The 72,089-nt window shown below is 45.8% G+C and overlaps 1 protein-coding gene across 1 annotated transcript; it reads left to right on the top strand.

Moving 5' to 3' along the window:
• Window positions 1-18,162: 18,162 nt before the first annotated feature.
• RASD2 (RASD family member 2) lies at window positions 18,163-33,666 on the top strand. The gene is made up of 3 exons (XM_027873565.1): window positions 18,163-18,699; window positions 25,857-26,136; window positions 31,929-33,666. Exons 2-3 carry the CDS (start codon window positions 25,866-25,868, stop codon window positions 32,456-32,458), a joined length of 801 nt encoding a protein of 266 aa, XP_027729366.1. The 5' UTR covers window positions 18,163-18,699; window positions 25,857-25,865; the 3' UTR covers window positions 32,459-33,666.
• The last annotated feature ends 38,423 nt before the right edge of the window (window positions 33,667-72,089 follow it).

Genomic DNA, 72,089 nt, shown 5'->3' with positions numbered 1-72,089 from the left:
AAAGGAAAAAGGGAGGGAGGAGGGTGTTCCAGGTGAGGAGAAACTGCCATCTGTTTGTTTAACACATTTAATTCAAAATTCAACAGGCTAAATTATTAAATGTCTAATATGTATCAGGTTTTGAGCTAGGATACGAGGGAAAGGAAGACAATAATGAAACTAGTCCTTGATCTCAAGGAGCCTATGTTGATTTTGGTGACAAAATAATGTTCAATCAATCCCAGAGGCACTTATTAAGCACCTGTTGTATATCAGGCACTGTTTTAAGTCCTGGGAGTACAAAGACGAAACTGAAAGAACACTTGCCTTCAAAATGCTTACATTCTACCCAATCATATTTGCTCAAGGATGACACAGTCATCCCAGGGTTGGTTGGTCCCTTTCCTTGGTTAGAATCATAGGGCTTAGTTGCAGAGAAAGAAGGACTTTCAGAGGTCATCTAGCCCAATGGTCAGATGAAGCAGGAATGGCAAGAGAAGGAATAGCCCTGCCCCTGCCACAGAAGTATCTTGGTCTCATTGGGGTCTGTGAGAGGAAGGAAGGGAAGGAGGGGAAAAAGAAGGAAGGGAGGAAAGAAGGAAGGAAGGGAAGGAGGGAGGAAGAGGAAGGAAGGAAAGAAGAAGGAAGAGAGGGAGGAAGGGAGGAAGAGGAAGGAAAGAAAGAAGAAGGAAGAGAGGGAGGGAGGGAGGAAGAGGAAGGCAGGAAAGAAGAAGGAAGGAAGGAAGAGAGGGAGGGAAGGAGGGAGGAAGAGGAAGGAAGCAACATCAAATTTGAAGTTAAAGAGTTCTGGGTTTGGCAAATTGTTTTGACTGGTATGACCTTCTGCCAAGTTAGTTAGCTTTTCTGAGCCTCAGTTTCCTCCTCTGTATGAGGAGCGCTAGGCTATATGATCTCTGAGGCCCCTTCCAGCTCTAAATTCTATGCTCCTATGCAGCAAGTTCCTCTTTCATCTTTTGACAGGCACCAAAGTCACCCATTACCTCCTTTCTCTCTTTCCTGTTTCCCTGTGAGCCCTTTTACTTCTTCCCTGTGTAACAAATACAAAAACACACTTTGAAATTTCTGAAAAGAAGGAAGTCTGAAAGCTGGATGCTTCTTACAAAAAAGACCAGATGAACAGAGAGTTTGCCAGCCAAGCCATCTGTCTGTCTCCCTCTAATCTTTTTCTGTTTGGAATCTTTTTGTGTTTCAGAAGCCATAATGTGGTGGTGGCCAAAAGCAGTGAAGCCAAAGTCAAAATTAATTAGAAAGTTATCCCTAGTGCTGACATTTTTTTCTTTTAGGTAGTGGTTCACCTACCCACTCTTTACCCCAGCTTCTTTTTTTTTACACAGAAGTAGGGTCGGGCAAAGTAGAGATGAGTCACATGTTGCTGGAGCTTTGTCCCAGGGACTGACATCCCAGGAACAAACTTCTTCCTCTCCCATACACCCTTTTCCTCATTAGAAAAAAAGAATTGTTAATATTACTTCTATCATTATTATTAAAAGAAGAAAGGGAAGGAGGAGAAGGAGGAGGAGAAGCAGAAGGGGAGGAAGAGGAGGTGGAGAAGAAGAAGAAGAAGGAAGAGGAAGAAGAGGAGGAGAAGAAAGAAAAGATTTTCAGTGGGTGACAATAATATGTTGACAAAGAACCTTGAACCGATGGCTGTCATGCAGATTTGTTTGCAATCAACCAAGAAGCATTCACTACTACTAACCAATCATCAGGAATATTATCATCGCACCAGACTGCATCAGCCTCGCTGCTCGCCTCTCATCAGCACCCTCAGTTCTCCCTGTGCCTCTGATTGGAGAGCAGAGAGATGAGCTGCTTCCAAAATCTCCATTTAAGGAAGGTACCCAGGCCACCTATTTCTTTAATTCCCACCTGGCTGCTCCCCTTTGCACTTCTCCATCAGATCCTCCCAGTACCTTTCCCCTTCCTTTTCAATTTTCTTTTGTGTGTTGTCTCCCCTGATTAGATTCTAAGCTCCCTGAGGGCAGGAACTGTCTATCTTTTTATGTTTATATCTCTAGCACTCAGCACAGCACCTGGTACACAGTAGGTGTTTAATAAATATTTATCGACTAACCTTGTATCAGGCACAATGCTAAATAATGGGGATACAAAGAAAGGCAAAAAACAAAAACATTACAGAAATAGAAGGGTTGATGACAACAACCTGAGAGCAGAGCACTAGAAATTACATATACAAAAGCTACCTATTAAATGAGATAACAAATGTACAGTACTTTGCAGTCCTTGCTATCTAAATGCTAGCTTTTCTAATTACAGAAAGGTTATCTTTAAGGAGTCTGAACTTACTAATTGATGCAGATTATGAAAGAAAATGATAGAAACTCTGGGAGATATTGCTGCGGTCGATCAGCAAGCATTTATCGTGCACCTACTATGTGCCAAGAATTGTGTAAGGCCGTAGACATACCAAGACAAAAATGAAACTGCCTTCTTCCTGAAGGTGTTACTTTCTATTGGGAGAGTCAATCTGTATATAATAAGTACAACATGGCATATGCCAAACTGCCTTTCCTGCTACCCGTCAACCACATGTACTCTTGGGGGCTTTGCATGTTGAACTGCTGGCTGCATACAGCCTTCACAGCTGGGGGGATGAGGAACCAACCCCCTTATTGACTACTAAGCAGGAAGGGCAAAGGACTCCATGGAGAGTCCTTAAAAGAGACTGACCTGCCCTGTTGTCTCATCTCTGCCTAGTGATGGATTATATCAGGACTACTCAAGTCTATCCTTGGAAGAGTAAGGAGAGAAGGCAGTCTATAGAGCAAGTTATTGGTTAGGTTAGCTGAGTTTGGGTCTTCTGCTTTGTATTTCCTAAGCATAGGTGACTGAAGATGGACACTTTTAATCTTAATCGCAACCTTGTTCAAAATCCTGGATCATTTGGTCAGAGATAACTAGAGGCAGGGGGGTTTCTGCCCCTGGAGAAGATGGCCACAGCCAAAGCCCTGTCATGGCTTGCCACAAGACATCTACCTTGAGAGGGACAATGATTCTGCATTGGAGGTGAAATGTAACAACACTCTTCAACAGTCTTGCAAATCGTTTTATATTCCAATGTTTAAGTCACAATCTCCTGGGAGAATATAATGGTAGTTATTATTTGCAGCCTGTTTTAAGTCTTTGTTAATGCACTTTTATAAGAGCCTTTTGAATGAAGAAAATCAATACCTGCCCCATATCTGATTTATATGGAGTACTTTTCTACTCCCCTCATTGGAGAGGACCTAGGCATGAGCCAAACCCAAGCTATAACTAATTCTTCTCCTGAATTCCTTGGATGGCTGTATATTGAGCTAAAGAGAGAAAAGGAGTTCAACCCTTTCATGAGACCAAGCTTCCCTAGGACTGAACTCAGTTATTACATGCGTGGGTCCACAGCTCAGAAAGGCCCCACAAAGGCGACCAGAGTGCAGATCCCCAGCTCACTGGGTCTAATAGTGGTTAGGATTGTCAGATGAGTATAGATAACACGTGAACAAAATAAATACAAGGGAAATTGTTGGGGAAACTAGCAGCTGACAGGATCAGGAAAAGCATCATGTAGACATTGGTGTTTGAGTGGAATTGCAAGGGAAGTACAAGATTCTAAGAAGCTGCAAACAGGAGCTGGGGTTCAAGCACAGAACCCTTGAAGACGACTGGAGTCAAAACAAGAGGTTCCAATTAGATTATAATCTCTTGGAGAGCAGGGACTTTGGAATACATTAGTTTAGCACTAGACAAACCTGGCCTCGAATCTAAGCTCCACCTTGGCTGTGGTTTGACTTCTCAGGGCCTCAGTTTCCTCATCTGTTAAATGAGAATCAGATGGTTTGTAAGATCCCTTTTGGCTCTCAGATCTCAAGAAGATACTGATTGGAGAATGGAGTTGAGACCAGCAGCCTGGAAAGAGTCTTTTCACATCATAGTCAGTCAGTTAACAGCAGAACTAGGGTCTCAGTGTTATTCCCAGGGCTATCTACTCTGGCTTGAAACAGCATTTTAAGCATGAGGGTGGATAAGGGAGAACAGGTACAGCCTGATCTGCAGAATCAGGTAGGATTCTCCTGATGCAAGTGATTATAGCAGAGGGCTGTGTTCACCAGGGGGTCTTTACAATTCTAACAGAAACAGACAAAGCATCATTTAAAATCATTTGGACATCAATGTGAAAATGGCAATCAATTTCACACCTCACCTATGAAGAAATGCCCATCTATACACACACAATGCCCGTGCACATACACGCAATGCCCATCCATACACAATATGCCCTGCATACACACACAACGCCCATGAGTATACACACGCAATGCCTGTGCACGTACATGCATTGCCGTGCATGTGTACACAATGCCCATGCACATATACACACAATGCCCTTGCATACACACACAATGCCCGTGCATGTACACGCAATACCCAGAGACTTCAGACATAGTCTGAGAAGGGCTTAATCTCACTCTTCTCCTGAGTCTCTCTGCTCTCCTTAAGATATGCTGTTATTCCAACAATAACCTTGCCAACTTCCCCAGATTCATAGCTTGAGACCATTAAACCTAGAGGAAAACGTCTCAATCCAGGCGTCACAAGATTGGATTCTATTTTTGGCAAATCCAGGGTTGTTGGCAAGCCTAACAAATGAGCCTTTTGCAGCTCAGAGGAAATGAACCACTATTTTAGGCAACACAAACAGACAAGGGTCCAGAGCAAGGGAGGTGACAGCCCTGGTCTCCTCTGCCTGGGACAGGCAGGGGTACCATGCTCAGTTCTGGGTATGACCTTTGAGAAGGACAATGACAGCTGCAGCACATCTTTGACATCCTGAGAATTAGCGAGGGTGATGAGAAGCCATGAGCCTGAGACCATCTCATATGAGGAATGGTTGAAGGAAGTGGGATATAGAGCCCAGAGAAGAGCAAACTGCCTTCTCCTTCTGGATAGACTCTGGGTTTTCACGATACTCCTCACCCTTGGTTCTTCTAGCTGTCCCTTCTAACTCTTGCTGGATCATCATCGAACTGAACCCTCTACCTGTGGGTGTCCTCCATTACTCTATGCTGGGCCCTTTTCTCTTTGTGTTCTATACCAGGTTTTTTGACTTGGAGTCCACGGGTAAACTTCGTTGTCTGTGTACCTGGATGGAAAAAAATTACATCTTGACTTTCATTCACCTTTAACTAAAATATAGCATTTCCTTCAGTCATTTAAAAGCATCATTCTCTGAAGGGATCTGTAGGCTTTACCATACTGCCAAAGGGAAAAAAGTATCATGTAGAAGTTGGTGTTTGAGTGGACATGACACACAAAAATGTTCATAACTTCTGTCTCAGTCTCTGCCTCTTTCCCTCTGTCTCTGTTTTTGTCTGTCTCCCCCATCTACGTCTGTTTCTTTCTCTCTGCCTCTATTTCTCTGTCTTTCTGTCTCTCTCCCTGTCTCTGTATCTTTTTGTCTCTCTCAGCTCCCATGAGTTTCATTATCCTCTCTGTATAAATGATTCCCAGATCTATATATCCAGTCTTAGTCTCTCTCCTGAGAGAGACTACATCACCAGCTGCTTATCGGATATTTTAAACTGAATGTTCTGTAACCATTTCAAACAAAACGTCCGAAATCAAGCTCGTTATATTTCTGCCCATCCCCACCCCCCAGCCCAATTCACCCTTCTTCCAAACTTCCCTATAGTTGTCAAGGGCACTGCCATCTTTCCAGTCCCCCATGTTTGTAACCTTAACATCGTGCTAGACTCCATGCTTTCTCTCACCTTACGTATCAAATCAGTTGCCAGGCATCTCTTGCATATGCCCCCTTCCCTCTACGTACACTAGTGCAGGCTATCATCAACTCTCATTTTATCTCTCTTTCAGTAACCTCCTGTTTGGTCTCCCTGCCTCAAATCTTTCCTCCCTCCAATCTAATCTCCACACAACAGCCAAAATGTTTGTTCTAAAGCAAAGATTTCAAAACTCCAACCTGCCCCAACAACACTCCCTAGTGGGACCCAACAAGATGAAAATATAATTGGGAAATATTTAACAAAATAAATAAAAATACAATGAAACATAGATGATGTTTATTTGTGGGTTTCTAAGTCAATATATGACTTTTCTATTTGACATTACTGTTCTAAAGTACGGTGTCATTCTCTTACTCAATCGACTCTGCTCGCTTCTGATTCTCTCTAGTGTGAACTACAGACTGCTCTGTTTGGCACTTGAAGCCTTTCATAACTTGGCTTCAGTTTCCCTATCCATCCTCATTAAGTCTGGTCAGGTTCATCACCTCCAGGCTGCAAGGTGGTAGATTTTTCATTCACAGAAACTTTTGAAGACTATCTACTAAATCACAGAGGGGCTGTGATTTATGTCAGCGAAAGGAGTGAATGAACTCACAAATCCTTGACATATTGAAACAGAAATATACATTATTAATAATAGCTTCTGTTTATATAATGTGTGTTATTGTTTGCAAATCATTATATATTAATATTTTAATACATATTAATTTTTTTCAAGCCTCACAACAAGCCTGTGGGGATAGGATTTAAAGGTATTATTGTCCCTATTTTACAGATGAAGAAACTGAGTTTCAGAGAGACTATTCTACTTGTCTATGCTCATATTGCTAGCAGGTGGCAGAGAAAGGATTTGAACCCAGGTCTCAAGTCTACCACTTGATCCGCAGCACCATCTCCCAGTGAAACCAACAATGGGGAGAGTATATGGGTGTACTTTGGGGAACTCCCACATCTCTGTCATGTTGAACTTGGGACCTCAGTATCTGGCACTCTCCTAAGGGGTAACCACTTGCTTACCTTACAAGCTCTCAGGTTCACAAGTCTTAAACTTGTAGAATGCTTTTGCCCAAAACATAAAGCAGGGTAAAAGGCTACAGAAAAGATAGCAGTATTCCCAAGCAGGAGGGGAGAGGGGATAAAGGAAGACAGTGAGGGTGGGGAGGGGAAGATGAGGATGAGTAGAGAAGAAGGAGGAAAGGAGAAGGAGAGGAAGAAGGTAGGAGAGAAATCGAGAAGAGGAAGGGGAGGAGGGAAATGAGAAGGGAGACTTATTACTTGCACCCAAATACAGAACTATAGCTAGTAATTCTGGAACCTGAGCAAGGAATGAGGAACCACAAAATGTGCCTAGATCGAACAGCATAAAATATAGCCTCCAATTGAATCTTAATGCAGATTCACTTATTTTTGTTGGAGTAGTGTGGGAAGAGCCAGAGAGAGAAACTTCAGAATTTGGACCACCAGGGCCAGTGGATGGAGAGGCCCAAGGATGCTATGAGGCTGATATTGGATGAGCCACCAGGGGAGGGAACATGACATAGGCAGTGGGGATAGGGCACTGACCTATAGTCAAGAAGACCTAGATTCTGACCCTACTTAGGATACCTCTTAGCTGTGTGACCCGGAGCAAGTTAATTGATTTCTCTGGTCTCACTTTACTCATTTACAAAATGAAGGGACTGGACTCAACACATTCCAAGTTCCTTTCCATTTCTAAATTTATGATTTGATGACAAGGCTAGACCAGGAAATATCTCACCTAGGGTATAACAACCAGAGAATGGAAGCGTACTGTCTGGTAGCTTCCTATTTTCACTAATGACTCTTGCTCGTTATTAAGCTCAATTGTTTCTGCCTTCTGAAGGAGAACAATGCCCTCTAAATTTTAGTGCCCTAGGAGGAATTCCTCATTGCCCTGCCATAGTTATGGAGAGTTAGAAGGGACCTCACAGGCCAATCTCTCCATTTTATAGGCTGTGGGCCAGGGTAGTACAGTGACTAGCCCAACTTCACACAGGTAGTAGGTAGTAGAGGTAGAATTTGAACCCAGGTGCTCCATATACTCCACATACTACTGCATCATGCTGCTGAATAGAGGGAGTTAGGAGACCTGGGTTCTAGCCCAGAGGTGTCCTGAGGCCAGCTCTTATTGGCTTCGATTACATTTTCAATGTAAGCATTTACAGCTGAGAATTGGAAAATGTTGCATATCAGAGCCTGATTTATTATTTTATTAGTTGTCTAATCTTAAGAAAGTTAAGGTTAAAAATGTTAATAATTCAGATTATACTTAAAAGGAAGTCCTTCCTCCCCCCTACCCCAGAGCCAGTTGTTAAACTTTGATCCATGTACCACTGGTTCTAGGCTTTAGTCTTTCTCCGACTGACTGTGTGACCTTGGGAAGGTCACTCCCCTTATCTAGGCCTCATTTTCCCCATAGCTAAAATAGGTGAGATTGGGCTAGATGATCTCTTGGGTCCTTTCCAAATTGGATATTCTCCAATTCCGTGATTGTATATCTTCTTAGCCTATGCCTACCCCAACCTTCTTTTCCCCTTTATCTCCCTCTGTGCTGAGAGTATGACAAGGATTATTACACAGATGCATTATTTCTTCCTCGACATTTATGTAGCATTAAAGTCCTCCACTACTGTCATCTTTCCAACTTCCTCATTAGTGGTTTTAGGAGTTTTTTAAGCCCTTTCATTACAAAGTAAAATATGTATGATCCTGTATGATCCCTAAATAGAAACAGGAGGAACAAGATTTCAATGTGGTAAATTTCTCCCTGGCATCTTCTGTTTCCACTTCTGTCGTCTTCTTTTTCATCAGTAGAGGTCTGGTACCTCGGCTCCTCAGTCTGTTCTGTGGGACAATGCCTGTTGTCTCTTGGACAATGCCTGCTGTCCAGACCATGGAGTGCTATTGGATGCGTAGTCTACGGATCTGAACCAAGAGGACGTATTTCTTGGACCCACACCGCATGAAGGACCGATGTACTGGAATGGACTGTTTCCTCAATTCTGCCTCTTAAATCCTCTGGCTTCCTTCAGAGCCCAGCTCAGGAGTCTCTTCCTTTCCTGATTCCCTCTCTTGAAATTACTTTGTATTTGCTTACCTGTGTATACATTGCATCCATCTAAGAGAATGGAAGCTCCCTGAGGGCAGTGAACTTCTCATTCTTCTTTTTTATCCTTAGCCCTAGCATTGTGACTGGCACTCAGTAGGGGACAAAAAAACATTTGTTCAATTTTATTGTATTGTTTTGAATTGAGTTGAAACATAAATGAACAGGAGGAAGAGAGGGAACTGGTTTGCATTTGGGAAATGATGCAGGGCACTTCCGCTGCACAACACTCCAACATTTTATTTGAATTTCTTGTCAGGATTTGTTTTGAGACAAGAGTTACTTCCCAACAGACCCTTAAACAACGCCCACCCTCCCCGACACACACATTCCAGGGAAACTGTTAGTTACCTGAAGTGGGGGTGGGGGTGGGGAGAAGTGCCCTTCATATTTATTGTATGGTGCTAACCTTGAAGCAAGTCCTTGTAAAGTCCCAAATACTGTCACACAAACACTCTGTTGGTGTTGTTTGGCTGTGAATCTGGAACACCACAATGCAATGAAGGGACTTAAAGTGGGCACCGGCAGGCTGCGGCACGTTCCCACCTTCGACCCTCCCATGAGAATTGGAGTAAGGAATATATATCATGGAGGAAATAGATGATCAAATAAGGAGCTGTCCAGTCAGACAGCAAGGAAGTCTAAGAGATGAATACCCAAGAAATGGAAAGAAACACAGGAAAAAATGCCTTTAGTGTGCTCAGTAGAGTGTCTGTGGGAGGTGTGGACACAAGACACACAGGATGAGAAGGCATAAACAGTCTGGGGTCTGTACCACTGGGGTCACATGGAGTACTGGGGGAAAGGAATGAAGCAGTGATGTTAGCAGTATCTTACACATAGTAGGTGCTTGTTAGATTTCTAATAAGTTTTTATTGATATTTTCTGTTTCTTTACATCACCATAGTTATCCCAAGTAACCCTCCTCCATCCCTTCCCAGAAAACTATCCTGTAAGATAAGCAGTATTTTTTAGAGAGGACAAAAGAAATCATGTTAAATGTTGTTAAATGTTGAAAAGAAGGAAGGAGAGAATAAAGGACAGAGAAAGAAGGAAAAAAGGAAGGAGGGAAATAGTGAAGGAAGTAAGGGAGGGGAGGGGAGGGAAGTTTACTTGGGTAAGTCCTCTGCCCTTTCTAGGTCTCAGTTTTATCATCCGTAAAATGAGGAGCAGGGATTAGAAGTCTCCTTCAGTGCTAAATCTATGCACAGGCCTATTCTAGGTCTCACCCTCACTAGTGTTTGGAATTTCTCAATTTCATTCCAGATCTGAGGTTTTGTGATTTAGAATTCATTTTGATTCAGCCTTTTCTAGAAGCCAAAGACCCTGGGGAAGCTACTGCCCACCCTCCAACTCCCCACCCCATCCTGAAACTCCTTTAACTACAGGATGCTCTGGGGAGAGATCACTTAATGACCACATTGGTATTAATGGCAGTACTTTTATTTGCCAAGGGCACAGGGATCTTTTTTTGCAATAATAGTTTATCCCATCAACCCTCACCTACTCATATGCCAAACCCCACCTCCCTAGAGGGAGAGGGCCAAAGAGTCTGGAGGCCAAAAGCCCACAGTGACTCAGAACAGGAGCCCCATATTCATACCATCTAGTGGCAGAGCCCTCGGTGCAATGGGCAGAGGAAAATTTGTTCCAACAACCATGAAAGTGACTGAAGCAGGTGCTGGGGAGCACTTAGATATTGGTCAGACATCAAAGATGCCCAGGTCATTCATTGCATCCCAGGCCATCACCAGTCATCCTGACTTTTGTCTTACCACTAGACTTTGATGGCTCTGGAATAGAGAGTGAGGCTGATAACTTTGTGCAACTCTGCCTCACTTAAATACAATTCATGAGTAAGTCAAGACATGATCCTGTGATGTCATTGGTGCTCTTAAAAATGAAAGATGAATGACACCCACAAGGGTCTGAAAAGGGTCTTTAACCACAGGAGTCTGAAAAGAAATGAGAGACAGTATGGCCCAGTGGAGACACGCTGAAGAAAGACAGAAGGTAAAGTAGGGGGAAGAAAATGTGTGCAGAGGCAGTTGGGTATAGGGTCAGAACGTCTAGTTTCCAACCTTAGGTCTGCCACTCACTGGCTGTGTGACCCTGGGTAAGGAGCAGTGGATAGAGCACTGGGCCTGAGTCAGGAAGACCTGGGTTTAAATCTGGCTTCAGACGCTTAACTAGCTTGTGACCCTGGGCAAGACACTTGATCTCTTCTGCCTTAGTTTCCTCATCTGTAACATGAGAGTGATTGACTTGATGTCTTCTAAAGTCCCTTCCAGCCCCAAACCTATGTTCCTGTGCAGCTGAAATCTGGGGCTTTCAAGTTTCCATACTTTATATTGAGTTGTGCCCCCTTTGACCAAGCAGATCAAATTTATGCACTTCCAAGGGACCATCCATTAAATATCTGAAGATGGCTGTCTTGTCTCCCCCAGAACTCTTATCAACTGATCAATCTACAAGCATTTATTAAATGTGCCCTCTGTGTCTGGCATTGTGCTTGGTGCCAGCTATACAAACACAAAAATGAGACAGTCTCTGCCTTCATGGTGTGTACAATCAATCGGCAGGAAGCCAGCTCCATTCTCAGATATTTCTAAACCATGCCACCTATACTCAATGGCATTTATCCCTATCAGAAACTTGGACTCTGGCTCTGGGACCACCCTGGGCTCTGGTAGCCTTATCTTACCAGGATCTAGGCCTTCACCTCATTTCCTGGCCATTTGCAGACCCCTGGCACAACATTCTTACAGATAGCTCAATCAAGCAATCAATGAACATTTATTAAGTACCTACTATGTGCCAGGTACTGTGCTAAGTGCTGGGGATACAAAAGGAGGCAAAAGACAGTCCTTTCCCCATGGAGCTTACAATCCAAGGAGGAGCTTACAGTCAAATGCCATATACGTCAAGGGGGTTCCTGAAACCATTCATTGGGGACTGGGGAAAGGACTGGGGAGGGAGAGGAAGACTGGGAGAGGTGTGAGATGGCGGATGTTTGAGATGGCCGATATTGGCTGATGACTCACAGGCTCCAAACGGTTGAAGGATGAAGCTTGTTAAATATTTAACAGCTCTTTCAGTGGCTGTCATGGGTTGAGCCAACTTCATTGCCCTCATTTTGTTGCTGGCTGCTTCTGCATTCAGGGAGATGACCTCCTGCCTTATCTGGCTTCATCTGGCTTCATCTTGCTTCATCTTGCCTCATTGCCCTGGAGTGTCCCTTCCATCAGCTGCCCACCTGCCCCCGATGGGCTCCTATCTCTCTGTTTCCCCTTTTCCCCATCCTGAGAGCCCAGCTGGGAAAGCAGTGGCTTCCCCTCAAACCCAGTTCTAAGCTTACGAGCCTGTGATCTTTTTTAGCATTGGAGAAAAAAAATCTTCTTATGCCTAGAACATGGCTATTTCTACTCTACAGTGGACCCAATTCCCCTAAGCAGACTGGGAAAATCTCCAGGATGCCTGGTCCCTGGGTGATTGGGATAGATTCATTGCTTACAGTTCTAGAAGAGTTGGAACCATAACATGGGGGAGGGATGGAAAGTAGAGAAAGTAAGTTAAAGGGTCCCTCTTGGCCAGACAAAGAAACGTCCCCACTGCTGCTTTTCCTCTCTTTCCTCCAACATTCAAGTTGCCCTCTCCACACCTCCTCAGGTCTCCCAACACGTACCCTCATCACCCTCTGGACTTGTACTGCCTCCTCTCCCCCTACCCCTGAGTTTTCCCTGCCCTTAGAAAAGCACTCATAGTGTATCCACCTTGAGATGTAGTGAAACCATCCCCAGAGATAAGTATCGGAAGCAGCCTCACTCCCTGATTTCCCTCAGCTGCGATGCCTTACTTCCTTAGACTAACACCAATAGCTCTCTTAGATCCAGGGAGGTGGGTTATTGCTGTGTGGAGCCCTCCAGGCCAATCAATGGTGATTTTACATGCGGGTCAGACAGGAGACTCCTTTGTCCAACTCACTCGCGTCATTGTATAATTCCTGTTCACTTCGTTCCATGAGCTGTGACCAACTTCTTTGCCTTCAACATTTCAAGGATCTGCTCTCTCCTCTGTTTAAGCAGTCTCTCCACCCACACAGATTTCTATACCCACCCTAGCGCCTGAATAGTTCACTTCAATTGTGAATTGTATAGCTGAAAATAAAATCCTTCCCAGTGGCCCATCATGAAGGGCCCTTCTGAGCTTAGCAAGGCTGGTCCAAGGCAGGCATACAGGGCACCACTAGGCTCCTCCCCAAAGCTGATCCAGCTTGGTAAGACCCACCAGACCTTATGTTCTGCTGTCACAGCCTTTAAAAACCTGGGATTGTCCCCATCCTATGAGGATGCCACAGGCAGAGGACTTTAGTAGGGGAGGGCATAATCACAGGACTGCAGGAGTCAGACCTGGAATAGGTCTTAGAGAAAACTAGGAATCACAGGAGCAGGGTTGGAATCCCAGCTGTGTTTCTTACTCTCTGGGTGATTGGGGCGAATCACTCCACCTGTCAGCCTCAGTTTCCTCATCTGTAAAATGAGAGGGTTGGGCCAGCAAAACTCTAAAATCTCTTCCAGAACTTTATCTATGAGCCTATGAATTCTAAACCCCCTCATTTTACAGATGAGAAATAGGGCCATAGAGAGGTGATGTGCCAGTAAGATGGCTTGCCTTTGTACATGAATGGAATCCACACTCTATTTCTCTGCCACAAAGGCTCCCCAGCTTCCTTCAAAGCCCATCTTAGCTTCCTTCTTCCTCATAAGACCTTTTCCAATCACACTGGTTGCTTTCGCTTTCCCTCTTGTATCACTTGCTGTATACTCTGTATTTATTGATTTCCACACCTGTTGTATCTTCCCAGTAGAATATAAGCTCCCCGAGGGCAACCCTAGCATCTATCACTGGACCCATCACAAAGTAAATGCTTATTTATCTGAATTGAATTGAAATGAATCTGGTCTTCTGACACCAAATCCCCTTTCTCTGACACAAAGCTGTCTTTCCAATCCAAGAACATCTCTTGAGACCAATAAAAATAGAGGGGTCAGGGTAGAGGAGAGAGTTAGAGATGAGAGACACACAGAGAGACAGATGCAGACACAGACAAAAGAACAGAGCATGGCCCAAGAGTCAGGGTGCCTAGCTTCTATTTTCAACTCTATGAGAATGTCACTGTTTCTTTTTGGGGGAGTCACAGGCCCCCTCTGAAATCCCAGCCACTATTAAATTGTTAAATATTTCTGCAGAATCTTCAGATGGTTGCATTCAATCAACAAGTATTTATTGAATGTCTACTATGTGTCTGACACCATGCTTGGTGTCCGACATACAAAGACAAATAATGAAACATTAAAAGGGCTTTTTAAATCTGAGGTTTCTTCATCTTTCAACTGTTATGAAACATCATGGTAGATTCAGTGGAAATGTGAAAAACATGAACAGGTTTCATTAGCTTTCCAGAGGCTGGGAAGATTATGGGGGAGAGGGGAACGCAGAAAAATCAGCCAGTGAAGAACAGGGACATTAAATCTCTGATGTCTAAATATAAGGAAGTTGGGTCATGGGGTTCTGTACTGATGGGAGGGGTGCATGGAGAAAAGGGAATGGGAATCATGTGCTGAAAAATCATAAAATCTTTGAGGACTCCTGAAGCAGAGAGAGAGAGAGAGAGACAGAGACAGAGACAGAGACAGAGACAGAGACAGAGACAGAAAGAGATACAGAGACAGACAGACAGAGAATGAGTGATACCATCAAGAAAGTGAAAATATAGATGCTCTGCTCTGCTCAAGAAGCCCCACTAGCTTCTAATATCCTCTAGGAGAAACATATGCTGTTGTGTTTGCCTTTTCAAACCCTCCACAACCTGCCTTTCCAAATTTATTCCATACTCCTCCTCCTCACTCTGCAGTCCTGTCCCCCACCCCATCCCCAACTGTTCCTTAAACATTCCATTCCATCTCCCCTCAAAGACACAGGTCTTTGCAAAGGCTGCTTCCCATGCCTTCAATGCGTTACCTCTTCATTGCCACCATTTAGAATCCCCCAATTTTCTTCAAAGCTCATCTTGAAAGCTTCCTCCTATGGGCAGCCTTTCATGATTCCTACCATTCCTGCCAATGCCACCCAGTTGCCAATGTCTACCCCTGAAATTTCCTTGTTTCCACTCTGTATATATTTTGTGGGTCTTCTCACAGCTTGTCCCACACATAGAATGCTAATCTCTTGAGGACAAAGATTGTTTTGTTTTTGTCTTTGCATTTAAGCAGGTGCTTAATAAATACTTGCAGATGGATTGCTATGTGAAGTTGGGCAAGCCACTTCCTCTCTCTGGGCCTCAGTTTCCTTTTCTGTAAAATAAGGGCTCAGCAGGGAGAATCCTTTACAGCTCTACAATGTTATGACTCTGCGAGTTCTGAGGGCACACAGATCCAGGGCACTTCCTACCCTTTTCTAGGAGGGGAAGGTAATAGATCAGTAAATGTTTGTGGACTTGATTGATTTTCCCAACCTGCTTGGAGGAAGTGCATAGTATCATAGATGGAGAGCTAAAAAGGACCCAACAGATCCCTAATCCAATCCTCTCATTTTATAGTTGGGGAATCTAAGACCAAGATGGAATGACTTGTCCTTGGTCACACAGACATTATCAGAGATGGGATTTGAATCCAGGTTCTCTGATTAGAAAAAGAAATGCCAAGCCACTCCAGTGTCCTTGCCAAGAAAACCCCAAACAGGGTCACAAGGAGTCAGACACAACTGAAAAAATGACTGAACAACCTTGGATCCAGTCCTCATCCCACGGTATCCCATTGCCTCACCTTGCCTCACATTATCCAACCCTGAGAAGACATCGGCCACTAGGCCTGGATAAGTTTAATCGGGTCAAAGGATTTGAAGCTAAAATGGACCTTACAAGTCATTTTACAGACGAGGAAATGGAGGCTGAAAGAGGGAGTCTTCCCATGGCCACACAATTAGAAGACTGGGATTGGAACCCAATTATCTTTAAATCCAGGGCTCTTTCCATTGCTATCACCCAAAGGAGAGCCACCCACACACAGCAGCTCAGGGAAGAGGGGGCCAAAACACTTGACGCGGTCATGGTTTTTCAGATTTCTTTTCTAACTTTCATGTTGGGCCAGGAATTGCCTCCCTGCCCCCACCCTGCTTTCCAAATGGGAAAACAGAGGCCCCAAGGGGCTAAAAACCTTGCTCAAAGGCACATAATTAGCAGCAGAGCTAGGCCTCAGACTCAGGCTTCCCAATGGTCAGTCAAGAATACTTTCTTTACTCCCAGCCTCAGTTTACCGCCTAAGATTCTAGGGGTGAGGATGAGTGCAGGAGGAAGGACAGGATCTGGGGAGGCAGCAAGATGCCCTGGAAACAGCAGTGGATTTGAATCTGGGTTGGCATCCTAACTTTGCAACTTTTTTTTTTTATTTTTTGGTGAGGCAATCGGGGTAAGTGACTTGCCCAGAGTTACACACGGTGCCACTTCTTAACTATGTGATGTTGGGCAAGACCCTTCCCTTCCTTGGGCCTCAGTTTCCTCCTCTGTAAAATGAGGGGGAGTTGGACCAGATGGGCTCTAAAGGCCTTTCCAGCTCTAAACCTAAGGTCATACGATACAAGGGTTGGACTTCTAAGTTTCCTTTCAGCTCTAAACGTGTGCCTCTCTGAACAGGGGGAGCTTGGAGGAGGGTGGGAGAAAGAGATGGAGTGAGGCGGCCAGCTCAGGCTGGGTGCCTCTTGAATCACTCCATCCTCTCCAAGCCCAAGGATGCCGAAGGGAGTCGGAGCCCCTTCTCAGCAGGCACGTTCTTTGTCCATGTGCTCTGCGCGGCTGGGTCTGATATCTGAGACCGGAGTGTTTATGCTGCAGGAGGCAGAGGAAGAGGAGGAGGAGGAAGGCAGTGGCCGCTTCTCCGAAGGACAGTGGGAGACGTGTGTGTGTGTGTGTCGGGGCGGGGGGCGCTCCTCTTCTTTCCCACAGGGCCAGCAGTTTTCTCAGCCCCTGGGAGGGGGGAGGTAACCAGCGACTTTGCGCCTTCTCTTGGGGGCAGCCGCGGCCGGGGGCCCGGGCTTTGCGGTCTGGACTCCGGAGGGTTTTCCGACACTCTCTGGGAACAGGTGGTCCCATCGCAGGCTCGCTGCAGACGCAGGGTCCGATCTGCATCCTGCCGGTCGCCTGGACCAGCCAGCCTCCTGCCTCTCCATCCTCACCTGTGCGAGGCAGGGGAGGGCAGGCGACTTGGCGAGCCCCAGTCACGGTGCCTACACCGAGGGGCCGAGGGGCCGCCCATGCCACATCCCAGGCCCCCCCCCCCACCCCCCGCCACCAACCACAGCCACACGCCTGTGCACGAGGAGCTAGCTGACTGCGGCTGGCCTGGAGGCCTGGGGGTGTGCCTGCGGGGGAAGGTGGGGCGGGGGAGGGGCCGAGCTCCCAGCCCCGACCGCTGATTGGCGGAGACCGGGGCTAGGGGGTGTGGTGCTGGGGCCGGGGGGAGGGGAGGAGGGCCAGCCGGCTATAGAGACTGCAGAGCCAGGAGGATTGGAGGCAGCCGGGACTCAGCCATCCGGCAGAGCGCTGGGGGAGGCTGAACCGAGCGAACGCACCGACAGACAGACAGACAGACAGACAAGGAGTCCAAGGGCAGCGGCGCGAGTCGCAAGGGGCAGAGCCCTGGGGCAACCCCTTCCAAAACGCGTCCCCCCAGCTAAACCCCGGGAGACAGCTCAGCCTCCCCGAAGGGGAGAGTTAGTGACAGAGACAGCCGGCAAAGTTCCCACGGTGACTTTGGGGGCTGGCAGGAGGGTCCAGAAAGGGGCTGAGAAGAAGCAGAAGAAGACTGAGACCCAGTCCGGAGAGAGCTTGGAGGGGGAAAGCCTCCCAGGTGACCCTCCGTCCTCCAGAGGCCTCTAGGAAAGCCTCTCCCACTCCCCACAGGTTTCCGACACTCGCTCCTAGGTGGTCAGTCCTCCAGGACGACCGGCAGCTCTTTCCGGTGCTTCGGACAGAGCCCGAGGCCAGCCAAAGGGCGGGGAGGAAGGAGCCCGCACGGGGCTACCGCGGGGTCTCTGGGTTCCCAACCGGTCAACCCGGACGGCGGGCGCAGAGGGCTCCAACCTCCCCTTCACCTGGACAGAGCGGAGGGAAGCAGGCAGCTAGGAAAGCGGGGACGGGGCCAACTTGGAAACCTTCTAAGAGAAGGTGGGGGGGGGCGGGGAACAGACCAAGGAGATCCATCCATAGGAAAAGGGGAGAACTGAGTGAGCTGAGGGCGCAATTGTTTGCCAGGGCGCATGCATTTGGCAACCCCCCGACACCTGCCTTCGGTAAGCACGCATTGCTCTCCGCCTCCCCCCCACCCCCCATTCGGCTAGTGATCAGCCAGAGCAGACACACCCCCACCTCCACTCCCCACCTCACCCCACCTTCCAGTCCCTGGCTGCCGGATTTATTCGCTCTGCCTGTTTGTGGAAGAAGGCGATTTGGGGAGGCTGCTCAGAGCTGCGCCTTAGAGTCGTCCTGAGGCCAGCGGCGCCCTCAGAGCGCACTCCCATGGGGTTCAAGTCTTCGGAGCCTCCTCACCCATCTCAGCCCATCCAGGCTAGCCCAGCAGCGGGGAGACCCCGGGGCCAGTGACTTGGAACTTCAAGGGCGAGAGCAGCGATCGCCCGTCACCCCGCAGCCTCCAACAGGCTTCAGGACAAAGCACTGTAGCTGCATCAGGGGGTCGGGACTGCCCCCTCCACACCCAGGTAAGAGAGAGGGCTATAGACACAGTGCAAGGCAGCAGGACGGAAAGGGGCCGTCTCCTCTAGAGATACAGGATAATACATTTGGACTCAAAAGGGACCTTAGAGATCTTTGACCGTACCTCTCCCCTGTTTTACAGATGAGGAAACTGAGGTCCGGGGACGTTGAATTTGCCCAGGGTCACACAGCTCGTATTTGCAGAGGAATCTAAACCCAGGGCTTCCTGACTAGTCCAGGGCCCTTTCAATGCCCCGCACTACCTTAACCTCTCCTTCTGAGGACGAAATTAGCAAGTGGGTGGGGGCGAGAGAACTGAATCCCTGAGGCTTTCTGTCCTGTCCACGGTTTATTGCACCCACAAGGGACAAGGAAGGAAACGGGCATATATCAGACAAGGGAGAAACCCTTGGCTTGATAACCGGTGTCGAAAGGTTGAAAAAACTGTCTGCAGGGGATGTTTACCTCCAAAGGAAAAGGAAGAACCAGGACATAGCTCTGAATGCAAATGCTCTCTCTCTCTTGTTTTTTGTTGTTATTTTTAATTTACTTTCCTTCTCAAGTTGTAGGGGCCATCAAGGGGAGGAGGGAGAGTCAGTTTCCTCCTTCGTAAAATGAAGGTACCTCTGAGGTTCTTTCTAGCTCTGATCCTAAGGTCCTTGGTTAAACCCCAGTCCTTCTGGGTCTCAGTTTCCTCCCCCGTAAAAGGAAGGGGTCGGACTTCACGACCTCTGAGGTTGCTTGTAGCTCTGTATCTATAATCCTGTGTCCCTCGAGGACCTGTGTGGGGCTGCAGGACTGAACTGAGCTTGGCTCTGGGAGGGGATTCTTACCGGGACCTTGCTTAACAAGAACTCTCCTTCCTATTAACCTTTAAGGTCTTCAACGCTCTTTCCTCACAACAACTATGTGGGGTATGTGTGTTGGGGAGAGAGGGTTATTATCCCTATTTAACAGATGGGGAAACCAAGGCCCAGAAAAGGGAAGTGACTTTCCCAAGGTTGAAGAGCTGGTGTTAGATCTATTTAAACCTAGGGTTGCCTAACTTTTAACGCTGGTGCTCTTTCCACTGACCCACACTGCCTCTCTCACCCTGCCACAGGCACGGCTGTCTACAGCAGCAGCAGTAGAGAACGTTCGCTTCAGTTGAAGCAGAAACTGAGGTTTCAAGCAGAAAGGTTGATGGGTGGTTCCTAGGTTCATGGGATCATAGACTTGGAGCTGGAAGGGACCTCAGCTAAGCCAGCTAGGCCAACCCCCTCATCTTACAGATAAGGAAACTGAGGCACAGAGGTTTGTAATGATTTGCCGGAGATCATATAGTTAGTAAACAACAAAGTTGAGCTTGAATCTTATGAACTCCCCAGAAAGGATTAGGATCTTTCCCAAGGTTACACAGGAATTGAGGTACGGTGGGGAAAATGGAAAGGGGCTGAATTTGAAGTCAGATGCCCAGGTTCTGAAATGAAGACCTGACAATAAGCATCAGAGGTTTTCCCTTTCTGGGCTTCAGTTTCCTCCTCTGTAAAATAAAGGGGCCAGGCTAGATGACCTTCCAGTCCTTCTCTGGGCCTCAGTTTCCACATCTGTTCATTGAGGGGGTTGTACTAGATGGCCTCTGAGGTCATTTCCAGCTCCATGTCTGTGGTCCTATAATTCTGGGAAAAGGGAGTCATCAAGGGAACTTCATCTCTGAGGTAAACAGATTAGGAGGAAGAGACAGGAGGCGACTCTCAAAACAGTGCCAGCCAAGGCAGTGCCCACAAGCCAGCTAGACATCAGACTCAAGGAGGTCACAATCCTAGCCATGCGTTATGGAAGGCACGTCATGGGGCTGCTTGCCCAGTGCCAACAGACCAAGGAAGGTTCCAATGTAACAGAATAATAGTGTGTCTATTCGGGGACGCTGGATGGCAAAAGTCACCACTCAGTCCTCTTCAGGATGTTCCCTCGATGCAAGGAGAATTGAAACCATCCAGGGCAGGGTGTGTCTAAAGAGGCTACTTTCCTGGGCCCTGGGAGCCATTTTCACCCAGGCATGATCTTGGATTAGCAGAAAGGGCCCAAGGTTCCAAGGATAATCCTCAAAATGTTTCTCTTTGCTTCTGGAGTCAAATAGGATCCTAGCTCTAGACCTCAGAGGCCATTGGGTCCAACCCTGTCACTTTACAGATGGGGAAACTGAGGTCCAGAGAGGTTAAGGCACTTTTCCCAAGTCACACATGGAGTAAGTTTATAGGGACTTGAATCCAGAGCCTCTGACTTCCCAGCCCCTGGTATCCTTACCTTGGTTGCACATTGACCGTGCTTTTTATCCTGACTCTGACTCCACCTTGGCCAGTTGAATTTTAGATCACTTAAAAGGCCAGACCCAAATCTTTGATCTTATGAACCTTAATATCCTCATGCTCTGGAATTCAGGCAGACTGCTCAGGAGGAAGGGACCACGGTCAATCCCAGGATTTAGTGTTGGAAGGGACCTTTGAAATCCCTGGGTCCCATTTGACAGATGAGGAAACTGAGGCCCACAGAGGGAAGCTGGGAACTGGACTAGCAATTGTACAGATTGTCAACTCCTCTAGAATGTGCAGGAACTGTTCCACTCCTGTCTTTCTCTCCCTAAAGCCTAGAATCTTGCTGGACACATGGGAGGGCTTTGGTGAGTAAGTTATTGATTCTCCTGAAAAGCCAGTTGTAGATTACTGAGAGCTGATTGTAGCAGGTTCCTAGAGGTTGGCTTTGACATGAGGGAGTAAAGGATGAGGGATGAGGGTCACTGCTGCTCAGGAGTTTCAAAGAGTCATTCTCCCCATAGGATACTAAGATCGCTTTCATCTAGTCTGGACCTGTATCTAAATCACTCTAGCGATTGTGTGGGTGGGTAGGTATTTGTGCGTGTGTATGGGGGAGAGTGTAATGTCTATCATTCCCTAGAGAATCTAGCACTCCCCACCCCACCCCCCATCTTTCCATTGGATGGCAGCATGAGGAGGTGGAAGGAGCTGGGATCTGGCCTTGAGTTCAAGTCTTGGCTTTGGACAACACTTCTGAAGGCCCTTTGTGCCCTGACGTTCTCATGCTAATCAGTGCTGGTCTCATAGTCTTCAGGGTAGGGGTCTCACCAGTGAGGTTTAGCAAGGAGAAGTGGGAAGTTTCCCAGACGTAGCAGCTTCAGCTCCTTCTCTCTGCTTCTCTCTCCCCCATCTTCCTTCCCTTCCTCTTGTCTTCTTTCCATCTTCCTCCTGCTTCTCCCTCTGTTTCTTCCTTCTTTGGTGTCTCTCCTCTTCCTCTCCTCCCCTTTCCTTCTTTTTCTACCCCACTCTGTCTTTCTGTCATCTCCCTCTCCCTCAAATCTTTCTTCTCTCTCTGTCTCTGTCTGTCTCTCTGTCTGTCTCTCTCTGTCTCTCTTTCTCTGTCTGTCTGTCTGTCTCTCTCCCTCCTCTCTTCTCTTAGCTCGAAGGGACCTTAGATGGTCAGAACTGAAATGGACCTTAAAACAAGGAATATTTCCCCCCTTCCTCCTCTCTATCTCTCTCATTTCTCCCCCTCATATCTCTGTCTCCCTTTCTCTGTTCCTCTCTCATATCTTTCTCCATTTTTCCCTTCCCCCTCTCTTTCCCTTGCCTCTCTCTCCTCTTCTTTCCTCTTTTCCCTTATCTCCAACTCTCTCCACCTTCTGGGTTTCTTTCATCTTATTTCCTTCCTCTTCTATTTTCTCCTCATTTTGTCTCTCTCACTTATCACTTCTCTTTCATTCTTTCCTTTCCTCCTTCCCTCCCTCCCTCCCTTCTTTCCTTCCTTCCTTTCTTCCTACTTTCCTCCCTGCCTGTCTCTCTCCCCTTTGTCTTCCCTGTTTCTCTCATCTCTATCATTCTGTCTTTTTCTCAACATATTAGCTGATAACTAAATAGAGAACTGTACAAAATAAAAACAATGATTTCTTTATGGGGGGTCAAAAAAGAGCTAATAATTGAGGAAAGCACAAAAGACCTCTGAAATGAGGTACTTAAGGAAGTTTTCAGGCCCGAAGGAAATGTTTCATGCTAGCCTGGACAAAGGCTTGAGATGGGAAATGGAGTGTGCCTGCCAAAGTATGGTGCGGAAAGTACTGGATTTGTTTTCCTAGGATGTGGGTTTATAGGGTCATAGGGTCTTGGTGTATAGAATGAACTTATCTAGTCCAATCCCCTTATTTGGCAGAAGAGGAAACTGAGGCCAAGAGGGAGAAAGTGATTCAGTCAATGTCATCCAGTTAGAAAAGTAGAAAAGGCGAGAATCAAACCCTGACCTTTGGCCTCTAATTCCTGAGGGTCAGGGTGGGGTGGAAATAGAATGTTTCCTCTTAGGGACACAGTGGATGAACCTTTGGGCCCCTGGAAAAAGCAGACTGTGAATCCTGAGCAGGGCTATATCAACAAAAATGTCCTCTTTCCCTGCTCCCTCCAACCTAAAGGAAAGTTAGCATCAGCCCCAGACCTGCGTGGCAGGACCAGCCGATAGGGATGAGGGTCAGGCTGCCAAAGAAGTCTGGGGTCAGGAGTCCATTTAATTAAACCATGGGTCTGGTTGGGTCAGGGGGAGCTCAGAGGGAGGGGGATGGCCAGAATGGCAAGGATTTGATTTCATCCACTTTGAATTTCTATCCTGACTTCCAGCCCTACCTCCTATGCCTTCTCCTCCAGGAAGCCTGCCCTGATTGCCTGAAAGAAGGGCTCTTCCTTTCTGCATACTTGACATAGCAGTAAGATGCAAAGTTTGTCTTGCTTCATCTTTCTAAATCTCCTAGTGTGGAGCAGAGTGCTCTGCAGCCAGGAAGCACCCCAAACATGCCTGTTTGATGAACATAGTCACCACTGCTCCAAAGCTCAGGGGCCATCAGTCCAACCCCCTTATTTTACAAAAGAGGAAACTGAGGCCCACAAAGGGTAAGGGCCTTGCCGGTGACCACACAGCCAGTAGGCCTCAGAGGCAGGATTTGAACCCAGATCCTCTGATTCCAAGTCCACTGCTTTTTTCACTGTACCCCATAAATGAATTATCAATACAGCAAATATTTATTGGAGATCTACAATGAATAACAATAACACTTGCTGGCATTTATAGAACCCTTTGAGGTTTGCAAAAGCACTTTACAAATATGATCTCATTTGATCCTGTCAACAACTCTGTGAAATAGGAACTGTTGTTATCCCCATTTTATAGATGAGGAAACTGAGGCAGAGAGAGCTGAAGGAACTCCGCCAGGGTCACCCAGGTAACAAATATCTGAGGCAGAATCATCTTCTGACAATCATTCCAGGCTTTTTTTTTTTTTTTTACCACAAATGAATGAATGAAATATTCCAGGCTTTTTGTGAGGCTCGAATGAAATAATGTATGTAAATCACTCTGCAGGCCTTCCAGCACTATAGAAATGCCAGCTATTATTATAATTCTATGCTAATATTCCAGTGGGAGAGAAAGAATGAGACATATTTCTATCTAATAACGAGACAAGGAGGGATTAAACACATTCCATCTACATGTATATGAACCAAAGTACTGTGTAAGAGTATAGGACAGAAGAGATGCTTCTGACTTGGGGCACCAGGGCAATCAGGGAAGGCTTCAAGAAAGAGGTGACAATTTGAGCTAGGCCTTGAAGGTTCAGGAGGATGGGTGTGGGAGAGGGCTGGGAGAGGAAGCTGAAGAAGCAATAAGGCAAAATGTTTCAGAAAAAGGGATTGATAGGAGCTCAAGTTGTGTGGAATAATTCCAGGTATATCAGTCTGGCTATGGGAGATAAGTCTGAAAAGGTAAACTCAGAAGCAAGCATGGAAGGCCTTGAATGCCAAGATTAGGTGTCTGAATTTGCTCTGATAGGGAATCAGAAGCCCCTGGAAGGTCTGTTTTCTGTTTCTGGCTCTGAGCTTGTAGGTATTGATGATGATGGTGATGGTGAGGATTATAGCTTCCATTTATATAATGCTTTAAGGTTTGCAAAAATAAATAAAATAAAATAAATTTTAAAAAAGATTTGTAAAACATTTTATACATTATCTCATTTGGTCCTCACAATAAACCTGGGAAGTAGATGTTATTATTATCCCCATTTTATGGATGAGGAAACTGAGGTAGACAGAGGTTAAGTGACTTGCCCAAGGTCACAGTACTAGTAAGTGTCTTGGCTGGATTTGAACTCAGGTCTTTCTGACTCCAAGTCCAGAGCTCTCATAACTGTGGCACCCCCAGCTGTCTATCTTGTTTTCAAAGACCTTTAGCAAAGATATTTTCCCAGCTGGGCTCTCATGCCCATTCCAGTGTTTACTAGCCCCTGGGGAAATTTCTTCTTCCTCTCTACCCTTAGCCTTTCTGGCCAGAGGATGAACGTGGATCTTCCTGCTCCCTTATTTTCCGTGGCATCTTGCAGGTTGACAGACCTGAGCAGGACAAACCTAAGAAGTCCAGCCCTGAGGCTTGGGGAGGGAAGGGCAGTGCCTGGGGCTCTGAGGGGTTTAGCAACACAGTTCGGAAACTGAGGATGATGCCGAGCCTTGCACCTAAAACCAAACCTTCTCCACCGGGAGAGAGGGTTATTTCCTGCCCCATCAAACTCCACACTCCATGAAATAAAGAGAACAGAGAAGGCCCAGAGATGGTGGTCACCCTAAAAACCTCCTTATGTGATTCTGTCTATCCAATAAACCCACCCTTGTCCTTTGTCTATGCCCTGAACCAGCCCCTGTCTCCATGTCTTAGGATCATAGAATCACAGAATGTCAGAGCTGGGAGAAACCTTGGAATGTGGAATGTTAGGGCTGGGAAGGAACTTAGCACAGAGGATGTCATGAAATATCAGAGCTGGGAGGGACCTTAGAACAGGGAATGCCAGGGTTAGGAGGAGCCCTAGAACAGGGGATGTCAGGGTTGGGAGGGCCCTTAGAACATGGAATATTCAAGCTGAAAAGGAGAAAATCACAAAAACCAAAGGGCTAGAATGAGTCTTAGACATCGCCCAGTCCAATTCCTTACCTGGACAGGCGTTCTCTTGACAACCTTCTCAATAAAACAATCATTGAAAGTCAGAGCTGGAAGAGGCCTCCAAGAGGATCTGTCTCACCTCTAGACTTTAGGCCTCTTAATTGTGCTTCTCACACTCTTTTCTTCCCTCCCTCCCCACCAGCCCTAAGCCATGATGAAGACGACGTCCAGTGGGAACTGCGCGCTCAGTGTGCCCGCCAAAAATTCCTACCGCATGGTGGTCTTAGGGGCCTCACGGGTGGGCAAGAGCTCTATCGTCTCCCGGTTCCTCAATGGCCGCTTTGAAGATCAGTACACCCCCACCATCGAGGACTTTCACCGCAAGGTCTACAACATCCGAGGGGACATGTATCAGCTGGACATCTTGGACACATCAGGCAACCACCCCTTCCCAGCCATGAGAAGGCTGTCCATCCTCACAGGTGAGGGCCTGGAAGGGAGGAGGCCAAGGGTGACTGACAGTTCCGTCCCTTGAGGGGAGAGAGGAGGGTCACCAAGGCAAGCTACTTTCCCTCTCAGCCTCAGTTTCCTCATCTGTAACAAGAAGGGGTGATCTCTAAGGCTCTTTCCAGCTCTAGCACCTTATGATCTTAAGACCACAGGCCTCCTTGGCCATTCACCTGATGGTGGTGCTTCAGGCTTTGTAGGAATAAGAAACAAAAGAGACCTCAGAGTTCATCTTGTCCAACTCCATTTTTTCAGATGGGGAAACTGAGGTGTGGGGGACAATAGGAGGAGGGATTCGATTGCCTAAGGTACTCTGTTGTTGATTAGCAGAGCCAAGATTCAAACCCTGTTCCTTTGACAGTGATCTTGCCTTCTGCCTGGGGTAGTCAAGGAAGGCTCCTTGGACTTGAGCTGCACATCTAAGGCTAAGGAGGACCTGAATAATGAAGGCAGTGAGAGATAATCTAAGCAGAAGGAGAGAGGCAGGAAAACATAAGGTGTGCCAAGCAGTCAGCGAACAGGCATTTATTAGGCACCTACTATATTCCAGACACTTTGCTGAGCACTGGGGATTCAGAAGGAGGCAAAACACAGGAAAAACATCTTAGAATCCTAAGTTCTCCAGGCAGTCTGGAACAAATCCCTTTCAATCATTCAATCAACAAAGAAGCTCCTCTGTGCCAGGCACCGTTCCTGGCGCTGGTGATACAAAGACAAAAGCCAAACAGTCCCTGTCCTCAAGGAGCTTCCAGTCTACTAAGCACAACTCCAATGAATTGGCTCAAAATCCATCCATGGCTGCTCATCTTGGGTAACTCTGGTCAATCAATCAAAAAGCATCTATTAAGCACTTATTACATGCCAGGCGCTGTGCTGAGCCCTTCCTCATGTCCACCATCTCATTTGACCTTCGTTGTAGGAAATGCAGAACAGGAATAACATTCCTGTTGTAAAGGCCCAGAGAGGATGAGAGACTTGTCCAAGGTCACACAGCTAGGAGCCTGGGAGTGGACCCCAAGTCTCTAGATCCTTTGTGTTGTGCTCCTGATGATGAGGGACCCCGAGTAAGGTGAATCAGGACAAATATATAACCTCCATCCGTTGGAAAAACAGCTCAGAGAGCTGGCTTGGCCATGAGTCAGCGCTGGTGTTTCTGTATGCAGAGGAGAGCTCAGTGACTGATGGGTAGTTGCTGGAGCAGCACAGCCCACAAAATATGCCCCATTAATACTGCATGACATGGTGAGGAGGGGGTGCACCAGGAGTGCTTTCCCTGACATTGTAACCCATCAGGGGCTCAGACCCAAACACATCCAATTCAATAAATGAAACATGCATTTCTATTTAGTGCAGGTGTGGTGGGGGGGGCGGGGAAGGGGGAGCCAGAGTCCTTCCCTGTAATTCTGTGGTGCTCAGCTAAGAGTCTGGAAATCAGAGGGTTCTCATCCTGGCATCCTGGCCACCTGACTGCTCCTGGACAAGTCACTGACACTTCTCTCAGCCTCAATTTCTTCCTTTTATAAAAAGCAAAAGGCTTGAGTCTAATCTCTCTACAGCTCTGAATCCTGGGAGCTAAGAGCTCATAGGAACCTCATTCCTGACCTGAACCTTGATGGGAGTTAAGCATTCTGAGAAGCCCGTGCTAGGAAGGAGTGTACTATACTATTTGGGATATCTCAGCAAACGGAAAACAGGATGGACCCTGAACACTTGGGCAAAGAGACCCATGGAAGTGTGACGTGGCCCAGAGCAGGTGAGGGAGGAAGTAGGGAAAAAGACAGAAACATCCCCCTCCCCCCAAGATATGGTGAATCCAGGTGCTCGTTCTGAGGCCCAGGTTTTGCCCTCTCCCCGTGAGCCAGCATTGAGTAGGGATTCAGGGAGAAAGGAGGTATGCTGGCTTGTCCTATTGCTGAGACCTGCTGAGGCCCTAGTATGTGCAGCAAGCCCGCCACCCCACAGCATCTCCCCCATTGCTCCTGGACTGTCTGATCCCTTCCAACTTACAGCCTTTCAAGTACAGGAACACACTTACTATGCGCCTGAGTTTTCCCTTCTCCAGGCTTATTCCCGATTCCCTTACCAAGCCACATGAGACAAGATCTTGAGGTCCTTCCCTATCCCGACTCTCCTCCTCACGACAGCTTTTCAGCGTCCTTCCTGGAGGCAGTTAGGTGTTACCACGGTGCACAAAGTTCCAGATCTGAAGTCAAGAAGACCTGAGTTCAGATCCAGCTTCAGACACTGGCTATCTGTGTGACCCTGCGCAACTCACATAATCTCTGTTTGTCTCAGTTTCCTCAACTGCAAAAGAGAATAATACTACCACCTACCACTCAGGGTTGTTGTAAAGATCAAATGAGGTAATATTTTAAAAAGAACCAGCACATAGTGACCCTATGTTCTAATCCTACCTACTACTAGATAGTAAGTGCTTAATGAATAGTTATTTCTTCCCTAAATTCTGATACCTGGTATTCAACACCAAACCCCACATATGGTCTGACGAGGGCAGACAGACTCAAACCTCCCTCGCTCCTGGGCATTACGCTTCTCATAATGTGGCTGGTGCCTTTTACTGTGGAGTCCACTAAAGCCTCCAGAATTCTGTCCTTTCATGCTTCTCATAGCTTGTTCTTGTGAAATTGATTTTTTGGAACCCAAGAGGAACACTTTACATTAATCCCTATTCCATTTCACCCCAATGCTGGAGCCTGTCAAGGTCTGGGGGGATCCTGACATCATCCAAGATGTAAGTTTTTCCTCCTAGCTTTGTATCCTTTGAAGAGCAGGAGGGCAATTCCTTTGTTCAAGTCATTGATAAAAAAGTGTTAAATCATATGGGGCCAAGAACAGATCCTTGGGGCACTTCACTGGAGACCTCCTTCCAAGATGTTGTGTAACCACAAACGAGGATTCTTTGAGACTAGCCATTTAACCAGTTCCAAATCCATCTAATTGTACTAGTGGTTCTCAAACTTTGTGGTCTCAGGACGCCTTTATACTCTTAAAATCATTGAGGACCCCTCTCCATAATTGAAGACTCATCTCAAAGAGCTTCTGTTTTGGTGGGTCATATCTATCAACATTTACCATATCAGAAATTAAAACATTTTTGGTTTTGGTTGTTGAGTCATTTCAGTCATGTCTGGCTCTTCCTGATCCCATTTGGGGTTTTCTTAGCAAAGATACTGGAGTAGTCTGTCATTTCCTTCTCCAGCTCATTTTACAGATAAGGAAACTGAGGCAAATAGGGTTAAGTGACTTGCCCAGGGTCACAGAGCTGGTAAGTGTCTGAGGCTATATTTGAACTCAGGAAGATGAGTCTTCCTGACTCTAGGCCACTGTGTCACCTCGATGTCCCTAATTAAAACATCTTAGTATTAGTAGGAAAATAGTTTTGACCTTGCAGACCCCCTAAAAGGGTCTCAGGGACCCCTGGAGGTCCTCAGACCACACTTTGAGAACTACTGACCTGGACCATGTGGGACAGACAGAATTCAGAGATTGACTTAGAGCTGGAAGGCACCTCAGGGGCCATCCAGTTCAACCCTGTTGTTTTACAGATGGGGAAATTGAGGCCAAGATACCATGAGACTAAAAAATCTTAGAACTGGAGCTGGAAGGGACCTCCAAAGCTGTCTAGTCCAACTTTGTTATTTATAGAGGAGGAAACTGAGGGCCCAAGATCAGACAGGGAGTAAATGGCAAAGCAGGTATTGAACCCAGGTTTCCTGACTCCAAATTCAGCACTACCTCTTTCAGCTCTCTGTCTTTCCCACAAGGAGAGCCAAAGAGATACTTTGACAAATACTTTGCTACAATTTAAGCATAGCAGTCTCTCGGTCTAACCACTTAGTCACCCTATCAATAAAGAAAATGAGGTTTAGCATGGCATGATCTGCTCCCTTCGGAACAAGCCTGGGAATAGAGAAGCCCTGACATCATTGCAGGGGCTATCTCCAAGCGGAGGCTTGTCTGAGACACCGTAGCATAGTAGAAAGAGCTAATGGACCAGGGTTCAGATCTCAAGCTCTGCCATTTTCTACCTTCCACAAGCACTTGGACTTTTTTGAGCCCATGATTTCCTCTATCCGCACGCTTGCATAGGCAGTCCCCCATGCCTACCATGCCCTCCTTCCTTGTGTTTAACCTCCCAGAAGAGGGCGAATCATGGGCCCCAGAATGATCGCCTGATTCACCCCATCTTAGGGACTGCTTTGCTTCTTTTTCCATCACCCCCTGAATCAAAGGATTTGTGTGGGGCAGAGCAGTGCATGCGGAATCTGAGGGGGCCGGAAGACTGGTTTTGCCACTGGTTTTACCAGCTGTTCGCCCCTGGGCTAGATCTTACCCTCTTTGGGCCTCAGTTTCCTCATCTGTAAAATGCAAATGGCCTTGAAAGACCCTTCCGGCTCTGACTTTGTCTGAGCCTATGATTGTCTATTAGGGGAAACGGCTTCAGAGCAACAGCTGGAGAAAAAGAAGGGAAGGACTGGAGAGCCAAAGTGCCTCTAAAGCGATTCTGCATTCAACACCACGCCTAGCACACCATTGGTTCGCAGGAAATGCTAAAAGAAATCAATTCAATAGCATTGTTCTCCCCAGCTGTGAGGCAGGGCCCTGTTTTGGAAGGCGAAAACGTGGTGAGAGGCAGTAGAATCCTCCAGGGTGTGGGATTATCACAACGGGACGTGGCCTGGCAGCCAGAGTGGAAAATACTGCCAGGCTGACATTGCCCACAACTCCTCTGAGAAAAAGCCATGGTAACCACAGTAAAACCGGGGAATTATTAACAATAACAACGGCTTTTTATAGCACTTTCTTCCCTAACAATCTTCCGAGGAAGGTGGTGAAAGTTTTATTATCCCCATTTTATGGATAAGAAAACTGAGACTCACCCATAAGATCAGAGACTTAGAGCAGGAAGGGATCTCAGAGGCCAACTCCCTCATTTTACAGGTGAACCCATTGCACAGACTTTGTAAATATACCCAAGGTGGAGGTGGGCAGGCAGATGAGGAAACTGAGTATTCAGAACTTAGATCCCATCATGCCAAATTTCCTCATTTTCCAGATGAAGAAACAGAGGACCTGAGGAGTGAAGAGACTTCCACACAGCTAGTAAATGTCCGAGATAGGATTTGAACCCAGGGCCTAGAGTCAGGAAGACCTAAATTAAAATCTCAGCTCTGACATTTACTAGCTGTGTGACCCTGGATGAGTCTCTTAACCTCTGACAGCCTCAGTTTCCTGAGTAAAGGTACCTCCTACAGTTGTCAGGAAGATCAAGTGAGATAATATTTGTAAAGTGCTTAGCACATAGTAGGCACTTAATAAATCCTTATTTCCTTCCTTCCCTCTTTTTCTCCCTCCCTTCCCTGCTTCTCTTCCTCACTTCCTTTCCTCCCTTTCTTCTTCCCTCCTCTTCTTCCTTCCTCCCTCCTTCCTTCCCCCCTCCCTCTTCTCTCCTTTTCTCTCTCCCTCTCCTCCCCTCCCCCCCTCTTTCCTTCCCTCTTTCTCTCCTTCCTTCCTCCTCACTCCCCCCCCCTCCTCTCTTCCCCTTTCTTCTCCTGACTCTCCTTCCCTCCCTTCCTTCCATTTGATCATCCTATCCGCCACAAGCTGATTCAGAGAACTAAAGCACGTTGGCCCAGACCACACATCCAATAAATGGTGGGGGCAGGGTTCCAATGTAGGTCTGATGCCCTTTGGCGGGATCCCGCAGTCCACTTACGCCAGCTTTCCTCTCCGATCTCTCCTACAGGAGACGTCTTCATCCTCGTGTTCAGCCTGGATAACCGAGAGTCCTTTGATGAAGTCAAACGTCTCCAGAAGCAGATCCTCGAGGTCAAATCCTGCCTAAAGAACAAGACCAAGGAGACGGCTGACCTGCCCATGGTGATCTGTGGCAACAAAAATGACCACGGGGAGCTCTACCGCCAGGTGCCCACCAACGAGGCGGAGCTCCTTGTCTCGGGGGACGAGAACTGCGCCTACTTCGAGGTGTCGGCCAAGAAGAACACCAACGTGGATGAGATGTTCTACATGCTCTTCAGCATGGCCAAGCTCCCCCACGAGATGAGCCCGGCCTTGCACCGTAAGATCTCTGTCCAGTATGGAGACGCCTTCCACCAGAAATCCTTCTGCATGCGCCGGGTGAAGGAGATGGATGCTTATGGGATGATCTCTCCATTTGCCCGCCGGCCCAGCGTCAACAGCGACCTCAAATACATCAAGTCCAAAGTCTTGCGGGAGGGCCAAGCCCGAGAGAGGGAGAAATGCACCATTCAGTAAGAAGAGAGGTGTGAAGAGGGCAGCCCACCTAAGCAGTGCCTTAAGGGAGATGGCTCTGGAGGATGCCCCCAGCCATGCCTGGGGGAAGGGAGGGGACTGGGCAGCCATACTGCCCTCTCTCCCCTTGCAATTGAGAGCCCAACTGCACTGGTCACAAGGGCAGCAGCCCCCTGGGCTCTGTAAATATTTCTGGGTCTTCTCTGCCACCTCAACCCTCCCCTGTGATTCTCCCTTTCTCTAACTGGGATAACTGACTCCTTTCACTTGGTAGGAGATGAGAGATCCCAGTTGGGGTGAATGTGAATGGGAGCTTTCATATTTTGGAGGACAGTTTATCAGTCAGAATTCAGAAGGGGCAGAAGGCAGAATCTCCAGGCCTTTCTCCAGAACTCAATCCAACTGAGCCTCTGAACTCACCTCATGGGTTACTGTCTCTTGGGTGAGGGCTGGTCAGAGCTTTGGGTCTGGGGCATTCGGGCCATCGAGGTTGAAGTCCTTTGCTTTGGAGAGGGGTGCTCTGAGCAAGAGGGAGGTGAGACCTATCTCAACGGCTGGGAGACCCCACACCAGGAATTTGTGACCTTATTTTCTGCTGTTGATTTTTTTTTCTTTCCTGCTGATTCCCTCTCCCCATCCCCCAACCAAAGTAGTGGTATTTGTGTGTTTGATATGAAGTGTGTTTGATGTACCAAGAATATTTATCTTCTGAAGCTCCTTGTTTTATCGTTTGTCCTTTTTCCTGTGGCTGTTGTCCCTTGAGTGCAGACAGAAACGGACACCAAAACCATTGAACCATGCTAAGGAGGCCTGTACCACCATCCTTAGTCAGCCCATCTGCCACCTGTTCCCTTGGGGGAGCAGGGAATGCCTTCCCCAACAGCCCACACTTACCACCTGCCTTCTCCAGACAGAAGGCCCCTGCCCCTTTGCCCCATCTCCTCTGCAGAAGCTGAGAATTCTGACGGCCCAAGTCCAGCTCTGTTCCCAACTTCTCCTGGGGGCAGTGACCTTGGGCAGCCTTGCTCTGCTCTCACAGCCTCATTTTAACCCATCTGACCAGCAAAAGGGGTTCCTTTCTTTTTCATACACAGATTTGGGGAGATTCCTGAGCAGAGTCCTGATCTTAAGCTGGGGCCCCAGTCTAGTGGAAAGGATAGGGGATTTGGAATCAGACGAACTTTAGCTGAAATTCAGCTCTTCCACTTACCTATATGACCTAGGGCTGGTCATTCTCACTCTCTGGACCTCAGTTTCCTCATCTGTAGGATGATGGTATTAGATTGGATGACCTCTGAGGTCCTTTCCAGCCAGGATTAAAAAAAAATAACAACTGCCCATCCTGTAGTAATTTAATGTTTGCAAAGTGCTTCATTTTCCTTGTAACTATCCAGTGAGGAGAAGGGTGGGAAGTAAACATTATTATACATTTTGTAGATGAAAAAACTGAGGCTCAGAGTGGGCACACACTTGACTGGGGTCAAATGGCAAAGCAGAGAATTGAATCTAGGTCTTCTGACCACAACCCTGGGGGCTCTTTGCAGAGCACCATCCCAAGAACCTGCATCTGGTCACAACGGGAGTGGCCCATGGTATCCCAATGTGGACACAAGGGGTGGGATTGACCCATGAGTCTGTGGCATAGGGAGGTGCTTTATAATTGGATGTGATTATATTCTGTAAACACTTCAAGCTCCATAGATCATGGATTTAGAGAATTAATAGAAGAGACCTTAGGGATCTTCTAGGCCAACCCTTTCATTTTACAGATGGAGAAATTGAGGCTGGCAAAATACTTCTTGTTTCTCCAGCATTTTAGTATTTACAAAGCACTTTCCTGCTGACAGCTCAGTAAGGCTGTGCAAGTATTTTTTTTTCAATCTTCATCTTACAGATGAGAAAACTGACACTCAGCGAAGTTAGGTGATTTATCCACGATCGCAAAGCTAGGATGCGTCAGAGCAAAGATTTGAGCCCAGGTGCTCTAACTCCAGAGGAAAGGGGACTAGATTTGGAATCAGAGGATTTGGTTTCAAATCCTAGCTCAACACCTTCTAAAACCTGTGAGCTTGGAATCTGGGTCTCAGTTTCCCCAAATGTAAAATGAGGGGTTGGACTATGGTGTTAAATCTATGACTCAAATAACAGTGGTTTTTTTTTTTCCATTTCCCTGTGATTTCTGCCTAAGCCCAGAGGGCTGGGGGATGAGAGGGGCTGGGGAGGGAGTGACTGCCCCAAGATCACATGATTAGTCACTGGCAAAGACAGGTTTAGAACCAAGCATTGCACCTCATGCCCCCCAGCCAGTTCTGCTCCTTTTCCCCACCCACCTGCCCAATCTAGGTGCTCTCCTATGCAGTGAGGGAGAGAAGTGGGAGGTAAGTGTCATTATTCCCATTTTGCAGATGAGAAAACTGGACCGCAGAGAAGCCAAGAGACTTAACCGGCATCACACCGCCAGTAGATTACAAAGTGGAGATTTGAACCCAGGTCTTCTGGCCACAAGCCTTCAGGCTCTTTCTCGAACACCATCTCAAGAACCTGCATCATGTCTTGAGAGGACTATGGACTTAGAGCTGGAAGAGACCTTTGAGGTCAAGTCCATTTTACAGATGAGAAAACTGAGCCCCAGGGAAGTTAAGTGATCTGCCCAAGGTCACATAGATAGAAGCATCAGACATAGGATTTTAACCCATCTCTTCTGACTCCAGAGTACTTGGGTTCATAGGATTTCAAGCTATAAAGGACTTTAGCGAGTGGATTATACATTAGCCCTGTTTTGCAGATGAGCAAACTGAGGTACAGAGAGTTTAAGTGACTTGACCAAAGTCACAAAGATAAGAAGCAGTGGAACCAGATCTTCTGATTCCAAACTGAAAGCTCTTTTCAATCAATACACAAGACTTCCCCCCATTCATGTACTGGTTGCATCTGTAAACAGTCTGTAAAGAGAATGACTCTTCTTCATATGCATATATATGTGGATATGTATATATATATATTATATATATATATATATATATATGATGTATGCACAAATTTCAATGGAGAGGTCCATGCACACTTCAACTCCATCCCTATATACATTTCATTCACATTCGGGACCTCATCCCCTGCTCCTGGGCATCTACCTGATGTGGGCAGGTGAGTTCTCAGAGACATAAATGCTCTCTCCATTGTGATTTAACAAGGACCCACCTTACATCCCTGCTCCCCAGCCCTTTTGGGTTAGACGGAAACAGAATGGGAACAGTTCCACTCCTTTCCCTAGCCTCCTTCTTCTCATTCAGTCCTGTATGGCAGGGGCACATGGCCCATCCAGGAGCAGGCCTGAGAGGAGAGCTGGGAAGGGACCCCTGGGGTCATCTAATCTGATCCTCATTATCCAGAAGAGGTAAGTGAGACCCAGAGGGGATGAGCACCCAGGGTCACACAGGAGGCAAGCCGTGAGTCAGGATTTGACTCCAAGTCCAGTGAGTTCTTCCGACTACCACCAGGGACAGAGCCACCATCTGGCTAAGTCCCTGTGACTGTCTTTTGGAGACTTTGCGCCTTTCCTATAACAAGATAAATGCTTACCTGCCCTGTAGTACAGAATTTCCGTGCAATTTTAACAATAATAATACCAGCTGTTTCTATAGCTATGTCAGCTGGGCAAATCTATTTCCTTGGAAAAATTCTGTGAGGTTACCAGGGTGAGTGTTACATGCCCATTTTACAGATGAAGAAACAGAATCTCACAGAGGTAAAGGGACTTGCCCCCATACACAGCCAGGAGGAACTGGACCTGGATTTGAACCCAGGGACCAACCGCAGGTCCAGGGCTCTGTTCACAACACTGTCCTTTCTCTAGGGTACATACGAAAAAGTGTCCCTGCTTGCACCCCAGCCCACTGTCCACTTTGTCCCAAGGAGGCTACTCGGGGTTTCTCAGCTGCCCTTTCCCCCACCTCTCCAACTCCCCAGTGTAAATATGTACAATGGATAATTAAAGCTGACTTATTTATAAACCTCTCCCTCACCTTATATTTCCTCTCACCAAGACAAGACTTCCCTTTGGGATCTCAAACACAACACAGGTCAGGGAGTCTGGGAAGATACAGTTAATGACAAAAATAACACTATTAAGAGTATTAATATTGTTAAAAGTAACATTATTAGGAATATTCTTAATGGATTTTAATGTTATTAATGATTAAGGTTGTTCTTAATTGTTATTAATATTATTCATTAGTATTAAGAATATTATTAATATTTATGGCTCTTGTTAATATTCTTAATACTAAAGACCTTTCCCAGATTAGGTCTTAATCACCAATAGCCTGGGAATGGGGTCATCCAGAGCTGGAGGGGACCTCAGAGGGCATCGAGTTTCACCATGTTATTTTACAAATGGGGAAACTGAGGACCAGGAAAGTAAAGAGATCTGCCCAAGGTCCCATGGTCATAAGTGTTAGAAGATTGCTCCTCTGACCCCAGCACCTGTGCCCCTTCCACCATCCCGCTCTCCCCTCCCTACTTGTCACCTCCCCACATCGCACCGGTGATGCTCCTTTCTATGGCTTGGTCATTGTGTCTCTCAGTGCTTAAGCAGATCAGACATTGGGATCCCAAGGTTGAGTCTTTGGCTGTGAGCCCCTTATGCTGGTGGTGGCCAGAGGGGACACCGAGCTAATTCTTTGCCTTATGTGTGAGATGACGTGGTGTGATATGTCACAGCCTGTGTGTACCACCACCTTAGACTGTCAGCCCCTTGAGGGCAGGGAACCAGTCTGCCTGTGTGCTCTGTATAGTGCCTAGCCCTGTTGTGAGGAGCTCAATAAATAGTGGACTGCAAGATCGTCTTCTTTGTCTTTGAAATAGGAAGTAGCAGATTGGGGTTGGAGGTCCGGTTGCATTGTTTGGGGTAGGAACGGGGCACACAGAGTGGAGTTCCTCTAACAGTGAAAAATCTTGGTGGCTGAGAAAAACAACAGCTAGACACCAAGCCTAGTTCCATACACAATGGATAGGATACCAGCTTGAACTCAGGAAGGCCCAAGTTCGAATCCTATCTTGGACACTTACTATGTAGTCGGGGACAAATCATTTCACCTCAGTCTGCCTCAGTTTTCTCATCTGGAAAATGAGGATCATAATAGCACCTTCCTCTCTGGGTTGCTGCAAGGACCAAATGAGGTAATATTTGTAAAGTGCGTTACAAACCTCAAAGTGTTATATAAATGCTACCCGTTGAATTATTAAATTAAGTTTTGTGAGATAAGTGGCTTAATTTCTCCAGTTTCATTCTCTAGAAAAGAAAGAAAACAGCATTAGCTCTCTCTACCTAACCCACAGAGGTGTTTTGAGGCTAAAAGTAGACAATTCATGTGTGGGTTTTACTTTAAAATGTAGAAAAGGATGTCTATGAGACCATAGCTCAAAGATTTAGAATTAGAAGGGACCTTAGACATCATCCAGTCATTTTACAGATGAGGAAACTGAGACCTAGGGAGGTTCAGTGACCCAGGGTCACACAGCTAGTAACAGAACTGAGATTTGAACTTGCGCCCTCTGGCTCCAAATTCAGTGCTGATATTGAAGTGAGGAAATATTTGCTACTATTACTGCATCACTTACGCGTATATTATATATAAAATGTTATTATTAAGAAGTTATAGAAACCCTTCTTGGTATCTCCCTACCTTTGCTTCTCTTGACAACTTTAGAATATGGAATGTCAGGGGCAGCTAGGTGGTGCGGTGGATAGAGCACCGGCCCTGGAGTCAGGAGGACCTGAGTTCAAATCCTGCCTCAGGCACATAACACTTGCTAGCTGTGTGACCCTGAGCAAGTCACTTAACCCCAACTGGCCTAAAAACTAAAAAAAAAAAAAAACCTTAAAAAAAGAATATGGAATGTCAAGATCCAGTCTACTGGGTCTCCACAAATAGAGGACGTGATGAGTGGGGAGGGGGAAAGCACAAATCTCTGAGTAATGCACCTAGGGTTCTGTTTCCTCCTTCTGGCTCTGCTGCTTGTTTGCTGAGTGACCTTGGGCCAATTACCTAACCTCTCTAGGCTCCACCTCCCTCATTAATAAAGTACAGAGGTTGGAATAGTCACTTCCATCTTTAAAAATATGAGTCAATGGGTTTATTAGGATTTGGAGTGAGAAAGAATCTTAGATTCTTGAAAGATCATTTGGTCCAGTAGTCCTTAAACTTTTTCTTTGTCTTAGGCTGGTGAAGCCTATGAACTCTTGCTCAGAATAATAGTTTTAAGTGAATAAAATAAAATTTATAAGATTACAAAGGAAACCAAATTGTACTGGAAGACAGTTACTCAAATATTTTTAAAAATATTAAACATTAAATTAAAATCTTTAAAAAAGAAGGTCACAGGTTAAGAAGACTCCTGCTTTGGTGCACACTTTTCATTTTGCTGCTCTGAACACAAGCCCAGAGGTCTTTCTGCTACCCCAGCGCTGCCTCTGGATGGAGGGCCGACTAGGACCATACTGATGACAAGGAGAAAGAATCTCAGACTGGTGACAAGGACAGGATGAGACAGGGAGGAAAAGATCCTATCACCGTGAATGTCAATGACTCAGGCTCTTTCTAAGATGAGCAATCCTGAGTGGCCAGTGCTTTCTCTGGTCCTCTCTCATGTAGCAGATCATTTTCCCAAGGGAAGGATTTCACTGTGAGTTGTTTACGATTTGGAGAGAGGAGAACAGAGCCCAAATATTCAGCATGTCACAGGACCTGTTCCCGCAGCCACCTTCTCATCCCAAAAGGACCCAAAAGGTGGAGAGCTTTGCCTTCTACCGACCAGTTCCACCTTTAAGTACGAGGTCAATTCCACATCATGCTGAGACATCCTTGGTGAGGATGAGTGGAATATAACTGTGCTATCAGGAAAGACCTGGAATTAAGCAGAGCAAAGGGAAACTGAAATAGAAGTAGCATTCACTGTGATACAGTCACATAGGTGAGGGAGAGAGGGAAATTTCCACAGAATGATGAGAAGGCACAAACAAGGAGAGTAAAAGGGGTTACAAAGAGAATATATTGTTTGTGTTCTGAGTGTGTTAATGTATATTTTTCACTCTAAATAACTCTGCCTGTATGGTTATAGTAGGAAGCACAGTGGTAATGAAATTATTTATAATAAAAAATAATTTAAGAATAAGATACAATAAAGTAAAAAGATGTTAGACTAGGTGATCTCTAAAGTCCCTCCCAGCTCTGACATTCCCTACTCTAAGATTCTTCCAAGCTTTGACATTCCATGTTCTAGGTTCCCTCCCAGTTCTGATATTCCATGTTCTAGGTGCCCTCCCAGCTCTGACCTTCCGTGTCCTTAGGCCCCTCCCAGCTCTGACATTCCCTATTCTAAGGTCCCTCCCAGTTCTGATACTCCATATTTGATATTCTATCACCCACCAGAACAAAACAACAGATCCAAGGACAAGCTACTAGGTAGGCACAGATCTTTTCCCTCTTTCCCCTACTGAGTTTAGACACGTCTTCCCGTTTGCTGATTCCTACAGAGTGGGAAAGGACTTTCTTATGCAACATTTATTTTAACAGCATCTTATTACAAAAGAAGTGCTGAAGTCCTGTTGGGCTCATGATCGCTGGTTTTCTCCCCATATCAATGGAACACCACTCTTGGTCCTCATCTACCAGTTGGACTGGCTCAGTGTTGGTTGAAAGGGACCTGAGAGGTCAGAGGTTACAGATTTATAGTCAGAAGGAAACTTAAAGGCCATGGAATGCCACCCCCTCATTGTACAAATTGGAAAACTCAGGACCAGAGAGGGGGAAGGATTTGCCCAGAGTCCTGCAGGCAGGAAATGGCGGAGCTTGGATCTGAGCTTAGTCTCTTAGGGTTTCCCGCCCCTGTCCCCAACCCTACTCAAAGCCCAGGTAGTATCCCCCAGGTACAGTATCAGCAGCAAGTGTTTTTCCAGCCTGTGCTTGAAGCCCCCCACTACTCCTCAAGACAGCCCTTTGGACATCAGACTTAATCAATTGTTTATTAGCTTGAGCCCCAAACTTGTTAACTTGGTATAATGGAAAGAGCATTGGTTCTGGAGTCTGAAGACCCCAGGTTCAAATCCTACCACTAACACTTACTACCCAGTGGAAAATGAAGTCAATGGGAAAATGTCGGCGCTCTCTCTTTATAAAGGAAGGGAATTTCGTTCTCTGCCCTCTAGCCCTCCGGCCAGAGGGAAGAGGCAGCTGAGAATGCTGAGGAGATATCGACTATCAAAGCTGGGTCGGTCTCCATGCAGATGAGATGATTTCAAGTGATTATCCTGGAGAAGGCATGATATTACTGGGGTTAAAATCAAGCAAAGCAGCTGATGGGAAATGACTACATGGTTTCTGAAGTCCTTTCTAGCTCTAAATCTACAGTCCCATGAACTTCTACCCATTGACCTTCTACTTGTGGTCAAGAAAAAAAAAACGTGTTATAATTTGTCATCCAAATGTTTGTATATAGCTATCATCACCACCATTCTTAGCATCAAGTTAGCTCCTCCAACAGTCCTCACATAGCCAGGCTCTTGGTTCCCTCCTTCTTTCGGTCATCTCTCCCACCTTTCAGGTTGCCTCTGAAGGCTACTTTTCATTAAAGCAGAAATCAGGTAAGATGGAGGGCTAACGAATAAAGCCGCTAGGTGGCACGGAGTCAAGAAAATCTGAGTCCCAATCTAGCCTCAGACTCTTACTAGCTGTGACCTTGGGCAAGTCACTTAACTTTATCTGTTTACCTCAATTTCTTCATCTGCAAAATGGGCATAATAATAGTGCCTACCTCCCAGGGTTGTTGGGAGATCAAAGGAGATAATATTTGTAAAGTGTCTTGCAAACTTTAAAGCACTATATGAATGACAGCTATATGAATCACTTCTATTGTTCAAAGATTTGGATTTCATTCCACCCCTGCTGAGTGATATCAGTCCTGCAAATTTTCTGAGTTTCTATGCCTTCCTTCATCCCTGATCCAAATCACCCCCTTGTATGTGACCTTTCGGTGATGATTTTCTCCAAACTAAGATAGTTTGATTCTCAGAAAACAGCCACATAGTGAGGGACCGCAAAAGAAGCAGAAGCAACTTCAGAGGCCATCTTGTTTTACAGAGGAGGAAACTGAGGCTCAGGGAGGCAAATAAAGTGATACCCAAAGTCACACAGGCAGAATCATAGATTTCGAATTTGAAAAGCCTTCCAAAGCAATCTGATCCAACTTCCTCATTTTATAGATAAGGAAACTGATGCCCAGAAAAGTGAAATGTCTTGTCAAAGATCACAGATTTGGAACTTCAAGCGACCTCAGAAGCCCTCTGGTTCAACCCCTTCACTTACAAGTGTGAAAACTCAGGCACAAAAACATCAGAGAAATCTGGCCAGCCACCCAGGCAGTCACTGGCTGGTTCAGAATTTGAACCCAGGTCCACTGCTCCCAAGTGAGTCATTCTTTCCACTGATCCATATCATCTCTTGGCTCATCACTGGACCTGTATTCAAAGCCTACCCACTTTGGCAGGACTTACCCGTGTATGCCCCGCTGGCATAGCCTTTAAGACTGATAGAATGATGATCATCTGACCCAGCTCTCTGATTTTACTTATGAGGAAACTGAGGACAAGGGAGGTTATGGACTAGCCTAGCTTACATTCTGTGAGAGCCCAGGCATACCCCCATGGCAAAATGAGGCGTCAAAGAAGTTTCACATTGGAGGGAAGTTTTTCAGAACCTCATAAACAACTAGACCCTGCTAGTGAGAACAGAACAGATCTGGACTCACAGACAAGATGAGCTAGAAAGAACCTCAGAGCTATCCAGGCCGGTTGTGTCAAACACCAATAGAAAGAGTCTGTTGGCCGCATATTGACTTAGGAAACCACAAATCGACACTGTTTATGATGTGTTGTCTTTTTGTTTATTTTGTTAAACATTCCCCAATGGCATGGTTTTTCTATCTCTGACTAGCCTGATCCCCTCATTTTAGGGAGAAGGATGCTGAGGACCAGATTGACTGAGGGAGTCTTCTGCGGTCACACAGAGACAATGATGTGGTGATAATGCTAATATTGAGAAGTCATTGGCAAAGTGAATGGAGTCCATAGCATCATTGGCCCATAGCCAGAAGAAACCTTGGGGTGTGGGGGCATCAGCTTCAGCCTTATTTTCCAGATGAGGTAAAGGAGCCCTAGGAAGTGTTTTGCCCCAGACCACAAGTAGTAATCATCAGCTGTGGGATTTGAACCTAGGTCTTCTGACTCCAGAACCTGCACTCGTGAAGGCATCATAAAAGCATCCATCAATCAATCTGCCAACAAACATTTATAAAGTACCTGCTATGTGCCAAGCTTTGTGCCTGGCACTGGGGACAAAGAAGTATACAACAATACATTTATCAACAAGCGTTTTTAAAGCACTTACTTTCTCCCAGGCACACAATGCTAGGCACTGGGGATACTAATACAAATATGAAACTATTCCTGCCTTCAGAGAGCTTCCATTTTATAACAATAGCTAGCATTTGATGGCACTTTAAGGTTTGCAAAGGACTTTACTTATTCTTTTGATCCTCACAACTCTGTGAGGCAGGTGCTATTATTATCCCCATTTTATAGGTGAGGAAACTGAGGCAAACAGAGGCTAAGTGACTCGCTCAGGGTCACATAACTAGTAAGAATAGGAAAAGGATTTGGGTCTTCCTAACTTCAAGTCCAATACTCTATCCACTTCACAATCTAGCATGTGCATGTGTCCCAAAAATCTCAGTGCAATTTTAAGCCTTAATATAGAAATAAGACTTTGGGGACACCCTGTATAGATAGGTACATACAAAATAGGTACTATTATTAGTCAGTAGGAGAGATAGGATTTGAACCCAGAGCCCCAGTGTCCCCATTCAGTCTGTTTTCTTCACTATTGAGCTACTCATGGTAATTAGAACTGAACTTTTCTTTGCTGGACTGATAGTCAACAAATGTTTGAAAGGAAATGTTTAATGTCAGCCTTCTATCCCACTGTCCCTCCTGAGGCAAGGATGCACAGGTGGCAGAGAGGAGCCAGGTGTTTAGGCTATTAGCACTTTGCTTTCAAATGATCTCACCAGCGGGGCCTGGAGGCAGGGGGACCATTGAGCCCATCAAAGAAGCCAATTGGCTGAAGCCCCCTTCCGATGAGAAGGCCTCCTTGCAGGCAGAAGGCTGTATGTGGGTATTATCCTCTCGTTTCCATAGTAACCGTCTCCTCTCTTCTCAAGGCTGACAATGGAAACCTTGTCACCAGTCAGGCAGTTGGCGGCATCTAAGACGCGTAGCCTTCAATGCACTGAGCTGCAATCCACTTGATGTCAGAGACAGGAGGAACTCAGCTGTGACAGCTGTCAGTGGCCCTTGGTGGGTGGAGATGAGGGAAGCAGCCACCACTGGCCAGAGGGGAGGATGACGACTCCTGAGCTCACGAGGGGTGCCAGGCTTTGCAGTTTACAAAGCACTACCTCTTTGCCAGCCTGCTGAGGTAGGTGGGAAAAAGCATTGTTAGCCCCGTTTGCTGGATGGCTCAGAAAGGTGAGATGATTTACCTGGGGCTCCACAGCTAGAAAATGCCAGCCCTAAGGCTCCAATTCGGGTCTCCAAGTCAAGACCTCCTTTGCCACATCACGGCCTCCTGCCATCGCTAACAGGAAGGTGAACATCTTTTGCCCTCAGCCAGCCCCAGGGATGCTGCCAAATTCATCTTCCCAGGTCCTAGGAACTGCATCTTTCTTCTAAATACAAACCATCTTAGCTTGTCATTGAATGATCTCATAACAACCCTGTAAAGTAGTTTGAGTAATATCAACTCCATTTTAGATATAAGGCTTAGAGACATCTGCCCCTCCCCCACTGACACATAGCCAGTAAATATAAGAACCAAGTCTTCTGTTTTTCACCACTTACCCCATGCTCTCTACAGATCCGTCTCTAACCTCTTTCATTTTATAGATGGGGAAACTGAGACCCAGAGGGTTCTTCAAAGGAGTAATATCTCATTTATATTTATATATTTATATGTTATATATGTATATAATATGTATATTTATATAATATTTTCATGATTGCAAAGTGCTTTATCTCATTTATCTCATGTAACTATCTCATTTAATCCTCACAATAACTTTATGAGGTAGGAGCTATTACTATCCCCATTTTAAAGATGTGAAAACTGAGGCCTAAGGAAATTTAGCAGCTTGTCCTGAGTCACACAGTGAGTATAAGAGTAAGGATCTGAAGCCAGGCCCTCCTGACTCCAGGGTCCACATTCTTTCCACCAGCTCTAAAGGCAGGTCTCAGAGAGACCAAAAGACAGCAGCGTTGAAGGAATAAGCCTCTTGTCTCCAAAAGGGACTACTTTGAAGGGCACAATTTCCACCCATTTTTTTCTACTCATAGGATAATAGAAGAATAGATTTATAACTGAAAGGGATGTTACCAACCCCCTTCACTTTACACATGAGAAAGCTAAGGCCTAGAGGTCTAAGTGACTAGCCCAAGGCCACACAGGAACTAAGTGGAAGAGCCAGAATCTGAACTCAGATCCCATGACTCCACGTTCATCACTTTTTCCATCGCATCACAGAGTTCTGGTGTGTTTAAAAAAAAATCAAGCTCATTAACTCATCTCTGTGCCTGTGTGCAGGAAAATTGTCCAAATGGAGCTCCATAAATAGCTACAGGACATGGAAAGAGGGAATTCAGAACTATGCCCACAGAACCACAATCCAATTCAAACATCTCCCAGTGATCTCTAAGCCAGGCTCAGGAAGGACAGGAATATATTACACAAGTCATTAAAATCCACAAGTCATACAATGATATATGGTCTTGGAGATGGAAGACACCTTCAAAGGCATGGTGTCCAAGCTGTACTCAAACAGAAATTGCCCCTATAGCACCACACAAAATATTCTTCCAACTTCTCCTTGAATACTTCCAGTGATGAGAAACTCATCACCTCATGAGGTAATCCATTCCATTGTTGGGTGGCTCTCATTGTCAAAGAGGTTTTTTTCTCCTACGTTGAGTTAAAGTCAGCTTCCTTGTAACCTTCAACTATGGCTCTTAGTTCTGCTGTTTGGGGTCACTTTGATTCACTAAGGGCAAGAAGGATGACTGAGAAAAGGTCTTCAGATTTAGCAATTAAGAGATCACTGGTAACCTTGTAGAGGACAATTTCAGCTAAGCAGTGTCGGTCATGAGAGGCTTTGCCCAATGCTTTGCTGAAACCCAGGTATACTGTATCTATTCCTGTGCCCGTACTGATTTAATAGAGTAATATTCTTGTCAGAAAAGGAAAGGGGGACCATGTAGCCTAGAAAGTGAGACCTTCTGGACCCCTGCCTCCTGGAGAGAGGGGATGGAGGTGGATTTCTTGGGTATCTCAAGTCTAGATTCCAGACTTCTAGCAAGATAAAGGTGAGGTACGAGTGTTCTCGGGCAGCACCAGTCTCTGGGTTTACTTCACCTGCAACGCCACGCTCTTGAGCTCAGGATCCATCAGCCTTCTATTGAGAGAAAGGCAATTTTCTGGGCAATGTGCCTCTTGCTGAGAGAACAAGGTCATGTGAGAAGACTCTGTAACTGGAAGATTGGCAAGGGACTCCAGCTCCAGCATGGTGGAACAAGAGACCTAAACTTTGTGCTGTCTTATTACATGACTTATTTGGGTGCTACAGGTCATACGGGAAGGGGGTTGTCTATCTAGGACACCCAAGTAATTTTTCCCTTCTGAGGGAACACAAGGCACAGGGCAGTATTGTGAATCTGGATGACTTTAATTCCCTGGGGAAATTGGGACTTCGTGAGGTGGGAAGAGAATTATATTGATTGCTTATGGACTGTTCTAAGTCTTTTATGTGTTTTGCTGTAATTTATATAATAATTAATAATAATAATAATGATAATGGACAGCTAGGTGGCACAGTGGATAGAGCACTGACCCTGGAGTCAGGAGGACCTGAGTTCAAATCCAGCCTTAGACACTTACTAGCTGTGTGACCCTGGGCAAGTCACTTAACCCCAACTGCCTCTAATAATAATAATAATAATAATAATAATAGCTAGCATGTATGTAGTACTTTATAAATATCTGATTTGGTCTTCACAATCCTGGAAGGTAGGTGCTACTATGATTTCCATTTTACAGATAAGGAAATTGAGGTAAATAGAGGTTAAATGACTTACCTAGGGTCATCCAACTAGTAAACGTCTGAAGTAGGATTTGAACTCAGGTATTCCTGACTTCAAATCCAACATTCTATCTACAGCACTACTTGAGTCTTTTTGTGCATGTTTGCATTTTTTGTGGGGTGGAATAAAGGATGTCCTATACTGTGTAAGTGAGTTGTTACCTTGAGTGCTTCAAAGGGTTCTGGTGACCCTTTCCTCCATATCTGTGGAGATCCAGATGGAAATTGTATTCTGCGATATCATCCCAGAATGCATTCTGTTTGGGGACATAATAATCCTAAAAGAGATATGATATTTGGGGAAACCCTCTCCCTCAAAAATGAGCCTGCTCCAGTAAACCCAGTGCTTGGGGCATGGGGCCATGAGTTTCACTCACAAACCATGATCCTAGCTGTGCTTTAGGAGAATTAATCCCAAAACAGTTTTGAGCCCTTAGCACCAGGCTCCTCTCCCCTGCCCACTCCTCCACCTCCTCCCCTTCCAGGCATTTTTCAAGGAGCAATATCAGATTGACATGCATGTCACGCACTCTCTTGCTGACTCTCATTTTTCTATCAGAGCTGCTAATGAACAATTTGATCTCCCAAAGAGAAAAAGAGTGCTCAGATCGTTAGCCCATGAGGAATTAGGAGAGTTGGATCAAAGGAATTAGAAGTGGAGGAGATCTCAAAGGTCATTTAGACCAACCCCTACAGGCTTGGTCATTGAGGCCAAGAGGGCCTCAGAGCAGGGAATGGACTTTCCCAGATCATGAAAGTGCTAAGTGAGAGAACCATGATTCAAGACAATGTCCTTTTACCACCAGCCCAGGGTTCTTTCTACCACACCCCATGCCAATTCCTGAGACTTAACCTATTTCCCAAAGCATATGTCTACAATTAATCTTGATGCTGGAGCAATAGGGAGAGGAAAAAGACTCCAGAGCATAGGAAAAAAACATTTGGAAGATGAACATGACAGAGTTTGCAGGACAGAGAGTGGTATAGGAGAGAGAAGGTGATACCCTTTAGACTAAGTAGTGTTGGAAATAGGGAAGATGAAGAAGGGACAAAGACCTTCTGGTGTAAAATGTTAAAAATTGACATTCTCAACAACAGAGAGACATGTATTGTCAGCTCAAAAGAGGGAGGGCCTTGCGTCTGAAAGGAGGCGGCTGGGTGGCACAGTGGGTAGAGCACTGGGCTTGGAATCAGGAAGATTCATCTTCAGGAGTTCAAATCTGGTCTCTGAAACTTACCAGCTGTGTGACCCTGAGTAAGTCATTCAACCCTGTTTGCCTCAGTTTCCTCATCTGTAAAATGAGCTGGAGAAGGAAATGCAAATTGATCCAGTAACTTTGCCAAAGAAACCCCAAATGGGGTTATGAAGCATAAAACATGACTCAGAAATGACTGAACAACCAGTGTCTGAAGCCATCCAAAAAACTATCCATAGGCAACAAAATTTGTTGGTCCCAAGAGATCAATTCTGAAGATACCTGAAAAAAAATAAAGACTCCAAATGATCCCCAAAGTCAGAGACATTATTATGACTTAAAACCAAATTCAAAAAAAAAGGGTGACAAAGAAAATATTAGTCAGTAACTACTTGAGTAGTAGAGAGATAGAGTTGGAAATGAAGGTAACGCAAAAACAAAAGACATTTTTCAGAAAGACTAAAGAACAGAAACTATTAGTAACTCCTGACCCATATCCCTACTTTCTCATCTCTATAAAGAACCTCTGTGACAATAATTTGCACACGTAGAGAGGGCAATCTTGAGGAAAATATGAAAAGACAACAGGTAGGTTTTAACAAAGAGTATTGTCTAGTGGATCATGACAGTTGCCCAATTAACTGAAAGTTAGAGAGAATGCAGAATCCCACTGAGCCGATTGTTTATTGACTATTAAAATACTCAGGAGAGCAAAATGGTTCCCCAGAGGTTTTCCTCCAAACGTGTTCCATGCCTAGGGCAACATCAAACAAGATTCCTTGAAAGATACAGCCACTAGTAGAAACAATAAGTATTTATTAATACTTATTACTACATACAAGACTTTGCACTAAACACCAGGATTACCAAAAAGAGGGGAAAGGGGTAAGAAACAGCCCCTGCTCCTAAAGAGCTCACAGCAAATGGGGGAAATAGCTTGAGCAAATGCATGGAGACAGGACATTGGAATGTCAAGCTTGGAGAACAGCAAGAGATTCAATTTAGCTAGAATAAGTGTGTGAAATTGAGGCTGGAGGGGTAGGTTGGGTTCAGGCCATAGAGAACATTGAACCCCAGTTTAAATGCCTCTAAACAGCATACTTTTTGGCTGGGAACCAACCACACCCTATCCTCATAGGATCAAAGGTCTCAAAAGAGCCTTAGATATTGTGCTACCCAACCCCCTCATTTTATGGGAGAGAAAAATGAGGCCCAAAAAAGGGTGTTAACCTGCCTATGGGACATGTTCTTATGACTTCTCTGGGCCTCAGAACCAGGTTAGGAAATTAAATCTTCTGACTCCCAGCCAAGTGAGTGGTCCCACTAAAGTTAGCCTGAAAAGAATCTCAGTAAAACTCCCAGCACCAAAACCACCCCCAGAGTTTCCAAAGATGCCTCATTCCTTCACGCCCTACTTTCCCCCTCTTATCCACTACACTAATTTCTCCTTTCCTTTGACTAACCCAGCTCCCTCTTCCAAGCCACTGACTGGAAGTTTCCAGCTCCATCCCAGAAATTATTCCAGCAAACTCTCTGGGCTGTGTCATATATATAACTGCAGCTATCATCCACCCCCAAATTAGTGCACTGCAGTGCTGAGGTGTATGTGGGCCAATCCCTCCACTGATCCTCACTGTCTCCCCAGTGCATTGGGGAGGGCTGTGCATTGAATAATAATAGAAACAACAACAACAATGAATGAATGAATGAATAGCAGTCATACACAAGGGTTGCCATGTGGTGAGGAGCTTGGATTGGCAGGTGAGAAGCTCAGCTCTCAGGGCCCTAACCATCAGGCACCTGAAATATGGCAGCAAATAAAACCAGAAGGGATCTGAGCACATAGAATGCTAGAGCTGGGGAGGGACCTTAGAACATTGAATGCCAAAGCAAGAAGGGGCCTTAGAAGAGGGAATGTCAGAGCTGAGAGGTTACCAATGGCCCAAGGCCAAGAACCAAGACTCTTGGTTCACATGACTATGTTCAATCCTTGAGGCTGACCCTAGGAGTGTTGCTTTCTCTCTTTGACTAATTTCCCTCATCTATAGTTACTCCAGGAAATCTCTCAAATATATATGAGTATAATTTGTGTCTAGGTTTCTCCAAATGTGAATAAAAGAAGTTCTTGGGCTCTGGCCAAGTCTGCAGTATGGCACAGACAAATCTGATACGGACCAGCCTTTACAGAAAATTTAGAGAGCACAAAAGACTCACCGGGGCCCTTAAATAGATACAGACAATGCAAAGTGTTTCACTAGCCATCACCTCCACTCAGAAGGAACTGAAGTTTGAGTAGTACGCGAGGCCACCCTTTGCCAATCTGGTGAATCCTTCTTTCCCACAGAGTACTACAAAATTTCCCCTCCCCATCCAAGATACATAATACCATCCTGTATTGTTGAGATTGTCCTCTGGAAGGCATACGTTCTTTGATGGCTGTTGAACAAGCAATCCCTTTCCCATCCCCCTAGGACTGTCCATGCAACTCACTGGCCTTTCTTTCCAAGTAGGTAAGACATTGCCCAGGAATTGGGTAGCTGATCATTGATCATCTTCTCTCTCCAAGGTACATGGTACATCGAAGGGTGAGGGGGGTGAGGGGGAATCAACCCAGAAGGTTTCAAACTTGAAATCTTTTGAACTTGAAATAGCCCATAAAGTAACAATAATAGGCATTAATAAAGCATCTTATAATCTCAAACCACTTTTGTTCAAATTGTCTCATCTGATCCTCATGATAGCCCCATGAGGCAGTTAATGTAGGCATTATTATTCCCATTTTACAGATAGGCAGTATGAGAGGCAGTGTGGCATATTGGGAAGAGAGTTGGCTTTGGAATCAAGAAGACCAGGGTTCAAGTCCTGATTCTAACTTATCCTAGCTGTGTAACCCTGGGAAAGTCACCTCTCAGTGCCCCAGGTAAAGCTCTTGGATTATAAACTTCCAGTAAGGTGCTGCTCTGCATTAGGAAAGACATTCTCTCACCAGGAGCTCACCAAACTGATGAAATCACAAGCTGAGAAGAGAAAGAAAAATTTACAGATGAGGAAACTGATGCCAAGACAAGTTAAGATTCCATATCTAGTAAATGGCAGAGGCAGGATTCCACCAAAGGTGCTCTGACCCCAAGTCGAACACTTTTCCCAGGAACCCCCAAATATTTCTTTTCAGAAGAAAGTCGAGGGACCTGCTGAAGGCCTGGAGCAGGGGTGAGCTCTGCCAGAGGCCAGGCACCCTGGAGGCCTGGGGAGCATGGAGAGGTGCAGTGGCTGGCATCAGGGAAGGGACAAGAAAGGGGCCAATGGATACAATCTTGCTCCAGGATCAGGAATCCTTAGGTATAGGCAGGTCTGACAATTAAGTGTTTTCTAATTCTTGGAAACTTTGCTCATGCAGGAAAGATCCCGGGTTTAAGTCCTGGCTTCACCTCTTAATAGCTATGTGACCTCAGGCAAGTCACTTCTCCTCCCTGAACCTCAGTTTCCCCATTTGCAAAATAAGGATAATAATCCATGCATCAAAGATCAGATAATATATGTGAGAATCCCTTGTAACCATAAAGTATTATTTCATGGTATCCACACCCTAACCACCAGTCCACCCAGGTATCCCATGTCACTCAGTCCAGCAACCAAAGAGAAAAACACTTAGGCTAATCATTAGTGTCCTCTCCCTCCTCCCTCCAATTAATGTGCATTTATTTCACACCCTATCTTACATAATTATCTGTAAACATGTTGTATCCACTAACCTTGCCCAAAGTAAGTTTCTGTAAATGCTCTTTCATCCATTTATTCAGTAAAACATAAGCTTCCCGAGGGTGGGAAATGGTCTCACTTTTTAAAATGTGTATCGCCAGCACCTTGGACAGCGCCCAGCAAGGAGCAGGCACTTTAATGCAGTATGGTACCTAGTGGAGAATGCTGACCTTGAAGTTCCCATACAGGAGTTCAAATCCTTCCCTCTATTTCTTCCTTCTTGTGGTATTTGGAGCCAATCACTTTATCCCTCTAGGCACCAGGGTCTGCATTTGTAAAATCAGGAGGGTTGGTCTAGATGCCTGCTAAGCTCTATTCAAGTTCTAAATCTGTGAGCTTATGAATAAAATGCTTGTCGATTGATGGGTTATGCTGGAGAGTTGAAAGCTCCCAAAAATCCTCAGAGAAAGAGACTCACAGATTGTCTCTGTATGTGAGACAGATGGAGAGGAGGAGAGAGAGAGAGACAGAAAGAGACAGACAGAGAGACAGAGCAAAACGGGGGAAGGGAGGGAGGAAGACAGATACGATCTGTGTGTATGTGTTTGTATAGGTAGGTGCGAGTAAGAGAAACAGAGACATAGAAAGAGAGAGGTACGAAGACAGAGACTCTGGGAAGGACCTTAGAAATCTATTATAACTCTTTCATTGTAAAAAATTCATTTTTTTAATGTTTAATTCCAAATGTTATTGCTTCTACATGCCAATAATTTCTGGAAATGCCATTCACTCCCAATTAACCCCCTCATTTCATAGATGATAGAGCTAAGGCCCAGAGGAAGATGGTCACTCTTGCTGGCAGCAGACTTGGGGCCAGAAAGGAGGCTAGGAGGCGGGACCCAGAGGAGTGGGTGGCCAGTGGGTGCTGTTTTTGGTCTCAAGGCTGTGACAAAGGCAGGCTTCACAGCTGCTATGAAGTCCTTTCTCCAGGAGGCCACCATGTGGGAGAAATCCAAAGGCCAGCCACCAGTCAAGGCTATGGCTTCCTGCCCAATCTGAGCACTAGAAAGCTGAATTTTCTTCTCATAGGAGCCTGAGCTACTCCTAATCAACCCAACCCTGGTGAGATGGAGGTGGGGGGGATGTTGCTACTAGCATCTCACTGCTCCCTCCAGCTAGGGCAACATCTGATATCTGTCCCTGGCTTCATTCTAAGACCCTGTCTACTCTGCTCCATCCACAGATGGGGAGGCAGAAGATGCAGGCTGGAAGGGATGATCTCATCATCTGCTCTGAAGAGCTAAGCTTCCTTTGAAGGCTGGTTAAAGGATCCTTATGCATGTTGGTGTCAGAGACTAGATTTGAACCAAGGCTGCAAATTCAGCACTTTCTACTACACCATGCCTTTTGTTGTTGTTGTTGCTTTTTGGTGAGGCAATCAAAGTTAAGTGACTTGCCCAAGGTCACATAGCTAGTAAGTACCAAGTGTCTGAGGCCAGATTTGAACTCAGGTCTTCCTGACTCCAAGGATGGAACTCTATCCACTGTGCCACCTAGCTGCCCCCTGCACTATGCTTTTAGTTTCAGAGCTAGGAGGGACATGAAGTCTAATTCTTACCTAAATAGAGGGATAAAGGGAGGGAAAAAGCATCTACTATGTGCCGGGCACTGGGCTAAGTGCTTTCCAGATATTATCTTATTTGATCTTCATAGTAACCCTGGGAAGTAGATGTTATTATTATCCCCATATTACATTTGAGGAAACTGAGGCAGGCAAATTAAGTGACTTGGTCAAGGTCACACTAGTAAGTGTCTGAGGCAGAATCTGAACTCAGGTCTTCCTGATTCCAGGTCTAGTGCTCTTTTCATTGCTCTACCACCTCAAACTAGGAATCCTCTCTACATCTCTCACCATCATCCTTCCCAGGTACCACTTGAAGGACATTAATTGGAAGCCCTCCAAGGTATCTCATTGCACTTTTGGATGGGTCTATATAAAACATAGACATGGATATGGATATAGATATAGATAATATAGATACTTTTGTTTTTATATCACCATCATTTTCCCTCCTCCCCCCCCAGGCCTCCATTATAATAAAAAAGAAAGAGGAGGAGAAAGCAGTTTGGCAAAACTAATCTCATCAACCAGGCATATGCCATGTATATATACTAGTATATGCCATAGTCTATCCCCATAGGCCAGCCGCTGCCCCCTGCAAAGAAGGGAGGGAGTTGTATTTGCATCTCTCTTCCGCAGCACCAATTTTGGTTATTAGAACTACCCAGTGTCCACTTGGGTGGCTCTCCTCGGTGGGGAATTTTCCTTACAAAAATCCTAAACCTGGCCCTCTGCAACAACCCCAAAAGCTGCTCATTCTGTCCTCTGGGCCAAGCAGAGCAGGTCCTGAATTTATGTGTTGGTCCGATCGGGTCAGAGCACGGCTCACCCAGAGGACAGTATATCTCCGTTGATGCCGCTGAGGATACGTCTCCATGACTGACAGGAACAGCCTGGGATCTAGAAAGCTAAGCTGCAGAGCCCAAGCTCTGACAAGGATTTGACAGACCATGCATCTCATCTGAGGACCAGATGGCCCTGGGCTGAAAGGCTCAGCAGCTGAAGGTTGAAGGGCAGACAACGAGGGTGGGGTTCACCACTCCAGACACAGTAACTTGCCCGGCAATCTTTTGAGGCGTGGAGGGATTGCAATTTGAATTGGTGGAGAGAGTACTTGAACTGAAGAGATTATGACTCCTTCAAGCGTCAAAGGGAGGCAGAATAGCACATAATAATAATAATAATAATAATAATAATAATAATAGTAACCTGCATTTATATGGAGTTTTAGGCTTTGCAAAGTTCTGTACATGTTATCTCATTGGACTTTCATAACAACCCTAGGAGGTAAGTGCTATTGTTATTACCCCCCCATTTTACAGATGAGGAAACTGAGGCTAAGCGAGTTTAAGTGACTTGCCCAGGGTCAGATGACACACAAAGCGAAGCTTGAAGTGGTGGAGGGGGAAGGAGGGTGCTTGGTTAGGGGGTTCCGTTGGCAGGGGCAGGGCAGCTTGTGAAGAGCAGGTGGAGAGGAAGATGTAGTGAAATAGACTGGTGAGGAGGGTGAGCTGTGTGTGGGGGAACGGTGGAGCCAACTCCAACTGGGAGAAGATGGTTACATTTTCAGTGTGGATAGTTACACCGCCAAAATCAAGAATGCTACATATCAGAGCTTGATTTACTGACTGTCTAGACTTAAGAAAGAAATAATGCAAATTAAACTTAAAAATGTGCCCTCCCAGCTCTGACCTTCCCTGTTCTAAGGCCCCTCCCAGCTCTGACATTCTACAACAACTGTACTCCTGTATGAGTCTGAGTGACTTAAAGATCGAAAGGGAAGCCTCCCTCACAAAGAACCCGCCAGCACAACTTCCTCAGACACAAGTCAGCCACACTCACCTCATTTCTTTTTTGATGTAGTTCCTGCTGTCAGCAGATCAGGGAAATGGGGTAGATAGAGTTTGCCTGGATTTTTAGCAAAGGGATTGATAGTCTCTCTTATATATTTGTGGACAAGAGGAAGTTATATGGATAAGCTAGAGGTGTCAAAATTCTCTATCCACAGGCTACACACCAGCAAAACTCCCCAATGCAGCCTGGCCCAGATTAAAATGTAATTGAGAAATGTTTAACAAAATAAATAAAAATTCAGCACAGTATAGATAATGTTAGTTTGTGGTTTTCTAAGTCAACATGTAGCTGCAGCGATCCCTTCTATTTTGAGTTTGGCATACTGGGCTAGACTATAGTATAGTTAGGTGGGTGACTGAATGACCAGACCCAAATTACTCCCAATGATTAATTAATAAGTCAATGTCAATAGGGTAGGTCTATAATGGGGGGCCCCAAGGATCTGTGGTCGGCCCCACGAAGTTTTACATTTTGGTTGGTTGTTGTCCATTTTCAAAGAGGACCCATATGACACCGTTATGTTATGGTCGAGGTTTAGTGTGTCTGACTGGCTGACCAGACTAAGACGAGCTCAGAAGGCTCTGCCATATGCTGGGCACAAATAGCCCATGTGAACATTCGGAGTTTCTATGGCAAGGTGGGATCCTCACTTGCCGGGGTAAGTAGGCCAGGGCTGGCTGAAACAGACAATGTTTAGGGCACCTTTTCTAGTCCCTTCCTCACACTAGGAAGTGAGTAATTCAGTCCTTCAAAAAGGCTGCTCAGACAACCAGGGGCTTCCAAATCCCACTGCTGCTTCAGTCCATTGAGAAGATGACCCTATGGCCTAGACTGCCTGTGTGCAGGCTTGTGTCTATACCTCCCAGTGTATCTGCACCTGCTGTTTCTTCAGTTGCCTATGGCCATAGAACTTTGAGGTTGGTAAAAAAAAAAAATGGTAAAATGCTATGGGTGCTGTCTTTTGATTCGCACATAAATCGGATTTAAGTGAGACAGGGCTGCACAACGCCCTCAGCCTCATTCTCTCTTCCAGTGTCATCAAAGTCCAGCGGCGAGCCAAAAGTCGGGATGACTTTCAATGGTGGGGATGCAGTGGATGACCTTGGCATCGTCAATGTCTGACTAAGTTCTGAGCACTCCGTAGCATCTGCTTCCGCTGCCTTCATGGCCGCTGGAACAAATGCTCTCATCTGCCCATTGTGCCATAGGGAGTCTTCACATGCTTGGGGTAGACAGCACTCTGATGCACTGGTGGGCTTGAGACACCTCGGTTATCCTCCGCATGGTTTAGCCTGTCTGCCCACTGGGTTTTACCGGGATGTGCTCACTGCCCATGCTGCAGCTTCTTGGAGCCCCAGGTGAGAGTTGGGTGACAGGTGGACCCCAAAGGTAGATGAGCAGTCCTGAAAAGGTCTGGGCAAGCCCTCCCAGCAGAGGTTTTGGTCCTGCCCGAACACTCCATACACCCCCGTTTTACATTTTATTGATGATTTGGATGACGTTATAGATGGAATGCTTCAACATCCACAGGGACAAAGCTGAGAGGGTTAACTTACATATTAGATAATGGAGTCAGGGTCCAGTCTTAACATCCTAGGATGTCGGGCCTAGAGGACAGAGGTCTGGGCCTGGGGTCATCTCCAAGGACAGCTTCCTGTTGTAAGCTCCCCATCATCGCTGGTCTTCAGTCAGAGGCTAGGGCCCCTTGTCAAGGATGTTGGACAGGTAGGAGATGGATCAGCTGGTCTCTGAGGGCCCTTCCAATGCTGATGTTCTATAACGTTGTGATGATGGTAGACCCCTCCTCAATTTCCTGGCTTGTTTTTTTTCCGGGAGTAACGTCTCCCTGCCTGGTAGATCCCATGCCTTGGCATCTGATCCCTCCAGGCTTATAAGAGGTACCGTGGAACATTAGAAAGGCTTTGAGCAACCTTAGATAAAGTCACTTCCTTTTCCTATACCTCAGTTTCCTCATGCAAATGAGGGGATGGGTGGTTGGGAGGGTCCCTTAAGCTCTAGATTTATGATCTTAGGATACCACAATAGAACCTGGGGAAATTTGTAGGCAGTGGCTCCTTTAATTGTTGTGTATCAACTCAGCTCAGAGACCCTGCCCCTCTGGGGCCAGGAGTACAAGAGAGCAGGACCTTCGGGAAGGAGTCCAGAGAATGCTCCGCTGGCTGGGGTCACGTTCCCAAAGTCCCAAAGAACTCTCTCCCACCCACAGCCCTGAGCTGAAAGGAAAACAGCCAGCTGTGGGGTGAGGCTCCTCCACACTTCAGGCCCCACCTCTCCTCCCTGTCTGGGCCATCCTCAAGGCCCAGGTCAAAGACCCTTGAACAGGCTGTTTCTCTCCCCAGGAAAGGGTCAGAGCCCGACCTCCCCAGTATCAGACCTTGCAACCCTGCTGGGAGAAATGGGCTCAACTGACGGACCCCACTGTGTCCTGGTCCCACCCATGGTCCCTTTCCCACATGAAGCTTATCAGTCACCACTGAGCCTCTCTCCTCCCACCCACCTATGGCATGGGGAGGTGGGGATGGGGCAGAGAGCTTCTCTAGGTATCGAGGAAGAAGAGAACAAAGACACCTGGGTTCATAGCCCAGTGCTGCCATTTATACCCTGGAGGGCCTTGGGTAAGCTTAACCCGGCTGAGCCTGCTTCTCCCTCTATAAAGTGAGGAGATGCAACTAGCTGGTTCCTAAGGCCCCTTCAGATTTTAAACTCCACATTCTAACATCCTTTGCCTTGGGACTGGAGCCTGGCACAGGTGGACGAGAAGAATGAGCCATTCCCTCTACTTGTCCATACCCACAGCAGCTCCTCCAGGGGTGTTAAGACCCTGATCCCTAGAGGAGGAGAACCTGTGATGCAGATATAGAATTCTAGGAGGAAACTGAGGCTCAGAGAGATGATGGGACTTGATCCTAGAACTCAGAGAGAATGAATGGCAAAATCAGGGACCAGAATGCAGAAATCCTGACTCCTAGCCAAGGCTCCTCCCAGCAATATCATCTAGTCCAAGCTATTAAATTTACAGAAAAGGAAACTGAGGCTCAGAGGAGAAAACTGGCTTGCCCCAGAACACAAAACAAGAATGGGACTCCAAGCCAGAAATCCTGACTTCTGGCCCAAGGCTCTTCCCTGTAGAATTACAGATTAAGGGACCTTAGAGGCCATTTACTTCATCCTTCCCCATTCCCCCATTGCACAGATGAGAAAACTGAGGCTCAGGAAGGGATTAGAGCTGGAAGGGACCTTAGAAGTTATCTATTCCTACTCCCCTCTTTTACAGAAGAGAAAACTGAGGCCCAGAGAATCATTCCCTCTACCCAAAGTCACAGAGAGAAATGACATAGTCACTTGGCTCCAAAGAAGAGGAATCACAGAACTGTAGAGCTGGGCCTGGAAGGATTCTGAGATCATCCAGTCCAGCCTCTGCACTTTATAGATGGAGAAAGTGAAGCCCAGAGAGTACAAGCTATTTGTGGAAGGTCACACAGTAAGTTGGGGCAGAGCCAAGATTCTCACTGGGGTCCCTGACTCCAGGCCACTGGTCTTTCAATTATATTATAAAGAAGAGGAAGGAAAATAAAAAAGGAAGGAAAAGGAGAGAAGGAGGAGAAGAAAGAGAAGGGGAGGGGAGAGAATAGGGGAGAAGAGTACCAGGACAACAGGAGGGGAAGGAGGAGGTAGGGAGGAGGAGGTGGAGAGGAAAGAGAAAGGGGAGAAGGAAAGGGGCTCAGGAAGAGGAGGGAAGATGGGGAGAATACAAAAGAACAAGAAAAGGACAAACGTTTTTGGAAGAGGTGGGGGAGGAGAGGAGGGAAAAGCAGTGCCCTGCCCAGCGAGGCTAATTCCAGACCCTGAGGGTGGGTTGGGGGGACCAGGGTCCGTAGTCTCCTACTGAAAGTGAAGCAGCCCAGCAGGCGTTCAGATATCCTGTTGCTTGCTGTAACCCAATGCCAGCCCTGGCTCGAGGAAAGCAGGGGTGGGAGTGGAGGCCCAAGGAGTGGGCTGTTTATTGGGGGAGGGAGGAGATGAGTCACCGGCCTGCACAGTTCACTCCAGTCCCGAGGGCCTCGGCAAGGCTGTTGCTTTGATGGAGTGATGGACAGAGCGTCTCCTCTGTCCAGTGTTTGGGGCTCCTTAAAGCACAGCCTTTCTGCTTGACGTGGCCCCAGCCGGAAGGCAGGGAGTGGAGTCCAAGTAGGGACTCCTTCGACCCAAGTACATCCACTTTGTTCCCCTGTGATTTCCTTGTGCCAGAAGCACAGAACGTCCCACTGACTGAAGAGCCATGGATGGGGGCAGGGTGGTGAGCATGGTATGTGTCTGGGGTGGGGGGTGTGGACCGCAAGGTCATAGATTACAGAATACTGAGGTCATCTCATCCGGTCCATTTTACAGATGAGGAAACTAAGGCCCAGAGAGGCTAGATGGCTTGCCCTGGGTCACACAAAGTAGTAAGTGGCAAAGTCAGGATTTGAATCCAAGTCCCACAGTCTCAAATATAGTTGTCTTTCCAGGGATGTGGGGATCTCTCTTCCCACCATGGGTTACCCCTCAAGTCATCCTGTGCTCAGACACAGCCCTAGAATGCAAACTCAGAAGTCAAGAGGAGCAGAGGTAAGAAGACCTGTGTTTGAGTATAGGAACACAATCGAAACAAAGGAATTTAAAGGCAAAATGCAGAACACCTGACTTCTGGGCTGAGACTCTTCCCAGGAGGATCATAGATTGAAAGCTAGAAGTGACCTTAGATGTCATATAGTCAGCTGCCCCCACCCACCCATTTTACAGATTGGTAGATGAGGAAACTGTCAAACATAGAAACCATCTAGGACAGATAAGCCAGGAGAAACTAACAAAACCATCAAAAAATGAGAAACGGACAAGGAAAACAGCATGTACTCCATTGACTTGAATGAACCACTGTCAAGTATGGGATAAAGATGAAGGGAGAAAATACAAAGGAAGAATAAATAGGGCTGGTCCCGCCTCCCTCAGCCTATAAAGTTTACAAACAAGCCTGCGGGGTAGGGAGAGCGGTCATTTTCACAGATGAGGACGAGGAGGCTCAAAGTGGCCAGTATCACCTAGCTAGTTAGTGCCTGAAACAGACTCGAGCCCAGGTTCCTGGGCTCTTTCCACCTTCCCTTGGTAGCCTGATGTGGCCTAGTCTAAGGGGCAACCAAGCCTCCTCTTTCCAAAGTTTCTCCTGCCCCTTGGGGGAGGAGGTAGAGAGCCGGGAGGGATCTGCCAAGTGGAAACAATGAGTTAACGGACCTTTCACAAGCAAAATGGTGCCTCCCTGGAGTGTCCACTGCCCGAGCTGAACCCTGTCACCTACAATCATACAGTCGAATGTTGGAAGCTGGAAAGTGGAAGCCAGCCCACCCCACTCCTTTTACAGAAGAAGAAACTGAGGCCCAGAGAGAAGGAACTTATCAGAAGTCATATGATAGCTATTTCTAAGGTTCTTCCCAGCTCTGACATTCTATGTTCTAACATCCTATGTTCTAAGGTCCTTTCCAGCTCTAATCTTCTATGTGTCTAGGTGCTATCCAACATTAGAACATTAGGACATTCTGTGTTCTAAGGTCTCTCCCAGCTCCAGCTTATGTTCTAAGGTTCCGGGTTCTAAGATCCCTACCACCTCTAACATTCTATTCTAAGTACCGTTCTAAGATACTTCACCACTCTGACATTTTATGTGCTAAGGACCCTCTCAGTTCCAACATTCTGTGTTCTAAGGTTCCTTCTAGCTCAACATTCTATATTCTAGGGGTCCCCTCAGTTCTGACATTCTATGTCCTAGAGTCTCATCCATTTCTGACATTCTGTGTTCTAAGTTTTCTTTCAGCCTTGCTATTTCAAGTTCTAAAGGCCCTCCCAGCTCTGATATTCTAAGTATTAAGATTTTTTCCAGCTCTGACATTCTATGTGCTAGGGACTCTCTCAGCTCCAACATTCTATGTTCTAAGGCTCTAAGTTCTGGTATTCTATATTCTGAGAGACCTCCCCCCCACCCCCGCACACACACACACAGATCTAACATTTTATGTCCTAAGGTATCTTCCATTTTTGACGTTCTGTGTTCTATGTTCCCTTCCAGCCTTGCTATTCCAAGTTCCAAGGTCCCTCTCAGCTTTGACGTTTCTATGTGCTTAGGTCCTTTCACGCTCTGCTATTCTATGTTCCTAGATCCTTTCCAGCTTTGATGTGCTATGATTCCTTTCCCGTAAAAGGAGGACAGCTCAGGAAAGTCTGAGGAGTGGGGCTTCCAGTCCCATATGCTAGGAGCCTGTGTGCCTAAATTGGGAGGCCCAACAACAGACCAGCAGCTGTCCAGAGCTGAGAAAGCCTGCAAGATTGGGGGGAGGGAAGGGACAGGAAGGGGCAGTGTTTTTCCCAGGGTTGCTTAGCCAAGAGAGACTTTCTCACATTCTTCAGCCACAGCTGGGGTCTGGACTCCTGATGTGGCTTTCCCAGACCCCTCCTTGCCCCTGTCTGCAGAGGAGTAAACAGCAAGGATGCTCCCTCTAGGAGGGTTAAAAGCAAGGGTTGGAAAGGGAGGAGTTTTATTGATCTTTCTGCTCGCTGGCCTGGGCTCATAGCTCCCCCCTCTGGCAGGGTTATTTCTCCTCTCCCAGGCTCAGTTTCCTCATTTGTAAAACAAAAAGGTAATGGATAAGAATCACAAGTTCATAGCCTCATAGAATAAGAGAACTTAGAGTTTCAGAAGGGACCTCAGAAGTTCATTTTGTCCAGTCCCCTATGTTTAGGCATGCAGCGGAAAGAGTCAGTCTCAAACTCAGAAGATCTAGATTCATATTCTGGTTCTGTTGTTTATTTACTGATCTTTGGGCAAGTCACTTAGCTCTATGCCTCAGTTCCTTCATCTACAAAATAAATAAGGTTGGGTAAGATCAGGGGTTCTTGACTTTTTTGTGGGTTATGACCCCTCTTGCAGTGAGTCTGTTGAAGCCAGACCACTGGAGATAGTGGGTTTCTCTTCATAGGAGGTCTTTAAGCAAAGACTGGTGGACCAGCTGATTCCATTTTGAGCATGGGTACAACTGGATGGCCTCTGACCCTTTTACCAGTTCTAAGATTCGGCGGTACCAGAAGACCTTTCCATCTTCACTTCCCATTTTCTTACACTTACTCTATATTCCAGCCAAAGTGGCCTATTAGCCATCCCCCAAATACATTACCCCACCTCCCATCTCCACATATTTGCACGAGCCTTTTCTCCTGCCTAGAACATGAAGCTTCCTTATCTCCATCTTTCAAAATCCTTGTCTTCCTTTAAAATTTACTACTACCTCCCCAATGAAATTTTCCCTGATCCCCATAGTCTCTCCTTCCTATATTTTCTTTGGTATTATACTTTTTGTGGGTTTGTTGTATCCCATCAATAGAATGAAAGCTACCTGAAGACAGGGACTGTTTTGCTTGTCTCCTTGTATCCTCAGGGCACAGAGTAGGTGCTTAACAAATGTTTCTTATCTGTTCTTACATCTACAGCTGGAAAGGATCTTAGAGATCATTGAATCCAAACCACTCATTTTACAGATGAGGAAACTGAGGCCCAGAGAGGTTCAGTGATTTGCCTAGAGTCACACAGCTAGGAAACACCTGAAGCACAGTTGAATCGATCTTGGAACCACTCTCTTGGATTGAATTGAATTAAGGTTGCTTACACTGGGGTATCTGAAGCACAGTTGAACCTGGTCTTTGGAATTTCAAGTTTAAGTCCACTCTCTTGGAGCAAACTGAATTGACTTAAACTTAAGTCATAAGGACTTGTAAAAAGTAGGTGATTAATAAATGTTTGTTGAATTGCTGAATTGAATTGACTCCACCCACATTGTTTAACAGATACCTTGATAACCAGTGATTTCAGCACAAAGGTAGGCCTGCAGAAAAACCAAGAATGGTTAGAGATCATTATCACAGAATCACAGAATCTGAGAGTAGGGAGGTAGTTCAGGGGCCAGCTAATCCCACTCATTCGTAAAAGGAATCCCTCCCTCCCCCATGCGTGATTGGCCAAACTCTTCCTTTTTTGGGGGGGGAGCAAGGCAATTGGGGTTAAGTGACTTGCCCAGGGCCACACAGCTAATAAGAATTATATGTCTGAGGCTGGATTTGAACTCAGGTCCTCCAGTGCTCTATTCACTGCACCACCTAGCTGCCCCAAGCCAACCTCTTCTTGAAGACTTCCAAGGAGGGAGAGTTTACCACCTCCTGTGGCAGCTCATTCCGCTTTGGGACAGCTGTCATTGCTAGAAAGTTTTTCTTGACACCAGGCTTAATTTCACCTGTTTGCAGTCTCTGCACATTGCTTCTGCTTCTGTCCTCCAAGACTGAGTAGAACACGTCTAATCTCTCTTCCATATGATAGCCCTTCGCAGTTAATGAGTCCCTCCACAAATCTCTTCTCCAGGCTAAGTAACCCGAGTGCCTTCCACTGATGCCCAGCATCATTATCTCAAGGCTTTTCAGCATCCTGGTTACCTTCCTCTGGACACTTTGCAGCTGATCGATGTCCTTCCTAAAATATAGTCAAGTGGAGTCAAATCAAAAAGCATTTATTAAGTGCCTACTATATACCAAGCACTGTACTAAGTGCTGGGAATACAAAAAAAAGCAAACATAATAAAAAACACAAAGTGAACATAATTCTTCAGGTGCAATCAGACTAGGTCAGGGTATAAAACAGAAAGCTGCCAAAAACTTGTAAACTTGAGAAATCCTTCAAAAAAGAGTCTAAAGGCACTGGGTGAAAGGCATTGGGCAAGCACCCAGCAACATCAGAAAGAATGAAACTGACTGACTACATTAAACAGGCAGGAAACTACTGGCCATAGATGCTGGAGTCATTATAACTGACAGTCTAGATGCAATCAGATTAACCATCGGAGCCCAAAGGTCCAGATCAATGCCAAATTAGAAAGAAAAATGAAGGTGTTCTGGAAGGGGACAAGCATGTGATAACAAAAACACTAAGTGAACTATTTAAACTGTTGACTATAAAACTGGGAAACAGACAAACAAAAAGATATTGGTTCTTATTATTACCATTTCTTAGAAAAGTCCTTAGGATCATAGATTCAGAGCTCTAAGGAACTTCCAAGTCATGAAATCTAATCCCTTCATTTTTCCTAGGAGGAATCGGAGGTTCACAGACTTGCTTTGAGTCACCCAGATAGTAAGTTTCTGAAGTAGAATTTGAATCCAGATCTTCTGACTCGAAGTCTACCACACCAGGCTAATCACCACAAAAAGGAGGTCAAAAGAGCCCATAAACTACCTCAGCCAGCAGATACTTGATCTTTTTTTAAAAAAATGGAGAGACTTGGTAGCCAAGAGCAATGCCAATTTACAGCAGAAACTCATTTGCACACAAGCCATACTTCATGGAGAAGAAAGAACCAAGATGATGAATCATTGATAGTATTCCCTTACAAAGTAGTGAAAAAACAGCTGAGGAAAAAACAAGAAAACAGAAGGCTTGACATAATCCCCAACCAAGCCAGATCAACCTAAGAGAACAGAGAACAAGAAGAGAAATAGAACAGTTCTGCCGGGGATTCTCATGCCCATAGTAGAGCCTACCTCTTCCAAACCTATGGGGAGAATGGCAAAACCAGCTATGAAGATGAAGTCTGGGGAAGAGGCTGGTTATATCACATCACATACACACAGGAGGAATCCACACCAAAGGTGGCAGACTTAAGGGCTCTTGGGGTTCATTTTCAAGATTAAAAAAAAAGGTCACCAAGAATTAAGCCAAATGCCCATTTTCTCATCTCCATAAAACCTTTATAGAAGTGTTCTAAGCACCCATTAAAGGTATCTTTGATTGTTACGGTTGTTTGTCCTCTGTTCTTGAAGAGGACCATGATATCAGGAAGGTGACGCCATGACATGCAAGGGAATTGGATTTAAGTGAGCGAGGGCTGTGCAAAGTCACCAGCCTCGCTTTTTCCTTTGGAGCCATTCTGGTATCCTGGATGAAAACATAAGGAAGGAACAGGTAGTCTTTCTCGGATGACTTTCCATAGCAGACCAGATCTTTACAGTAACACAACTGAGAGGAATAAAAGAAGGGCAACCCTGTGTGAATGATATTGGTTGACTGCCTACAAAGGAGTTTAACTTGGTATAAATAAAATGGACTCTCAAAGGCTCTCTTCCCCAAAAAGGGATCTTCCATTCACGTGTTAAAATCAATCGATATCTGATGTCAGAGGAGATCACCAGACGACTTTATTTATGATCCACTAAATATTAACATCAAATGAGGGAAACGCAGGTTCATGTAAGGCACACACCATGGTAATGAAGGATGTCCTATGTTGACCCAAATGAAAGAAGGACATATACTGGTCTCCTTGCTGTTCCTCAGACAACACCTTCCATCTCCTGACTTCCTGCATTTTCACTGACTGTCTCCCAAGTCTAGAATGTTTGCCCTCATCATCTCTGCTTCCTGGCTTCCTTCAAATGTCAGCTAAAATCCCATCTTCCATGAGAAGCCTTTCCCAGTCCCTTATTACTTCTGACATTATTATGTATAGTTTGTACATACATGTCTGTTTGCATATTGTCTCTCACATTAGACTGTGAGCTCCCTGAGAGTACAGACTGTCTTTTGCCTTTCATTGTCCTTAGCACTTAGCACAGTGCCTGGCTCCCGGTAGGTGCTTACTGACTTGACTACCTGGTTATTTTACATGTTGTCTTTCCCATTAGATTGTAAGGTCCTTGAGGAAAAGGATTATGCTTTTGTCGGTCTTGCGACACTGCCCCCACTCTGATGCAGATTCTCATTACCTCACACCTGGACTATTGCAGTAGCTTGCTGGTGGATCAGTCCGCCTCAAGTCTTTCCCTGCTCCAATCCATCCTCCATTCAACCACTAAAGTGATTTCACCCATACCCCCTACTCAATAGCTCCCTATTGCCTCTGGGATCAAATTTAAAATATTATGTTTGGCGTTCAAAGTTCTTCATCACCTAGCCCCCTCCTACCTCTACAATCTTTTTACATCTCACTCTCTGTCACTGGCCTCCTGATCATTCCTTGAACAAAACATTCCATCTCTCAGTTCTGGGCATTTTCTCTGGCATCTCCCAAGCCTAGAACGCTCTCTTCCTCTGATCTAATTACACCTCTCTGGCTTCCTTAAAGTCCCAACTAAAATCCCACCTTTTATTGGAAGTCTTCCCCAAGCCCTCTTAATTCTAGTGCCTTCCCTCAATTAATTATTTCCTATTTATCCTGTATATTGCTTGCTTTGTATATATTTGTTGCATTCAGTGTCCTCCATTAGATTGTAAGCTCCTTAAGGGCAAGGATTGCCTTTTGCCTCCTTTCGCACCCCCAGCACTTAGCACAGTGCCTGGCACACAGTAGGTGCTTAATAAATGTTTATTGATTGATTGCATCCTCACACTTTTAACACAGGGTCGAGTACACAATGCTGGCTAGCGTGATGATTGACTGAAACCCAGATCTTATGGCAGCAGGACTGGTTTTCTTCCATATCAGGCCCTGGCCAAGGTTCCTTGCTGAATTCTCTGACAAACGAACAGAGTCTGTAGTCAATTAATTACCCTAATGCCTCCTTAGCCTGGCTCACCCAAGTCTGTCCAAATGCAGGGCTTTTGAAAGCAGCTGTCACAAGGATGGGTGACGCAAAGTCGCCATCTAGTGGCAACATCTGGAGCTAAGCTTGCTTTCACCCAATGATTTCCTAGAGGAACACAAAGCCAAGATGGAGGTCTTTCAGGGGCAAAAAAAGGGCCGAGATGCAAAGGGGAGAGAACCGTCCAGAATCCCTGAAGCTTGAATTGGGAGCCTGAGAATTCTACTTGCAGAGTGAAGCCAGAGTAGCATAGGAGGGATCAGCCTGGAGTTCTTACCTCAGCGGTATATTTTGGCCCGTACCGTCTACATCATAGAATGATGGACCAGAGAATGAGAAAGCTGGCAGGAGTCTTTGAACAGGAGAAAGTCAGATCCAGGAAGGATGTTAGAATGCAAAATGGTAAACCACAGAATGAACTTAAAGATCACTTAGTCCAACCTCTGATTTTATGGTTAGGGGAAAATAAATCTCAAGGTGATGGTTATTCGCCCAAGGTCACATGAGGTTAGGTACTCCCTATCCTATAGGCAATGGTGAGCCATTGAAGGTTTAAGAGCAGAGAAATGATGTGGTAAAAGGTGAAGGTTCCTTAAGGACCAGGACTATGGTTTTTCTTCCGTTCATGTGCCCCTAGAGTACCTAAAACTGGGCTGCCCTTACCACCTCAGAGGCTGGGAATGCACTACTCTGCCCCATCTCCCTCTACTGAACTCTCTCCTTTAAAGGCTAGGACTTAGCTAGGTTGGTCTTGAGACAACAGCTTCATGGTCCAGGATGGTCCCTGGAGTCTTTCTCGCTTGGTGGAACCTGCCAACACTTGAAGGTTGCTTTTGAAAGAGTAGCTTCCCCTCCACACATAAGAGGCGGATGTCAGTGGAAGATTAGTGCTGATGAATAATTAATAATAATGCCTGGCATTCTGACAGCTCTTTAAAGTTTCTGAAACTCTTTCTCCTCAACAGCCCTATAGGGAGGGAGGATGTGAGTCATTATCCCTATTTCACAGATGAGGAAATTGAGGCTCAGAAGAGTGAGGCAATTTCCTTCCATTCCCCCAGCTAATGAATGCTGAAACAGGCTCTTCTAGCGACCCTCAGACTATGAAGCGGTCACAGTCAAGTTCAAGGGACCACACTAATGTAAGTAGAAAAATAGCCAACAGTACAGGGCAGCACATGCCAAGTGCTAATTACAGGGGCAGATCAATGAATCAGAGACTTTGCTGGCAGCATGCCTGTGAGATAACTAGCATGGCAGCTGGAGGGCTAGAAAACCTATCTGGATGATACTTACTGACAGCCAGTGGAATGGAGCATAAAGAAGGCAGACTTGGGAGAAACCTGGCTTCCTCTTCTGAATCCCAGCGCTTAAAAGCTGTGTGGTCCTAGGCAAGTGGTTTGCCTTCTCTGAGCTGTGGCTTCCTCCTCCATGAGTTTGGGATAATAGGATCCTAGATCTCGAGCCAAACACACCTCAAAGTCTAACCCCCTCATTTTACAGGTGAGGAAACTGAGGCCCAGAATGGGGGAGTAGTCAAGCAGGGCTGCTTGCATTTCCTACCACCCAGGAAATGTGAAGAAAATACTATAGGAATATGAATTATTATTTTGGAGATGTTCGTGGGGGGAGGGGGGAAGCCTCCAAAAAAGGGTTGCTTCAGCCAGGCTAACTTGTTGGCTTCCTGTGTCAGTAGGGGCAGGTGTTTTCTGATGTCAGACTGCTCCAAACAGAATATTGTTGGACCCTAAGACTGGCTGGATGCTTCCCCTCAACTTCAGAAATCAAGCCCACAACAGGCCAAAGAAAATGGAAGAAAGAGTTGGGCCTTTGATCAGCCTCGGGCAAACATCTCTTCGTGACCTTTCATCAAGTCAGGAGTTATAAGGAAGATGAAAAATAGGAAGGTGCTTCTTATTGGTATACATTTGATTTTTTTCTGTAAAAGAGGCTCATGGAAGGCAGGGGGTGGGGGCAAGAGGAAACTGAGGCTCACACAGGGGAGGCGACTCGTCTCACTTTACAGGGGTGGTAAGATAGGAACTTAGGTCTCACAAATCTTGAACCAATGCCCTTCTAATCACACTACCCTGATTCCCACATCAATAATAAGTATTATAGGAATACAAAGGAAGGAAAGGTCATGGCAGGCAGGATGGGTCAAGAAAGGCTTCATGATGAGTTGAGACTTGAATGGGACCTTGAGGGATGAGCAAGAATTTGACACAGAGATAGGGCGGGATGGCATATTCTACTTGCTTCTGTGGCTAGTGGGGTTTAGAGTTTTCTTGTTTGGAAAAGATAAATGTCTCCACTCCCAACATCCTCTACAAAATTGCTGAAAAGGTTTTGTGGACCTGTGGACTCAGATGGTACAGTGGGTGCAGTACTGGACCTGGAGTCAGGAAAACTCTCCCTGAATTCAAACCTGGCCTCAGATACTTACTAGCTGTGTGACCCTAGGCAAGTCACTTCACTCTGTTTGCCTCAGTTTCCTCATCTATAAAATGAGCTGGAGAAGGAGATGGCAAACCACTCCAGTATCTCTGCCAAGAAAACTCCAAATGGGGTCATGGATGGCTGGACACAACTGGAAAAACAACTTACTAGCATAACAGAACTCAGTGGATGTGAGTGATCAGAACTTTTGACCTTGCACCTCAATCCTGGCTCTGGGTCCTCTTCTTTCTGGCTGAACTGGCTGATTATGTGCATACATGTTGTTTCCCCTGATGGAATGTAAACTCCTTGAGGGCAGCAACAATTTTAAAAAATCTTTTATCTCTAACACTTAGCACAGTTCCAAGAAGATTGAGGAAAGATAGATAGATATGGATAGAATGGATGGACAGATAAATAGATGAAGGGATGGATGGATGGATGGATAATAGATAGCTCTAGATATTTGCTTGTTGATTGATACATAGAGACACATGGGCCAGGGATTCAGGAAGGGAGAAGAAGGAAAAAGGAAAGAACCATTTCTGTTGGATCAGGTATTAATTCAATTAATTAAAATCATTTTGCCATAGGAATGGAAGGCAGGGGAAAATCAGCTTTCAGACATTCACTTGAGAACAATTGAGAGGGACAACCCAAGGGTTAGGATGGAGGGAGGGGGGAGTAATGGCCCAGAAGACAATCATTTTAACTGCTTCCAAACAAGCAACAATCAGCCTAAGAGAAGGAAGTGACTCAGCTGCCTAGTGAGTCTAGGATTCAGTCTTGAAGAGGTTGAGCAAGAGGCTGGTGCCAGAAGAGGGGTAGCCAGAAGGACCACAAGACGTGGCACACTCCAGGGGATGATCTGCATCGGCTTCTTTAGCTGCTTGGTTGACTGTACGGCTATGGCTGGGGTCTGAAAGCATAACTGGGCTAAATAGCCTCTGGACCTCTCCTATTTGCCCTTTACTAGTTATGGTTCTAGCTAACTAAAGTTACAGAGTGATGGACACAGGTGACATCTGAAAACCCTCAGTCTCAAATCCCTTTACCTTCCAAGAAAGTAACAATGGGGCAGCCATAAAGTATCTCTCTTCGAAGGTGTGTAAAGCACTTGGCTCATTATTCCTCACAGAAGAGCAAAAGGGAGTCAAGTATTATTATGCCCATTTTACAGATGGGAAAATTGAGGCATGGCGAGGGGAAGCGATTTGCTCGGGTTCATTCGGCCTCTACAGGGAAGAACTAGGAATAAAGCCCAGGTGTTTAGCACTCTCTATACAGAGCTCTTTATTAAGTAACCAGTTTGGGAAATCTGAAAAGGAAAGCAAAAACAAGACTCTTGCCCCCAGAGAGTTTTCATTCTATCAATAGAGAGAAAAAGAGAAAGAACAAATAAAATCAAATTGTGTGTAGAGGCAACAACAGTCCGAGACTTGGTTTCAGACTATCTGGGTTCAAATATCGTCTCTACCTGCTCTGTGATTCTTGAAGAGTTACAACTTCCACTCCATTTTAACTTCTTCATCTGTAAAAGTGGGGATTAATAATACCCATGCTCTGCATCTCTTTCTTTGTGAAAAACAAATGAAATAATGTGCAGGAAGCACAGCTGTTTTCTTTGCTAGTGAGAAGTAGGACAAAAGTTGCCAGCTTCACAGTACAACGAGTCGGGTATTGGGGGAAGTAGGACAAAGGTCTCTAGCTTCCCCAGCCCAGCTGGGCTACTTTCTAGTCTTCCTCAGAGGGTGATTTGTATGGTAACCAGGACCATCATGATTTTAATCTCTACCCAACTCCTTTGACAGTTTTGCTAAGTAAAAGTACCAGGATGATTTGTAGGGACTAGGGCTGTGAACCATGGGAATGATACGAGCTAAAAGGACTTTCTCACTATAAGTTTAGACTGAAGGAGTCTGAGTGACAGCAGGGGAATTCAGTTTAAAAGATAGACAAAAAGCTTTTCTAGGCACAAGCTGGCTGACTGCATATGGCTGGGGTCTGATAGGATAAAGAGCTAAATAGCCCCGGGTTCTATGATCAAGAAGAGTGATACATCTCTGCCCCTAAGGGGGAAGAGGCCACTCAGCTGCTAAAAACCAGCAGATGGCAACCAAGAACAACCAAAAGACCCGGCAGAGATAGCATCAGGGAATAGGGTGTTAGACCAGATCAAAAAAGGCCAGCTGCATCAGAGGCAAGGAAAAAAAAAAGGGGAGGGCAATGGTGTCGTAGAGATACTATTTTAAGGGTATGAGTTCTCTTGATGTTAAGTGAAGTGAGCAGAGCCAGGAGGACATCGTACACAAGTAACAACAACATTGTGCGACGATCAACTTTTATAGTCTTGGCTCTTCTCAGCAATACAATGATCTAAGATAATTCCAAAACACTCATGATGGAAAATGCTATCCACATCCAGAGAAAGAACTACGGAGTCTAAAGAAGCAGACTATCTGATCTTTTTTTTCTTTCTCACGGTTTTTCCCTTTTGTTCTGATTCTTCTTTCACAAAGACTAATGTGGAAATGTTTAATATGATTGTACATGTACAGCCTGTATCAGACTGCTTGCTGTCTTGGGGAGAGGGAAGGGGAGAGAGGGAGGGAGAAAAAAATTTGGAACTCGAAATCTTATAAAAGTGAATGTTGAAAACTATCTTTACATGTAGTTGGAAAAAATAAAATACTATTAAGTGTGTGTGAAGGGGGAGAATATGAGTCCTCCCAGCTATATATGTTCTCTGGTTTCCTATTCATGTGCCCCCTTGAGAGTCCCATTGAGGAATGCTCCCATGGTGAGAGACAGAATCTATCACGGGAGATGGGGACCTTAAACTGTGTGTAATCTGCAGGGATTTGTTGCTCAGAAATGTCACTACGTAAGACAGTGTTGTACATCCTTGAACAACATCCTG

Source organism: Vombatus ursinus, unplaced genomic scaffold, assembly GCF_900497805.2.
Source record: "Vombatus ursinus unplaced genomic scaffold, bare-nosed wombat genome assembly UNPS02003292.1, whole genome shotgun sequence".
Lineage (NCBI taxonomy): Eukaryota > Metazoa > Chordata > Mammalia > Diprotodontia > Vombatidae > Vombatus > Vombatus ursinus.
This window is presented reverse-complemented; position numbering and strand designations above follow the sequence as displayed.

Coding starts and splice junctions, on each gene's coding strand:
- RASD2 (XM_027873565.1), top strand. CDS start 25,866: ATGATGAAGACGACGTCCAGTGGGAACTGCGCGCTCAGTGTGCCCGCC. Junction 26,137..31,928: donor AAGGCTGTCCATCCTCACAG/GTGAGGGCCTGG, acceptor TCTCTCCTACAG/GAGACGTCTTCATCCTCGTG.